The sequence below is a fragment of the Pleurodeles waltl genome, chromosome 11 (assembly GCF_031143425.1).
Source record: "Pleurodeles waltl isolate 20211129_DDA chromosome 11, aPleWal1.hap1.20221129, whole genome shotgun sequence".
NCBI classification, from domain to species: Eukaryota; Metazoa; Chordata; class Amphibia; order Caudata; family Salamandridae; genus Pleurodeles; species Pleurodeles waltl.
Genome location: NC_090450.1, coordinates 80,700,913 through 80,773,001, shown reverse-complemented (window position 1 = coordinate 80,773,001; position 72,089 = coordinate 80,700,913). Strand labels below are relative to the sequence as shown.

The 72,089-nt window shown below is 42.6% G+C and overlaps 1 protein-coding gene across 1 annotated transcript; it reads left to right on the top strand.

Annotated features, from left to right (window-relative positions):
• Nucleotides 1-18,714: 18,714 nt before the first annotated feature.
• LOC138265421 (fetuin-B-like) lies at nt 18,715-52,806 on the top strand. The gene is made up of 7 exons (XM_069213118.1): nt 18,715-19,033; nt 39,732-39,839; nt 43,018-43,105; nt 43,416-43,579; nt 44,112-44,219; nt 49,389-49,478; nt 52,101-52,806. Exons 1-7 carry the CDS (start codon nt 18,836-18,838, stop codon nt 52,755-52,757), a joined length of 1,413 nt encoding a protein of 470 aa, XP_069069219.1. The 5' UTR covers nt 18,715-18,835; the 3' UTR covers nt 52,758-52,806.
• Nucleotides 52,807-72,089: the final 19,283 nt, after the last annotated feature.

The window sequence follows — 72,089 nt, the reverse complement described above, 5'->3', positions numbered from 1 at the left end:
TCCCAAACATTTTCGACCCACGGCTCCCTTGATCTATTGGCCACTGGCTGCGGCTCCCCATTATGTTACTTTTTGTTGGCGGGTGAGGGATGTAAGCCTGGCCTAGGGAGTACATCCATTTTTCTCCCTGAAAAGAATTGGGATGACGCCAATGAAGGTATTGTAATTCTATATATAACTGTAAAAAATAAAAATGTAACAGTTGTTTAATTACAGCATGCATAGGGTTTTTTAGTAAGTGGAAAATATTGGTTGACGGTAACCCTAGTAAAATGGGCAGGTCTCATTTTTATGTAGTTATAACATAACTGTTTAAATATTGTGAAATGTAGAATCCCTTTAGTTGTGTTTAACCACCAGAGGGCGCTCAAGGACAAAATTAAAAAAGAGCTGCTACAACTGAGTAGTTTTATTTTGTACGAACTGGCCCAAGGGCTATAAATAGCTCAGTGGTTCCCAAACTGTGTGCGGCGCCCCTGGCTAGTTTTGATGGCGCACCAGCGAGCCGCGGCGCACAGATTGGGAACCACTGATATATAGGGATAGCCAGTGTGGATTTGGAATAGTCCATGATTTTGGCCAGTTGTGGTCACAGAGAGGTTTCATGACCTCTTCTGGTTCACCAGTGAGAAATGGTGAGAGAATTAAGGAATTGTTGCTTGCCATGCAAATGCCTGAGAAGATTGCTGTGGTGAAATGCAGTGCGCGTCTGAAATCGCAAGATTTTGTGTCAATAATGGATATGCGGATCAAGTCGCAAGGTTTTGCGCATTGAACTGTATATCATTCAAAGATAAGTGGGAATTGTTACCTGAAGAAGATGAAACATGTCCAAGTTTTGCACTGAAAGTAATAGATGTATAGGAAGAATTGAAAACACTGCAAAATAATGTTGACAGGGAGGAAAATCTTTTATGAAGCAAAATGAAAGGTGTACAGCAACAAGATGGATTGTGGGTTTCAGAAGAGGGTCAGTTGGTTTTGCCAAACAGTCTGTTGTCTCAAATGGCTAGGTATTATCATGGTCAAGCACATGTTGGGAAGGATGCCATGATTCGTCTGTTTAAGCATAATTGGTTCAAACCAAAGTTTAGACATGTTGCTGAAGCAGTTTGCCATAGTTGAGTCATTTGCCAGCAAATGACCGCGGGAAAAGGGACAGTGGTTCATTTGAGCCACATTAGAAGAGCAGGAGGTCCATTCAGCAGAATGCAAATGGATTTTTTTGAGATGACTGTGTGTGGAGGGTTGAGATATGTGTTGGTGATTGCCTACATCTTTAGTCATTAGATTGAAGCATACCTTACACGAAGAAATGACAGCCTCACCGTAGCAAAATTACTGCTTGGGGAACTGATACCACGTTTTGGGTTTCCGATCTCTTTAGAATCAGATAGGGGAAGTAATTTCAACAATGAAGTAATTAAATTACTGTGTGCAGCATTGAGCATCGAGCAGAAGTTGCATTGTAGTTAAGACCCTGAAGCATCAGGACTAGTGGAACAGATTAAAGTTACCTTGAAGTCAAGAGTTGCAAAGATGTGTGCGTCGACTAATCTGAAACGGCCTGACGCACTGCCATTAGTTCTGATGACAATGAGAAACACACCCTACAGGAAGACAGGATTGTCGCTGCATGAGATCCTCATGGGCCGTGCAATGAGGTTGCCAGCGGTGACAGCAAATGCGCTTGTGAGTATTACAGATGATATGACCTACTGCAAAGGTCTGGCTGATGTGGTTCGCTCTTTCTCTCAGCAGGCAAAAGCCACCACACTGCCACCAATCCATGACCCAGGGCACAACCTGAGAGCCGGTGAGTGGGTTGTGGTCCAAAAACACGTGTGGAAGACGTGTTTGGAGCCTCATTGGAAAGGACCGTTCACTGTAGCTCTGTTTACTTCCACAGCTGTGAAGTGTGCTGGAGTTCCGAACTGGATCCTCGCCAGCCACACGAAGAACATGGCATGTCTTTTGGACAACAAAGAAGAGTTGTTGAGAGCACCAACAACAACAAGGCAAGCCTCAGAGCTGGAAAGAGAAGAAAGAGGAACTGGGGCCGCATTTGAACTCATTGCAAACGGTTCAGTCACTTTTGTGAGAGACGAAGGAGAAGACCTCCAGGAGAGTGACAGTGAGCCTATGTCAATGGAGGCGGCAGGAAAGCCTAGTCAGAGGAGGGGTTTCCCAGAAGCGAACAAATTTGAGAGACAAATAGAGCAGTTGCCAAACCCCAAGGGGCAAAGGAGTTAGAGGCGAATCAAAGCCATTGTGATCTAACTCCTCTTGAACCAGTTGCAGGCCTGTCAAGAGAAAACACTGCTGAGCAAGAAGAAGTTTCAAGTTCAACACTGAAAAGAGTATTGCCCAAGTGTCCAGTGAAAGGAGATAAGTGACCGGAGTCACAAACAAAAAGGAAGGAAGCAGTTGTTGTAACAACAATAGAGGAAGAAGTAGATACAACAAGGAGAGAGGATCTAAGTGAAGGAGAATTGAATGGAGATCGAAAGTTTAAAAGAAAGAGAATAGTAAGTCAAAAGTACACTGAATGGGCATATGCAACTACAAGTGAGTGGCAGAAATAATTGTGGTCTTTTTGTTTTAGACATTCCAGGTCAATATTTAGGCACCTGACGGAAGCCAATGAACTGAATTGTTGAGACAAATTGAGAAAAGTGCAGAGAGAGAAAGGACACTGTTGAAAGTAACTGGAAAGATTTTGATAACCTGATTTGACCTTTTGAAACCTGATTTGACAAGTTCCTAAACTGATTTTTGACAAGCTGCTAAACCGATTTTTGACAAAGGATCCTGAAAGAGAGACACAGAGCTGTTAATAACTGCTGAAAGATGATTTTTGTTTTTGATTTTGCTGCATTTTTCTACATTTTCCTCTTCTGCTTTCTGATTTGTTACAGATCATGAGTAACATTAGCCAGCAGAGTAGGAAGAATAGGTGCTGTAAATACATGAGTATTAGCTTGGCAATTGTGTGTGGGATATTGTTTGTGATATTGATTGTGGGTATGACTGTTCTTGACAAAAGGGAAGCCAACCATACTACAGCTTTAGAGACAACTACTGCATTAACTGCAATAGAGAAGTTTAGGTTATATGAGAAGTATCTGCACGTAGGTAATGCCCAAAGGGAACGTTCTTCTAATGTCTTCTATCGCTTTGCTGAGTGAGTATGTTGAGACGATGGATGCAAAGAATTGTTATGTGTCTGCGCAGATTCCTTCATTAGTCGAAGAAGGAGTTACGTATCATAGTTTGTCTCTTACTTATGGGATAAGTTGTAGTCTGTTACTAACAAGATTCTGTAACCAGGAGTACATTCAGTACTTCTATTCCAACCACGATGTGGTGTTTTCGTTTGTCCCCATAATTAGGTACCTGAGTAGAGTAGCTAGGGATAATGACATAGTATTGGTTAGATGTTTCTTTGAACCTACATTAACTTTCGGCACAGCTTATGTGCCCAAAAATAACCTGACATGCTTGCTTACACCTTTAGAAAAAAGCATCTTAGATCACACATATGACAGAAGAAAGGCATTGAAGGAGAAATTAGACAAGAGTTTAGAGAAAAGGACTTACACAAATGATTATGCTTATAGTGCAATAAAAACACAAGGGAAATTTGCTTAAGATGCGCCCACGTAGGTAAGCTTTGTATATATAGGCCTAAATCTCGCACTGACACTTTATTTGTGGGAACGAGTGAACGTAGAGATGTGTTCTTATTTCAGAGTAAATGGACATTTATGTTGAATGGACAGCTTCCAGAGATTCCTGGCATATATTACATCTGTGGGCCTAATGTTTATTACCGTCTTCCAAGAGGATGGTATGGGACATGGTACTAGGGGAGAGTTTTCCCAAAGATATTTCAACTTGGCGACTTAAAGAAATTTCCGAAAAGTGACTGAATTACATCACATTAGAGTGAAGAGAGATTCTCCTTCAAGTATAATGGGAGATATATTTGGAGCAATAATACCTTCAGTAGATGTTGTTCTGAATTCGATAAAGATTCAAAAGTTGTCTACTATTGTGGATAACATGCTGACAAATTTTTCAGGAGCCATGTTCCTGATAGATACTGAATTAGCTGCTGAAAGAGCTATGATTCTTCAGAACCGCCTTGCATTAGACATTCTTTTAGCAAAGGATGGCGGAGTTTGCAAAATGCTTAATTCTAAGCATAGCTGTCCGTTCATTTCTGATAATAGTAAAGAAATTAGAAGCTTCCTTACTATTCTGACTAATGAAAGTGCTGATTTGAAAGAGTTGACAGAACCAGGTGTTTGGGAGAAAGTTGGCAAAGGATTTGCAGTAGTGAACTGAAGACTGGGTCTGAGAACCCTATTTTTATACCTTGGTGCCCTGCCCTGAAAGGATGGGAGTTCTTTGAAGTTCTTGGAACTTCCTGACTCCCCTGCCCTGGGACCAAGCTGCCTGCAGTGACAATACAGGGTGTATAGGCCTATTGCTAATGCAACATTGTTAATGTAATGTGTGTGAGACTGACTTTCTCAGGAGAAGACAATGAAGACTCTGACTGGAGTGTAAGCTCCACCAATCTTGTTACCTGATGAGCCAGAAGATGAGAACAGTACGAAAGGAGCCAATCATCGACATGTGAACCATGTACTAGTAGAAATGTAGTTTGAAGTTTTAGTTTTATTGGACAAAGTGTGAACATGCGATCCCTTGGCCAATAGGGACTTGGGAAGTAGTTTTAGGAAATCTAACTTAGCCAGACTACACAGAGAGGAGATACTGCCAATATTTTCTTGACCTTCTTGAGAAGAGACATGCTTCATCTTATTGTTTGAAAGACTGTTGTTTCTGAACTTTGATGCTGAATCCTGATGCCTTCCAGACCAGGCTGATTTCCTGATGGCGAAGACTGTTACAGCTTGCTGATCCAAACCTGAGGATAGATATATTGACTATAATATTGTTTGCTATGTCTATTTGCTTTTCTTTCTAGGTACCAACCGCTATTTTGATAGAGCCATAGTTAGATGTTTTCCAAATTTGTGTTGACTAAATTGTTTTGCATGAAGTCCAAACATGATAATGCTAATCTGGTGTTAGTTAGGATCTTCATTCATGAAGTACAATACTTGGAGTAATATTTGATGTCTTTTCTTTGCTGAATCTAAATGTATGTAATATTGTTTGAGCATTTATTCCTGCTAATAATTTGTACTGTTATTTTAGAATGTGTAGTAGCTCAAGCTTTGATTCGATTGCAGTTCTTTCGCCGCTTCGGTCAGCCACTGTTGTTTCTGTATGTTTATCAATTGATTTTGAGATTAACCTACATTATATTAGCATTGTTAATGTAGGGAAATAAATATTCTAATTTTTACATAAAGGTGGGGTTATTCATGACTGCAAGGTCATGGTGTGTGACAATTACTGACTCAGATTGATTACTAATGTTATTGATTGGTATTGATTATTGATCTGCATGTACGGGATATATGGTGGGAACATCTTAAGAGTAGTTAAAAGGTTCATTGACCTATTCATGTCCCCTTGTAAGTTTACTTATTAGGGTCAGACACGCTATCAAATGTTTAAAAAAAGTCAAACTCAAAGAAGAGCTTTGGGGCACACCCATTGTGACTTTTTTGTCTGGTGAAAAAATTATCCAAGAGATACTGTTTGCCTTCTGTTGGTCAGAAAGGACTTTAACCAGGTTAGGTCATTGTGGGAAATGTTGATATTCCAGATCTTCTGCAATAGAATGGCATGTGAGATGGCATCAAATGCAGTAGATAGATCTAATAATATACGTACAGCATGATTTCCTGAGTCCAAAGTCATTTTTATTGTTTTAGAGACTGCAGGGAGTGTTGACTTGGTTGAATGCTTGGGCCTAAAGCCAGATAGTCAAGTGTGTAGTAAATCAGAATTCTTAAGAAAAGTCATAAGTTGTAAAAAAAAAAAAAAAGTGGGGGAGGGAGATGTGTGCCCCCTTCTCTGAGACTACTTGAGGCCCCTAAGACCGCATCCCCGGGGCCAAGTTAACAATACTGGGGAAGATGGAGCATGTTCCTCCTCTCTTAACCATGATGAGGCCTAGGTAACCTCATCCCCAGGGCTCAGGTCTGTCATGTTATCCCGGGGACTCCATCCGCAGTACACTGTCTTTTCCCTGCCGGCAAGAGTGTGGGTCAGGAAGCCTCTTGTGCTTCCATCCAGCAGGAGCACAATGGCTCCCGTCATTTGTGAGCACAAAAGTTTCCCCCTGCCCACACTCATGCGGGCAGGAAAGTTAGAATTGCAGTATGAGAAGCTGCTCCCACCTGATGGGAGTAATGCAGGCTATGACTGCACCCGGGTTAGGTGCAGGCAAGAGAGCCAGTGGAACTACAGGTACTGTAAAAAATGCTTTGGGGTGCCCGGGATGGGCACAGGGGCACCCTCGTTTTTAAAATAAATACATAAAAAATATGTTGCCTCTGTGCAGTCTATTGTGCCGCTTGCAGGAAACGAATGGGCCCGTGAGTTCTAGGGCTCCCCCAGGGTCCCCAATAAAAAAAAAAGGGGTATCCCAGGTGGGATTCAGAGATCCAAAAAAAAGTGTAAAAACAAACAAGGAGTGCCCTAAGCTGCTTAATTATTATTCACTGCTCCAATCAAGGAGCGCCCCATAATTCCATTCATTGCAAATTTACATTTATTTTTACTGTAGGTCATGCTCCTCAGCTGGGGCACGGACACCACCAGCATGTTTTTAAGTACTGTGGGAGTGCATAGAATATAACCCCCAGGAGAATTCACTGATATTTTTAAGCCGTCCTAAAGCTGGAGCTTTTGCTCTTAAGCCTGGGGAGGCAGGACACCTTCTGTTGGTTTTATGGCTGCATTATGTTGCCTGAGGAGTGGGGAAAAAAAAACTGACATATGTTTTTTTTTTTTTTAACTATAAATGCTTTATAATGATATATTGAAATGTTTTTTGACAAATCCAGCAGGCTTGTCTTTTAAATACTGACAGTAACTTACATTTAAAAAAAACTAGAAAGGTTAAAGTGACAGTTTTAGTTAGGTATTCTCAAAATCTTAGAAATTCTCTGAAAAAACAAAGGTTAAAGGAATGTCAAACAAAACCACTAAAATTAACCAGCTATCCCAAGTAACTGTAACTCATGCCGTAAAGTAACTATAACTCACACCCAAGCACTGCTAATGATCTCACAAATTACATCACTCATGAAGCTCTATGACATCCTTGATAGCATCACTGACATCACTGGTAACAATTCAGTACATTGTGGGAGCACAGGTTATAGTTACTTTAAGGCATGAGTTACTTGAGGTAACTATAACTGGTAAATTTTGCAGTTTTGTTAATTTAAATGTAAACTAACTATGACATTGCTGTAAGAAATTGGGTTATTGGTGTAGGGCAGGGGGTGAAACCCTACTAAAGCAGTAACCACAATCCTTGTCAGGGTGTAGTCAAATCCCAAATAAACCTGTGCTCACCCCTCTGGTAGCTTGGCAAGAGCAGTCAGGCTTAACGTATAGGCATTGTGTAAAGTATTTGAGCATTATTTCAAACAGTTATCAACTACGTCCTAAGGCATCATTCATAAATCCAATCATAAATATCATACAATACTATAAAATGTATTGTATATTGGCACAGATGGTTCAAAAAGGACGATATAACCAAGAATTGTCAAAAGGGTAATCGTATATATATATTCAATAGCAAGTGATATTCAGCAGTATCAAAGATACATAGAAAGATAGAAAGTGAAGGGTGCCCAAAGTCAATAATGTGCATAAAATGCTCAGAACTGTGCAGGTGACGCAGATTGCTAAACCAAAGAGGACAAAAACAGTGAAAAGAAATAAAATTTCACTGATGTGCTTGGAAAAGTAGATAATTCATAAAGATTCCATTGCTCATATATATGTAATCCATATCTTTTTCAAGCGTTATAATATTGACGCCATTTTGGCCCTTCAGAATTCAGCAGGTTATCATCAGGACAAATATATTTGTGGAAAACCAAAAAATGGATTGCTGCAGGGTTGTTACTGGCCTATGAATTGGGGACATAAACAAAATACTCAAGGGATAGTAACAAGGAATAGTGCTTGAAACAACCCCCAAGTGGTCAGTCATAAGATATTAGCCCTTGTGGAGAAGAAATCTTGTGTTCAAAAGCAGCGTCACACCACAAGGCATGAAGGAATCAAACACTAACACAGTGAAAACACACCACAAAAAGGATCCAACACCAGATTAGAAAATAGAGTATTTGTTCATAAATGAAACAAGGCCAAAACAGCAAATATCTAATCAGTAGAACCGGAGATATGGAAGTTTAAACATTTAAATGAATATAGGGCCAACAAGCAGAAAGCTCCCACTCAGGACATCTGGTCACGCAGGACCGGTACAAAGTCACAAGTTCAGGCTGACTGCGATGGAGGGTGGGCCGGGTCGAGAACCCAGGTAGGCCGCTGGACAAGAATACAATAAATCCTGGTTGTGGATTGTTGTGAGGTCCCATGCAAGGATATATACTGCGCAGCCGCAGCGATGCGTCAGTTGCAGTCAGGTGCAAGGTTGTGATGCAAGGTTCTGCATCATCAAGAAGGCTGTGGACGAGGGAATTTGGTGCTGCAAAGTACAGCATCAAGGATACGTCATGCAGCTGAAGTGATGCTTTGGTTCTGAGGAACTGTGTGGCTGTGACAAGATATCCTGTGTCATCGTTGAGGCTGCCACGGACAAGAGGCTTGCGATGGGAGGGCCTGCATCAGGGATGCGCGGCACATTGGCAGTTCCGATGTGGGCTGTGAGGTTGATGCGGAGTCCATGTGCAGGGAGAATCCCTGCAGCAGAGGCTGGTTCTGCCCGGGGGTTGTGCTGAGCAGCAAAGGTGATGTGTCAGTTCTGCCCGATCCACAGTGGGCTGGCTGAGCACCTTCCACTTCCAAGGGTCCAAGACTGGGGTGGCACCACTTGGCAGGATAGAATTCACAGTTACAACGTCCAGCTACTGATTACAAGAGACTAGCCCTTGGAATTACTCTGGTAGTCCTGGGTATAGGTTGCGGTTCTAGTCCTTCTCACCCAGGCAAGAGGGCAGCAGGTCAGCACAGCAGGCAGCCAAGCTATGCCTGACTGAAGAGCCCTAGCTAGGGTGAAACTTGTCCTAGATTGCTTGTTTTCCAGTTTAGGGAGAACCTGGCCTGGGAGTTCGAGCTGACTGTTCCCATGAGGAGCAGGGTCAAGGCTGATTTGCATGTGGCTGGGTCCAAAATGAGGTGGCATGGTGGGGGAAAAATGATTGATTGAGATGCAGCTCAAGCAATCGCCAGTGGCTGTGATTAATGCAAGCATTTCATCCATCGCCTTGTTGTTTTTGCATTTGCTGCCAGGTATGCCCCACCATGGATCCCGGGTTCACTGTGCCAATGCAACCAAGCCATTATTATTACTGGATTTATAAAGCACATGGCTACCCGAAACCGGGCTTCTCAGAGCTAAAAGAGACCAGTAAACTACCAGCAACTTACCTGGGAAAGAGTTGAGTTGTTAATTGCTTGCAAAAACCCCACAAATAATTTTCACTTTCCAGATTAACCGGAAGTTAATTCTATAACTTTGGGGCTAAATAAGCAAAGGACCGACTGCCACTCCTGGATCTTTTTATCCTGGGTATAGCAAGAAGGTCCAAAAAGCTTGATCTAAAAGACCTAATAGGTTGGTAAGAAGCAATCAATTGGTGGAGAAATTTGAGGCCCTGATTATGTTTGGCCCGGTGAACCAGGTAAAGAGCCTTGAACTGAATTCTGCTGCTTATAGGTAGCCAATGCAGCATTATAACAGCTTCACTTGCTGAGTAAAACTTCGGAGCTCCCAAAAGAATCCAAGCAGCAGCAGTTTGAGTCATTTGCAGTTTCCTGATCACTGCTTCAGGGTTCCCTAAATAAATGGTTTTACCATAGTCCAAACATGATAATATCACACCCTGGACCTCAATCCTTTTACCTTCCGGTGGGAGCCCTTTCAAGGTTTTCTGAAGGGCTCTCAAAAGGCCTAAACCGATGCCTGTGGTCGTATTCGCCTGAGAGGCCATGGAGAGTTAATGATCTAAAGTAAAGCCCAGACTTTTTACTTCAGTTTTAGGCACCGGACAATCACCTAATGCAGAGGGCCAACTGATTTGTTGCCAAAGAGATGAGTTATTACCAACCACAAGCACCTCAGTTTTCTTGCCATTCCCCGTCAAACAGCTGTTAAGAGTCATGGAGGTAGCCGCTACATCATAAGGCAATGTAACAAACAGCTCCTAACAAATGCAGGAAACCATAGAGAAGCCAAACACCCCAATGATGTCAGACAGTGGGTGCTAGTATATATTGAAAATGGTTGGGCTATACCTGGCTGAAGAGCCATAACTAGGGCAAAACTGCTCCAGGGTTGTTTGTGTTCCAGTTCAGGAAGGTCCTGTCATGTCAGTTTGGGCTGGACTGCTCCCATGAATAGCAGGGTCAAGACTGATTTGCATATGGCTGGTTCCAAACTCAGGTAACATGGTGGGCAAAAGACGATGGGTTGGGATGTGGCCTGAGCGATCGCCAGTGGCTGAGATTAATTCAAGCATTCCATCCATCACCATGTTGTTTTTGCATTTGCCTCCCTAAGTGCACCAGGCATGCCCAGACATGGTACCAGGCTCACTGTGCCACCTGAACCAAACTATACCTGGCTCAAGAGCCCTAACTAGGGCAAAACGTGTTGTGGGTTGCTTGTGTTCTGGTTCAGGGAGGACCTGACCTGGCTGTTCAGGCTGGACTGTTCCCATGAGGTGCAGGGTCAAGACTGATTTGTATTTGGCTGGGTCCAAATTGAGATGGCATGGTGGGCAAAATAAATTATAGATTGGGATGTGGCTCCTAATGATTGCCTGTGGCTGAGATTAATTGAAGCATTCCAAAAATCACCTTGTTGGTTTTGCATTTAATGCCCTTAGTGCACCGAGTATGCCCAGATGTGGGCTCCTGGCTCACGGTGCTGCTGGAATCAAGCTATACCATGACTAGGGTAAAAGTGGTCCTAGGTTGCTTGTGTTCTGGGAAGACCTGGCCTAGAAGTTCAGGCTGGACTGTTCCCATGAGGAGCAGGGTGATGATTGTTTTGTATATGACTGGGTCCAAACTGAGGTGTCACGGTGGGGAGAAAAACAATGGACTGGGATATAGCCTGAGCTATCGCCAGTGGCTGATTAATTCAAGCATTCCATCCATCACCGTGAGATATTTTTGCTTCTTCTTCAGCAGGTCCAGTAGTGTACTGAAGAAGGTGTCCAGGTGTGCCACAGTTATACCTGGCACAAGCCTGTGATTGTAGGTGATTCATGGTCCCTCCTTAACCAAGGGGGAGAAAGTCCCCAGGGGTAGTCCTACCCACTTTTGTAGCAGCTTCTGTGTGCCCTACTGCAAAATATCCCACAGTGCCACTCTGTATCAAGATGACAGAACCTTTCCTTCCTAGGTCAGAGCTCCTATGCCCACCCCAGAGATTTGGCCAAGGAAATGAGCAACCCTTTCTCTGTGGTACCCCAAAACTGGTTCTGGGGCATCTCCTCTTTGACAGAGATTGATGAGTGACTGACTAGAGATTCAAAAGAGGACGCAGGCCGAGGTGTTAAGTACATCTGGCTGTGACAGGGTAGTCCTCTTTGAAGTTAATTGAGTTTCTGTGGTAATGGTCACCCTGCCGGAGGAACAGAGCACCTCCCTACACCAAAGCCTTTGTTGCAGTCTGGGATCAAGTTTATACCTCATCCAGTAGCATTTTCAGCTTCTGGGGGACAGCTGGAAGCTCATGAAAATGTGCTACTAGAGGCTTCAAGCAGGGCAAATGTGACTTTCTAAAAGTCCCTCTTCTAACATAGTTACTGCAAATCTGAATTTACCAGTGAATTAGACTTGTAATAAATATTTTAAAAAGCCCAATAATTAACTCTGTTGCTGTTTTCTAGAGGGAGATAACATTATTCAGTTTAATTTGCAACTCAATGCTTTCTTACGGATCACATAACCTTGCTACAGTGAAAATAGTGTTTGAGGCCCTGTCACTGAAAGGACAATTAACATTAAACTTTACATGTCCTATGTTTAGTTACCATGCACCCTGGGCATTAAGGCCTACGTAGGGATAATTCGTTAATATTTAAAAAGAGGGTTTGTGCATGTCAAAGGGGGTTTATTTTGCAAATTTGCAGTTCTATAATTGCACTAACAGGCTACATTGGTAGGCCTGTAATCTTGTTTTGCTCATTCACTACAGAGGTGGCACATGGCACCCCAGTAGTGATATTTAACTTACAGGCATTGTGTACTCTTTGTTCCATATACTAGAGAATTATAAGGAAGTTATATATACAAACTAGGAGTATAGTGAATTTCAACATTTTGTAGGGGTTATGGCTCATTCACTGGGGCCTGGTTAGCACAGTCTCAGTGCATACAGTCAAAGAACAGCAGCACCAGTCCAAAAACATGGAGTGGGGGTGATCATGCGAAAATAGGCATTTTCCTACAAAGGCCACAGTTAAACTATGTTTTTAGACATCCAGTTGGACCCATCACCAGGATCTAGATGTTCATAGCTCAATCTCCAAGTCAGCACTGCATCATCAGTGGTACATTCATAGTTTACACATTTAACACCATGTCAAAATTCAGTCAAGGTTCCAGCTTTACGCACCCTGTGAAAAAGACAGAAAAGACAGAAAAGACAACACAGCTCCCTCCTTTCATATGACAAACACCAGATTCATAGACAGGTTATAAGAAATGGTGCTATGTGGCTCTAAATGCACACTCCCACTCCTTACAACACAACAGAGGCACAAAAGCACAAGGTGATGGACATCCATTAAATAATGGATTCACAAAGCTCCAGCTGATGTGCAAATGTGGACCATGCAGAGTTATCTGATCATGAACAACTTTGAGCTTGTATATTAGAAATGACTAACACCCTACCCCAAAGTTTGTTCATAAAAAATACCATTGTTGTAGACAACACTACCTATTTGTAATACTCATCATGGGTAATGGAAAGTGTTCTAACTATACAGGTAATATTATGCCTTTGTGGATAATGGGTAGGGTGAAATCTCACATTTTACTTGATTTGATTGCCTTAGTTTTTTTTTTTTCACTATTGGTAGAAGGCAGCTAGCGTACTAAGGCCCAGATTTACAAGGTTTTGTGCCGCTGTAGCACTCCAATTTGTGGCACAACGGTGGCAATAAATGGGCTCCCTATTTACAAAGTGGCGCTAGATCTGTCTAGCGCCACTTTCCTGAAGCTTGCACCATTTTTTAGGAGCACCGCCTAACCCTGCACATTTAACAAGAATCATATGGAGGGTAGACGTTCCCTACTAAAAAATGGCACTAGCCCCCTAATGCCATCTTTACAAGCCTGCCAAAAAATCATGCATGGATCATAAAAACAGTGCAAATACTCATTAGCGCCGAAATTATAACTCCTGGTCAGACGAGGTGTTAAAATGGTGCAAAGGCACAGGTATAAAAGGAAACCACACATTAGGCACTCTGACAACCACCAGAGAAACATGAACCTGTTACTGCTCCAGCTAGGCACGAGGAGAAGAAGACAGCGACGACGCCAAGCATTGCCAGCCTCACCGCAGGCCCTCCATCACCACTACACCAACCACAAAGGGAGCGCAGGAGGAGAAAATGAATCTATCACCAACAGATAACCGGCCGAAGGGAGGAACCTGCCATCAGATACTACCGGCGGGAGTCCATTGTGCAGCTGCTTCATGACATCGCACTAGCAATTACAGCCAGGATGCATAGGTCAACCAACATACCATCCATAACCAAGCTCCTGGTTGTGCTGCACATGCTGGCATCTGGCACTTCCAGTCAACCGTAGCAGAAATAAGTGGATTATCTCAGCCCTCCATCTCAGCCCACTGCCACGAGTGTAGGATGCAATCATCCACCTCACTCCTCACCATACCCTGTTCCTCAACACCCAGCAACTGCAGCAGGAGACCAAACAGGGATTTATACAGTTTCTGGTTGCCCACTTGTGCTGGGTGCCATGGTCTGCCCGCATGTGCTACTTGTCCCTCTTGCCGAAACCGAATACTTGTACAGGAACAAGAAGCACACGCATTCAATCCATGTGCAGACCATTTTGGACAACAAGGGATTATTCACAAATGTGCTGGCCATGTATTCTGGAAGTGTTCAGGATGCCTACATCTTCCAGCATTCCGCCACAAACCAACACTTCCACGATAGGTAATATGGAAATGGCCTACTTATCAATCTCTGACTGGCACTGTCACAAGTGAAAAATACCAACACACTGCTCAGTGGCAACCACATGTTTGACAAATAGTGACTGAAATCCAGAGGTGACAACACCTCAATGTTTACAAATGTACATGTATAGCTCCCCTGCAGCTTGGTGATGCGGTAGAGGGGTATTCAATGGGTGGTGATATGGCCATACCCAAGCAAAAATCATGACATTTAACACAGCATCAGCCATACCATGATAGGTGTACCAGAGGCAGTGGATAATTTACTGACACCAGCCCAGGGTTGTGGTTTGCATGGCACATTTGTGAGTTATACGATTATTGCTTCACATATTGGCTTTCACTATGTATGCCCAATTGTCCAACACACTTGAAGAGTGCAAAAATACATTAGGGACTGTTGTCATTCTGAAAGGGACACCTTCCTGCACATACTGCAACTATTACCTAGAAGCCTGCCACTCACTGCAGCATGGTGCTAGAATGACTGCATTGGGGTTGGGCTGTAGATCATACACATGAGCTACTGTAAGCACACACTTGGACTTTGCTCTTTTTCATATGTCCCCACCTTGCACTTTGTGAATGACACATCTCAATGCATTTACTTCATTTGTTGAAATGCACAGCTCCATTTCTACGTACCTAGGCCCGCATTGTTTTAGTGTCATATGATGCATTCTGTTAAATAGTTTCAATCTCTGACAAAGATGGACAAAGATCATTTGTAACGTGCATTTATTTACGCATTTATTTACATGTGCTATTGTGAATTATTGATTCAGTTCATTGCACGGGAGATAGACCCCATGAGAGATCCCAATTCATTGGATGCCCAATGAGATACAAGAGGTAGGGGAGCATGTAACCAGACATGTGTGGAAGAGGAGTGATTCAGTCAGGAGGTGGTCACATTGCCATTATGTAGGACGGGGCACGTTGACAATCCATAGGTCTGATTGGTCAACAGTGCGTAAGGGAAGTGGGGATGTAGATTGTTCTAGTGACATTGGCACAATCTTAACCACAGAACTAAAGAAAAACTTCCCATGTGCCACAGACTGTAGCTACTGAGATGTTTTACGGGTGAGATTTGTTTCTCCCTCATATTCAGCTTCTGATGTGTGGGGTGTACCCCGGTGCGAGCCAGGGATTGTACTGGAGTTGGAGTTGAGGGAGGCACACACACATCAGGGGCAGAAGAAGTTGAATCATAGGTCCCAGTAGCGGCCATCTGTGGGAAGATGTGAGGCATCACTGCAGCAAGGAGAAACTGCTGGTTTCTCAACACAGCAGAAATGTCATGGTAGTAGCCAGCCAAGTACTCCTTGAAGGATACCAGCTCCTGCTGCATGGACTGCATGACAGTAAGCATTTACCCCAGCCTATTAGCAACCTCGCTGGTGCCACTTTGGTAGGAAATTTGTTTTGTGCCTCTGCCTAAGAACGCCAGCAATTTCGGCCAGGGACTGCTTCAGTCAATGAAGCAGGGTCTGGGGGTCTCTGATGGCAGGAGAGTTGTCCCTGTTGGGACTGAGGCACCTCTGTACTTTAGCTAAGCTGCGTGCCATGGTATCCATCCTCACCCTCACATTTTATGCCAGCTCCCCCGGACTCCTACCGCTTGACTTTGGAAAATTATTTCTGGGGCCTGGGAGTCCCGGACTCTGTGTGAGCTGGCAGGTGGTCTGTGTGTTCTGTTGGTTGAGTCATCTGGAGACCCTGCAAAGCTGTGCGTCCTCCCTGCAACCAGTGATGGTGACCGGATGGACCCAGGATCTGCTGGATGGTGTCTAGATTGATGATTGCTAGCTGGTCATCAGGGCTGTCTTGGGCGTCCAGGACAGGCAGCTGGTCAGGAGGGATTTCTTCAGTCTCTGCAATGGGATGGAGATATGTCACTATTGTCCTGTACTAGCTATTCTATTCAGTCGTAGGTTTTTAGTTTCTTTGCCTAATTTTAATGGCACTGAGCCACACATCAAGTCCCTCATTCATGGGACCCTGGCTGAACACAGTGCCACCAGGACATGCATTTGGATAACCCTCTGTTGAAACATTGTGCAGTTACACATATCCAAATCATGTCACCTTATAAGTTACGCAGCTTTTCATTTGCATCTGCATGTGCAACATTTCTTGGTGTACATTGCATGGAATTTGGATGCCATGGGTGTTGTTTGTGCTGTACCCACTCAAGACCCATGGAATCAGGCAGAATCTGTTGTATTGCCAGATCTGCATTTTGGGGACTGTTTCAGGTCCCTATGCCACCCCACATGTGCTGAAGAAGTGATGCAAGGGGGGTAACTGTCAAGGTGCATCCACCATGTGATCTCTTGTTTTGTGTTTTATCCTGCACTATCCATAGTAAGATGCACCCACCTTGTGTAAATGTGTCCATACAAGGAGGTGTCCCTTCATGCCCAAAAGCAATCATGCCCTCAACACAGGCCCCCTTGCAGTATGGCAGCAAAATGTGCAGCAGCCTGAGTGGTGAGGACAGTGGAGCCCCATCTGTTGTGTGCAAGTTACATTAGTGCCCTTTCCCAGTGGTACAGGCAGGCCTTTCCCAGACCTTGGTGCCCCCCATGCACAACATACCTGGTCCGTTCTGCCCACTGTGAGTCAGAAATGGCTAGATTGTACAGTTGACACAGTGAAGGTAGTGGTGTGAAGTCAGTGCATATGGGGGAATTGGGTGTCAGTGGATATTACATGCATTTGATGTTTAGCCATTAGTGTGCCCCATACAAACCATTAGCATGAACACAGTGCCTCCACAGGTCCTCCCCCTTTTGTAATTTGTGGGTTACAACATTTCCCCCACACTGCAATGTACCCTGTGTTTGTTGTAGCTTCTCAATTGCTGCAGTGTCCTGTCTCTGGACTCCTTCCACCACCTCCTCTGGAATGACGGCTGCCACCATCTCCTCCAGCTCATCCAGCTGCTCCTGGGGTGTGGGACTTCCACCTCCGGTCTGCAGTGCTGCCTTTCTGTTGCTGGCCAGTTTCTCTTTAGTTCTGCACTTGCAATCGTGCCACTCTTCTTAAAGTCCGCCACAGTTCTTCTGACCTCAGCCACACTGTTGACTTTATCTACTATGGACTGCCAAATGGCCTCCTTCCTATCTATTGGCAATTTAGAGATGACAAAGAGCTGGTGTTGGTGCCCTTCACCTCTGTGATCAGTATTTTATTTTCCTCCTGACTGGACCTGCACTTCCTCTTCCTTTTCCCCTTATCCTGTGACTCTGCATGGGCATCCTGGCTGGTACCTGGCTCATTGAGGATTCTCTGGGGTCTCACATGTCCAGAATTCTCCATTTTTCTATTTTCAGCCTTCTTTTTGGCATTTTCGTGGGCTTTTTCTGGACACTTTTTGCAGAAAAGTGACACTATTACGATTAGTGTCACGAAACATGCCGCAAATTTGGTTAGCGTCACTTTTCCAGCAGCAGCGCCATTTACTTTTGCGACACGTCGCTTACATTAGCACCATTCTTTGTGGCACTAAGCTTTCCTTACCACTATGTTACACCATATTGTAAATATGGCGCTTACGTGGCGCAAGGAAATGTAGTGCAGCGTTACATTTTTTGCCCCATTGCTTGTAAATCTGGGACTAAGAGCCTCATTATATCTTCCTTGGAACTCTTGATTCAGTAACAGTGTATCCGGAATTCGAGATGCCATATGATGTGTTCATTTCAGTGGTCGGTATAGCTGCACCATTTGGAACATGGCTTTGGGAATAACTTCAAAAATTAGTGTTCACGCACTGATTTTGGCAGATTTGTCCCACATTACAGGCTCTTTTTCCCAGTCTTACTCCACTAGCTTTTGCACTAGGAAAAAATACCCAGAGAAAACCCCACAAGTGAAAGTTACAATCCAGATTCAACTAATAACTAGTAACATATAGGTAAGATTTTGTGGCTGAGTCCCACAAGGCTGTATGAGTACTGGAAGCAGTATTATAGGTGTACTCTTTTATAATGTTACAGTCGATTGTAAATCGACAGGACAAGGTCAATTCGCTACTAATAAAGTGCAAAGTGGGCACAGTCCTTTCTATTTGTATAAATTGTTTATGCATGCGATCCAATTATTCCTATTTTATTCCCGTTTTAGATGTTTTAGGTCCAATACACGAAGCAGTGAACTATTGGGGTACCTTTGCAAACTGCTACGTGCCTTTGTGAATCTGCCCTCTGTGTTGATGGTCACATTGATAGCAGCAACTGGCGGGTCTCTTGACGCTGAATATTGCGCAAGTCAGTGACCACCGGTAAACATTATCCTTTTAATCATTTACCCTAAAGGTTGCAGAGGATCAAGCGTTATAAAGACCCAAGGGGTGAGCTAGGCTTTAGCTTTTTTCGTTGGCTTGCTTTGAAGCCTGCCTCCTGCTCCAGCACTGAACAGCTTACGGGGGGGACCAGGCCTTCCCAGGGCCTTGAGAACATGAAGCCGATTACTGCAGCCCTGTGCTGCGCGCTGCTGTCCCTCGGCGGCGCCCTCAGCCCTCAGCCTCTGGTGCCTGAAGACTGCAACGCCACCGACGTCCAGGCAGGCCTGGTCCTTGACGAGATAAACAAAGACCGGGATGAAGGTTACATCCTCAGCCTGTTCCGCGTGGCCGACGCTCACAGCCAACCCGTGGTAAGAGCTTGGGGGTGTCTCCATGCCCTGTCCGCAGTGCTTAATTTGTAAATAAAAAGGTGCCGGTGCCCAAAGTCCTCCTCTTAAACGCGCGGCTGCTGCAATTAAATGTGTGAACCCGAAATACTGAGGCGGCGTAATCCTTAAACCATCTCGGGCCTTTTCAATCCAAATAAAGCCACTCCCTGCCCCTTCAGCTCACTCTTGCAGCTTTCTGCTTTCTCCCTTTATGAAACTTTTTCGTTTTCCTCTTCCTCCGTCTCTACCATATATGTCTTTTGCTCGCACCAAATGCTTGAGGCATAACAATAAGCCCCGGCCCTAAAAAATAAGTGCCGGTGCTCCGCACCGGAAACAACAAGCACTAATTAAGCACTGCCTGTCCGAAAGCCTAGAGTTAGGGGGAATGTGCATTTGTCTTAAACATGGTCAATAGCTCTCTGTCCCTTCACATAGAAAATACTTTTCCAAATTAAAAATTATCTGCCCTGCGACCTCACCAAAGAAAATGGGCGTGGTAAGGGCACTGCACCAATGTCTTGCAATGTATTTAGCAGCAACTCTAGAAGGGCAGGGAGGACGTGAAATAAGCGTAGAGGCTCACAATGTTGCGACATTGTGGGTGTTCATTAAATTTCTATTGCGTAACCAATTTTGTCCCTGCTGGGTCCAATTTACCTTTGCGAAAAAATCTGCACCTAAGGCGGATTTTCCGCAGTGTTCAGTGCAACCGGCAGATGTAGATATCCGCATCGAGATATTGTGAATCCAGATCTGGGATCTGTGAGCAGAAGTATCACTTTTTGTGCACCTTGGTTACACTTAGGTGTGCGAAAGTCTTATGGCTAAAGTGCATAATTACTTTGCATCAGGTCATGAGCCGCTCCATTGGTTTCAATCTGCATCTTCATAGACTCACTCCTCTGAGAAATGATGCTAATTTTATAACAAAACGGGGTCTGTATGGATGGAGAAGCCGTGCAGCAATAACTTCTTCACAGTTTCCAGTCCCTCTGGGCCAGCCTTCACCCTTATCAGGTTGGTAAAATGTGGATTATACAGCTCAAACTAAATAGCTATGCAATGAGAAGAGTTGGTTCAGATACAGAGTTCTCAAGAATGTGAAACGTAAATAGTAATTTTACAGATTTTTCTAAAAAATTGCATAAGTGCGATGCTTGATGGTAGGTCTGGTGCCTTAAAGGGAATTAATAGCTAGATGAACAGTCCGTGAAATAATATTCTAACAATTCAGATTCAGAACTGAGTCAGGGAAAATAAAAATGCCGTACCCCCCTCCCCGAAAAATAACAAAGCTCCTGATATACAAACTGCACTTTGCAGTACGTTTTGTAGTATTATAGTAGCACTATGAAACTTATCACAAAGTGCTAGTCACAAACTGCACTTTTATAGTAATGTATACATTTGTAGTAACACACTTTTGAGTAAGTGTACTACATCTCGATATTTAGAAACTGTACTTTTACAGTAACGTACACATTTGCAGTAACTTACATTTTTTGTAGTAAGTCCCTACCTCCATTATTTTCTAAGGGAGTGTGGTGCTTACCAGTGGTTGGCCACGTGTAGTGCTGAACTTACTCAAAAGTGTAAGTTACCTTTGTAAAGCAGGCCCCACATGATTGAGTAGTTCTTTGCACATCGGTGGGTCAACTAGGTTAAGTCAGGTTGCCAAGATCCAGAGGGGGCAAAATGATTTTGGCTCTTTCGCTTGCCTCAGTGTAGAGCAACTTGTTGCTTGTATAGTTTTTCTTAATTCATTTTTTTTTTGGTAAGAAGCTGGGTGGAAATAATGGATCCAAACATGCAGAGTTTTACGCAACAATGATTCTTCCAATGTTTGGGGGGAATGAATTGGGGAACCAGTATAAGGCAATAAAACAATTTTCCCAAGTGAACCAGGCCCAACACTACCTCCCCTTACCTTCCCCTCCTGACCCACCCAGCACAAACATGTATAATGTAGTTTTCAACTTGGGATCGGTCACCTTCATAAGTCTCCCATACATTCATCTGGATGTCACTCGGGCAGGGCTATCATTTCCGTCCGCATAGTCAAGTAGCTTTCCCACCGCTCCATTAAGTTACAGCTCCCATCCTTAGCTCGTGCGTCTCTCCATATTAAAAGCTCTGCTGAGGTCCACCGTACCACGTCCATTTGGCATGCTGTGAGTGAGGGGGCAGCCGCTGCTTTCCAGGACATGGCCATACGAGGCTTCCCAAGGAACAAGGGCCAGAGCCTGGAAAACCATCACTTGTTTTATTGTTTTCGTTGCCACCCTGTGTGCAACAAGCAGGGTGAGGGGGTAGAATAGAATTTGTTATAGCAGAGATACAAGAGGTCACAGTGTGCCAGTAATCCGTCATCACAGGGCATACCCAAACCATATGAAGCAAGTCTGCCCTTTCTTGCCGGCATCTGGGACATTGGGTTCTCACACCTAGGTACATTTTGCCTATTCTATACGGGTAAAGATATGTGTGATGTAGATAGTTGAATTGTGTAAAGCGAAACTGAACATTCCACATTATCAGTATGATGGACCCCAGGCTTCTCTGCCAGGCATCGTCCATAAGCTCCATAGACAATTTAACCTGCCACCATTCCTAAGGGGCTGGAAGTAGGGATTGGAGTGATCCCAATTCAGAGTTCCGTAAATAACTGATATTGCTCGTCTCAAGCTTGCTATAGTCAGCATCAATTCCAGCGGACCAGACTCTGGGAGTCCCACGTTCTACCAGCCACCTCACGGAGGGCCGAATATAACAGAAACTGTTCCTGGGCCAAACTTCCTCCCTCTATCAGGTCTTCAAATTTGCATAGTGTACCGTCTCCCACTATGTCACCCCATGTCGTATACCCTTCTTCCATCCAGGCACCTACTGAGTGAAGTGCTTTGAAGTGCTTTGAGAGCCCTACAGGACAGTGGTTCCCACAAGGGTAAACTGGGGGTGTATGGAGCTCCCCTGCATCTGCAAAACACATACTTTCTCCAACACCATACTGCCACTTTCACCAAAACATTCGGCACTGCACAATAGGATGGACATGTCAAGAGCCACCCCATTAGGAAGCACTCTCCAAGATCAAGATCCAGTGTGTCTTTTTCAGGGCAAGGCACTTAGGGCCAGATGTAGCAAAAAAGCAATTTGCGACTTGCAAATTGCGAGTCCCTGCGACTCGCAATTTGCAAGTCGCAAATTGCTATGCAGTACGGTGTCTCAGACACCGACTGCAACTCGCAATGGGGTCGCAATGACCCACCTCATGAATATTCATGAGGTGGGTCGAAAATTGCGGCCCCATTGCGAGCATAGGCACTCGCTAACATGGAGGCCTGCTGACATCAGCAGACCTCCATGTTAGCGACCTGCTTTTAAATAAAGCAGTTTTTTTTTTTTGAAATGTAGCCCGTTTTCCCTAAGGGAAAACGAGCTGCATTTCAAATAAATCCGAAACCTTTTGTTTCGGTTTTTTCAGGGCAGGGAGTGGTCCCTTGGACCACTCCCTGCCCTGAAAAAATGTTTTGGGGTCCAGTCTCAAACTGGAAGGGGTCCCATGGGGACCCCTTCCAATTTGCGAGTGGGTTACCATCCACTTGAAGTGGATGGTAACTGCGACTCCATTTGCGACCGCGTGAGTTGCATACCACTGCGACTCGCAAATAGGAAGGGAACACCCCTTCCTATTTGCGATTCGGAAATGCATTTTGCGAGTCGGTAACGACTCGCAAAATGCATTTCTGCATAGGAAACACGCATTTGCGAGTCGCAAACGGCTGATTTTGCCGTTTGCGACTCGCAAAGTGTTTCCTACATCTGGCCCTTAGTGCAGCCAACACAGTGGCCATTGAAGTCGGGCTGCAGCATAGTAAGGCTCATAAATGGGAGCGCTTAAGCCACCCGCTTCTAACTTTGGAGTCGCAATTGCTACACTGTGGGGGTTATTCTAACTTTGGAGGAGTGTTAATCCGTAATATACCACCAGCCGTATTACGAGTTCCATAGGATATAATGGACTCGTAATACGGCTGGTGGTAAATCCGTCACTTTTCCGTCACTTTAGGGACGGATTAACACCTCCTCCAAAGTTAGAATAACCCCCTGTGTCTCTTAGTTTATTAGATCAGGGAGGTGAGCAGCAGATGGAGCTCCGAAAAAAAAAGTTTTCTTCAGAATCACCAGAAGTACTGCAAAAAAAAAAAAAGGAGGAAGAATTTAAATCTTTGTTATGGGAACTCTACCCATGGGGGACAGCAGCAGCTTTGTCCAAAAGAGCAATGTTTGCCTGATTAAGATGAGTGCCATACCGAGGTTGCCATCTATAAGATCCTGCTCCAGCTGGACCCCTAAATATTTGAAAGTATCAAATGCCACCCATGGCAAAGGCAAGTTTGTATCTGGAGTATGCCATGTCTTGGGCATGAGCAGTAGTGGAAAAAGGCACAACTTTCAACAATTGATCTGGAGTCCAGATACCTGACCAAAATCGATCAAGGCCAACATGACCACTGGTAAAATTGATGGATCTGTTTCAGATAAATCAGGTTAGCATCATTGAGACCATCTGTGTGTGATCTGTGACCCTGTATCCCCATAAGAGCCCATGTTTCCGTAGTAGACAAGCTAGGGGTTCTATGGTCAGGGCTAACAACAAGGACAGTGGCAGCCCTGCTTGGTCCCGCGTTCAATGGGAAAGATATCTGAAATAATGTAACTTGTGTGTACCCTGGCCATTGGGGAGCTGTAGAGGACCTGAATACATCTGCAAAACCCTGCGCCAAATCCCAGGCTCTGAAAGACACCCTGTAGGTAGTTCCATCGGAAGGTGTCAAATGCCTTCTCTATGTCCAAGGAGACCACCCAGCCTCAAGTATCTGTTCTACGAGCCCAGTCCATGGTTCTAAACAAACAATAGATATTCAGGAATGTGTTTCTCCCTGGAATAAACCCATTCTGGTCTGTATGGATCACTGTGTGTACCATCGGGGTCAATCTACTCACCAGATCTTTCCCTAACACCTTGTAGTCTAGGTTGATTAGTGAAAGTGGACCATATGAAGCAACCTCTAGTGAACCTCTTTCGGGTTTTGGAAGTACCGTGATCAGAGCTACTTGCATGCTTTCCGAGAGGTGACCACACTCATTGGCTCATTTATATACAGCCAAAAATCGTGGAGCTATGCTGGTGTGGTTCAAGGTATAGAACTCGACAGGCAGGCCATCAGTACCAGGTGTCTTACCTCTGGCTATATACGTAATGGCTAAGGAAACTTCCTCAAGCATTAGTGCAACATCTAAGTCTTGCACCAATAAGGGACTGAAAAGAGGTGTGCGAGGATCGCCTCCTGGGTGACACCCGGCAAAGCTTGGTGCAATCTTTTGTAATAGCTTCCAAATTTCTTATTGATGTCTAATTGGAAGTTCACTATGGGACCTGCATGTGATCGGTTAACTCTGATAGTAGTGCATGGGTGTTCTGATTTCACCAGCCATGTCAGTAAACTATTGGCCTTGTCCCCCAAGTCATGCTGTCAATTGGTGTATTCCTTGAAGTCAAAGGTGGCCAGTCCCCCGGATAGATCCCTATCATAGGTCCTAAGACCCTCCAATACTGGATATGTGGCCAGGTTGGTCACCCAATCCCCCTTCGCTGACCTCAATCTATCCTCCAGGTTCAACATCTCTGCCTGAAGAGCTTGCTGCATACCATGACACATGGCTATCCACACACCATGCAACACCGCCCTGAATGCATCCCATGTAGTCATTCCGTCCAAAGCGTAGCCTTCATTCTCTGTAAAATATTTACCTATGTGTTCCCCCACAGTTGTCCAGAATGTCATGTCTGCCAGCACCTGTGGTTGTTAGCGCCAGGTAGGGATGGCTGGGCGTGGTAGTCCCAGGTGAAAACTCACCATCAAGGGGCAGTGGTAAGATAGTGTTCACCTTTAGTACTCCGCTGGTCGGTATTCATTCACTAGTGACCCTGGGCTGCATACTAGGTCAATCCTTGTGTAAAGGGCTCGTAGCGCAGAGTAATGGGAGTAAAAAGAGCGGCTGGCCCGCATTGGGAGCATAAAGCACTACTAAGGTGATCGGATCCCCATCCAGTGTCCCCTCTCTAATGACGTATTGGTCCTCCAGGTCAATTAAGTTGTAAACTGGGACAAACGGAGCTCCTAGGGCTACCCAGAGTAGGACCGCTCTAGCATAAGCAGAGTAAGTGGTGCACAGTATAAGGTCTCACCAGCATTTATGCAATTTCATGAGCTCACCTGCTGTTCAATGTGTCTCCTGAAGGCAGGCAAATTGAATTTTGCGTCGTTTTCTATAGATGCCCATGCCCCTCACATTCCATGTGAGAATGTTACATTCACATGTGGTCATGAGTTTCATGTGTGTTAATGAGTCCTATCTGTGATCTGTATGGTGAGGAAGAGGAATAGCAGTAAGGAGGTCGGGCAAAGAAAAGGAACATACAAATCAGTAAAGAAGAAACAAAACCTCAATAAAAATCCCCTGATCCTAGGCTACACCCTCAATCGGTAATGGCCAAGCACTGCCAACAATGATTGAGCAATTAACATCGAGGCTATGCCTCAATCTGATGTCCCTGAATTAATACAGGAGAAAGAGTAACACTACTATTATTTATTGCATGATTACTTAAAACCTTCGCAAACAAGACAAGTTATACATAAGACAATACAAAGAAAAACGAATGTACATAAACATGCTCTCCATAAGAATGCTCTCTGGGAGGCAATCACCCAGGTATGGGTTCAAAAAATAGATTGATACAAGGAATGAAAGCCTGGGCTGATTGCCTTTTTTGGGGCACTAAGTCAGAAAAAAAGATTTTGAAGTAAATTCTAATGGCCCTTTGTGTGGGCCGTCAGTTCAGATTGAAGCAGCTTGATGAACTTCCCGAATTTGGCTAGGTCGGCCGGTTCCTTTAGAGTGAACACCAGGGACGTAGCCTCCATGCAGGATCTTAGTCTTAGTGACGAAGAAAGAGAGGTCTTAGGAGAAGCGACGTGCATTCATAAGGGCCGGACAACAGCACAATAGGTGGGTGAAGGTTTCAGATTTATATTCACAAAGCCTGCAACCCCTGATAATGGTAACGGAGTTCCATTTCGGGTTTAGCTCTTTTGTTCTCAGGCTGAGCAATCTCACGAAAGCAATTTGTGTCACACAGGTTTTCCTAATAGGGTGGGTCAGATATGGCCATGGTGCCAAAAGCTGTGTGGTGCTGCTGTAAGAAGCAGCTAGTGCTTCTTGCAAGGGAGTCTTGTTCATTCTTTCCAGACCACGTGGCCGGGAAAGCGTTTTTGTCTGTCTTCTCAGCACGGATTTACGATGTGTGATTGGGGCAACCTGATTAGCTCTGCTTGATCAATTTGGAGGTTGTTTAAGGCTGAAGTATTGTGACCAGGGTTTGTGCTTGCGTCAAAGATGTAGCGGAGGACTGACTTCAAGTTGTTAAGTGGGGCCATGACTATCCTGTGGTAGTAGTTCAGGAAGGCCCCCATCAAGGCGCAATGCTAGCCCTCATGACCAAATTCCAGCTTTATCAGGTGGCTCCTTATGTACTGTGGCAACCTGAAGACTCTTTTGTAGATTTTGACAATGAGCTTTTCAATCAGTGTGATGGATTGACCAGGGAATGCTTCATGACCATAATTCCTTGCCGGGAGAAAAGTGGCTTTAAGAGTTTGAAGGATTAATTCTGCTGAGGGTGTTTCTATTGACTTATTGAGCTGGCATATTCTAGTTGTTAATTAATCACCCTTTGCCTTCAAGTGTTGAAGGTGGGCTTTAGGTGTTCCCTTGGCTGAGAGATGGACTCCCAGGAAGTTGTACACATCCGTGTTGCAGACGGTGAGTGGCCCCAGGTTCCAGCAAAAATGCTGATGTTTCAGTGACCCACCAAAGATTACCACTTTAGTTTTAGTAGCGTTTGCATTCATTTTTTTTGCCAAGTTGTTGCTGTGCAATGCTGTTAGTGCTTTTTGTAGGTCGACTTCAGAGTGATCCAACAGGACAATGCCGTCCGCATATTGCAGCAGGGTGACCTTTTGGTTACCATTTTTTGGTGGAATCAGATAGCCTTGTTTTAGTGCCTGTGACATATCTGCACTGTAGAGGTTAAATAGAAGCGGTGCCAAAACGCAGCCTTGTTTTAACCTGTTGGTGGTGGGAATCTCCTTGCTGACTGTAGTGGGTAACAGTTTGAACCATACCCAAGTGGAAGTATATAACAATGTTATTGCTCTTAGAAGCTTGTCTGAGATGCCCCAGTTTTTTAGCTTGTTCCATAGCAGGTTCCTGTCAACGGCGTCAAATGCTGTGGAGTAATCTACGAAGCATGCAAAGAGTGGAGGGGATTATTTAGCCACAGCCTCGTAAGCTAGAAAAGAAAGGTCTATGATGTTGTCCATTGTCGCAGAATTCGTCCTGAAGCCAGTTTGGTTTAGTGGCACTATCACTTTAGCCGCTGCACAGCTTTGCAGTTCTTCCAGAAGGACTGAAGCAAATCCTTTTGCGTCAATGTCCAGGAGGGCAATAAGGCAATAATTGTCTGGGTCTTGTTGTCCCCCTTTTTGTAAATAGGGTTTAATAAGGAGCCTCTCCAGTTTGGTGGTACTTCCAGGCAGTCAAGGCAGGAGTAATACAGTACAGAGAGGATTGGTGACCAGAGCTTCAAATCTTCCTTATAGATGTATGAAGGAATTCCTTTTGGACCGGGGGCTCCCGACTACCTCATTCTACGCAGAATGATGGCAATCTCTCCTGGAGAGGGAGCGAGTCCCATGGCTGATTGATGCTCGTTGGTATCCAGTTGCCCCTCTGGTTGTGTCTGGGAGGATTGGTCAGTTGCTTAGAGTTTTTTTACATGTTCTGCCCAAGAAGCTTAGTTTATCGCATTGTTTCACTTATCACTCTGGCTAATATTGTTTTTTATGTATCTCCATAGTTCACCTTGATTGTGTTTTCTTGTCAAGGTGTAGATGTGAACAGATTCCTTTTCCGCTTGCTGGCGTTTTATCGACCAAATCAGCTGCTTGTGCTGTTTGGTGTATCTCTGAAGATTTGATGCTAGTTCTTTTTTTTCTATGGGGTTGCTCGTTTTGTCAAGTAATCTTCTCAATCTGCCAAGATTTGACTTACTCGCCCCTATGGAATTGTGTTGATGAGTTTTCGTGAAAGGCTGTTGGCACTTGTTGGAGATCCTGCATGTTGCAGGAGATCATTGGTGATATCTGGCCATTTATTTCAGAGTGAGTCGCTCGTCAGTGACAACAGAGTCTGTCCATTGCCACTTTACCACAAGTTGTATGCTTGGGATCCAGTGGGTCTCCATTTTATTAATCTGATTATTTGTGATTCTTCTTCCCCCCGAGGCATTCTGATTGGTTTATACGTTTCCCGGCACCTTGGATGCATCTCAAAGCTTGCTATGGAGGAAGGTGATTGCTTGCCTTTAGTACTGAAATTTAAAAATATGTCAGGTTGTTAATGGCTTCCTCAGTGGAGAAGATATCATCTGGAGTTCTCTTGTTCTGGAAAGTTTTCTGAAACTGTTGTTTAGAGGCACTGACTTTTTGGGAGTGCTGAATGGAAACAAGGCCACGTTTTTTAAAGAATTGTTGGAGTTGGCAGCTGGCGGGACATTCCGGGCAGACCAGGTCCGCTCTTGTTCCTAATGATCTGAGATTGAAATCTCTGCAGATTATGACATTAAAGCCGATGTGAACGCAGACTGCTTCATCCAGTGTATCGACTAGTTGTGCCCTGCTTTCTACTTTTGCTTGGCCGACTATATTAAAATAGAAATTGATTATGAGAAATTTTGATTTGCGGGCCTTGTCGATATTTCCAATCTTATTATTTATAGCATTTGATTATTAGTGGGTAGTGTACTAACTAGGAAGTCTAGATTGATGTTTAAATGGATCAAGAGGCCTCCAGAGGGTCTCCTGAAGATGTTTCTTTTTGTAGATGACTGTAGTATTTCATGGAAGCCTGAGATAGCCAATGAACAGGTTAACCAAGTTCCTTGTAGGCATAATATATACCCATTTGTTAGGAGTTGTTGAGCTGTGTAGTGGTTTAAGAGTCTCTCCAGGCCTGTGATGTTCTAAGAGATGATTTTTAAGTGATGTTCACTATTGTTGTTAGGAATAATGTTGGGTTGTTCTGTTTGGAGTATTGGTGCTACAGTTTGGGCTACTCGCATTCCCGTGATCAAAAAACTCTTTTCTATTGCTGCTCGTTGGGGTGGGATAGGCACAGTGATCAAAAGACACCTTTCTGATGCTGCTCATTGGGGTGGGATAGGTACAGGATATAGAGAGTTTGGTGTAACGCTCATCTACCTTGTGGTGGGAGGTGCTTTTTAAAATGCTGTGGGTGATGACTTTCTGGTGCAAAGTTTGGCTTGATTTTTTGAGTGAGTGGGGGTATTTCTGGTGACCCATTGGTTCTATCTTTATGTCCCATTCCTCCAGGTATTGTTTGTTTATCAGTATCGTGTCTGCTAATGTCGGAGATCTTAAAGTCATAATAGTGGCTTCATGATGGTTACTGTGCTCAGGCAGCACCTTCAATGCTACTCTAACAATATCGTCGGATTTTATATTAGTCACCTCTGATAGGGCCTTAAACAGCCTTAGTAAGTTTGCACAGTTCAGGATGTCGTGGTTGCCTTCAGAGTGATATAGGGGTACGAGGACTGTTTTACTGGAGGTATCCTATTTCCCTGTTCGATTGCCACCTTTGTTTCTGTATCGATGTCATTTGGTGTTCTTGAATTATTCCTGTTTGAGATGGCGAGTTTAGGCTCATCTGGTGATTGGGCTGGTGTTCTGGGCTTTTCCAGGTTATGATGCGGGAAGTCTGAACTCGTCTCTACTGGGCTGACTGGCTTGAGGTACGGAATACTTTTCGTGGGCGTTGGATTGCCCGAAGGCTCACTTGTTATAGCACTTGTAGTGCCGTTTGAGCTGTCTCAGGCTAGTGTCTGTGTGAGTTGGTTGTAGGCTGACTGATAGGCTGAATGGACAGAAGGACTGCATAATTTTGTCCCTGTGTTATTGTTGTTGTGTATGCCAGCTGGGGCCAGTGGTAGTGAGTGTTGGTTAAACGTTGATTGGGAAGCTTCCTGGTTGCCTTGAATTTTTTTCCCCATACTTGTATATTTAAAGATAGGGTATGTAATTAGTTCATCTGAGGGTACTGTTAAAGGGCCCCTTTTTTGCGCTGCCTATTGTGTCTCCTTTTTCAGTTTGTTCTTAGCTTTTTTCAGCCTTTTTTGGCTCTTTTTGAGAGCATTCTTGGCCCACTAGAGGTGCCGCCGTTTGTTGGATCATTTGGCTCGATTTTACTCCTTCCCATTTCCGCACTCCATTGAGGTGGAGTGGTGGATGCTCTGGCGTGATCTTTGGATCGTTATGTGTGTACGGGCTGACATTTGTAGCAATAGGCAATTCCTCTAATTGGGGCGACGGTGAGGCAAGTGGAGCTGGCAGAGTGCACAGATCTGTTTGGACTGGTTCCATCAATGGAATGTGCAATGCCTCAGTCTGAAGTATTGGCAGTTTGGCCGTGCTTGAATTGTACAAAGCTGCTTTCCATTCCGTAATCATACTGGTCAACACTTCCGGTAAAGATGACAGTTAGTCCACCAGTTGCAAATAGGCACAAGCAGGTGCTATAGTATTTAAGAATAGCCCATTTTGTCCTATAGCTGTTAACTTCGCTTCTGTTTTGATGATGGAGTTTTCTAGTGCGTGTATTAAATCCAGTTGCATTTCTAGCTTTTCTGATTGCCATGTGAGGGAACTGATTGTGGCTGTTAGGGTGGTGTTAATTGAGGCCAGTAAATTATTGTGGTCTATGTTAGTTTAATTGCCAGAGGGATTGCCTTCACCTGGGCTTCAGTTAAGTTCAACTGACTTTCATTGACTGGCAGATGGCGTAGAATGGTGCTGGTGCTGGCGCAGGGGGTGCTACAGGAGAAAGAGTACTCTTGCTTCCTTTTGTCGTGGTAGTAAATTCCTATTACTCATTCCTTTCCCACCCTCCCAAGAGGCCCCAACAGGAATGAGACATCACCAAAACAATATATATGGTCCATTGTCAGGTATTCTGCAATACATCTGCAGTCATTGGAGTGGCAAGGGGGCCACCGCACAGTTCGTCTGGTAGGTCGATGTTGGGCATGACATCATGTGATGCTCTGGTCTCTTCATCCGAAGTGCTACTATCTGGACTGGATAAGGATGCCTGCTCTGCAGCATTCATCGCCTCTGCTCTGCCCAGTATTGCCGGCATTTTTGAGGGCTTGCCACAAATATTTCTAGTAGAACGTTTCCTGTTTTGTTGGGTCTTTCAGGCTCCATCTGGAGCCAACTGGGAGGAGTGTTGATAGTCGCCTGAGACTCCAGCCAGGTCCACATTTCCTGCGGTGTCAGAAAAAAACAATGTTTGGTGCCTGGTATGACCAGTAGCTTTACAGAAAGTTACATCCAGCGTTCATTGCATTGTTTCACCTCTCGGAACGAATCTCTCATTGATCGTACGTCAACCGTGTAATCTGAAAAAATCGTTACAGTGTGTTTCTACACGGTCCAGAGACCATTTGTCCTAGCAATCTGTAGAGATTTTTCTCTAACCCTGAAGATGAATAATCTTACCACCACAGGATGAGGGGGGCCCCAAAGGGAGGGCAATATCCTGGCTGCCTTTGTGTAAGTTGGACAGAAAAGACCTTCCCTCCAAGTACCTGCTCCGTCGGCCATGTCTCCAAGAATAGGTCCATACTCGTGCCTTCCATGCCCTTGTGAGGCCCACTACTCTAATATTGTTTTGGCGTGATCACCCTATGACATCCTCAGCCCTAGCTCATAATTGTGCCACCTCTTTCTCTAGCGTTTTGACCTTGTGGTCTTCACAAAGGAACACCACATCAATCATGAAAGCATTTAGTTTGGGCTCCAGGAAGGACTTAGGGTTACTGACAGATACTAGCAGTTCTGCAAACTTCTCTATGTGATCCTGCAGGTGTCTCTCTACAGTCAATTGGTGTGCCGTTGACCTGTGTCCATGGTGGTGTGCACATTGGGTCCGTCACCCTCTTTTCCCACCCTGACTTTAGACATGTTTGCACACTTCCACTAATCGTGCTCTTTCTGGATATGGTGTAAGGGAACAGTGTATCAGAGGTCCAGTGGGGATCTTGGCTCGGCCAATGCCCTGGGGGTGCACCACCCACGGGGAGAAGCCTGAGGGTCCCTGCTTCAGACAGAACCAGAACCAGAGGTGTCTTGCAGTTTTGTCACCCATTGAAAGGCCCCAACAGTCATCATGTAGGCCCGTAGTCTCAGAAGTGCTGCCTGGAAGGTACACTGTGGAAAAAGATTCCAAAGAACCTCATGCAGTGATCTTTGAGGGCTACAAATCTGAGTAGCTATGAGCAATCGTTGAATCGCTCACTCCAGGCAGTCGGGCCCTCACCATTCAAAATCATACACGTGGGAGCAATGCCTTGATGGATGGAGGATGCCCTAGGTGAGTAATGTACATGGAGGTGGGGTGTCCGTAATGAGGGGATCTCCTTTAGAATACACCATTGCACTTCACCATAAGTAGTGTCTCCCTACATGTGGTATCGTTAGGCAATGCGCTGTATTGGTAGGGGGTCAGAGCACTCTGAGATCGCACTTCCCGTAGTGCAGCAAAGCAATCTCTCAGATCTCCTGTCAATCTGGTCCCCTCTTCATTTAAAATGGCGACCCCAGTAGGGGTGGCTGTGGTCAAATGTACAATGTCCACAACAGCAGGGTGAGGGCCACAGTAATCAAGCATTTCTGCATGAGCCGCAATCTCTGTGTAAGGGCTGCCGGAGGTAATGTTGATTACAATCAAGCCTGAGGGGCTTCCATTACTTCGCTCTGATAAGGAGCAGGGCCGCAAGGATCATCCAGGTCTAGGTGCAACCTCCCATACATCGGGGCTGACAGTCTTACCCCAGTTAAAAGTGCAGTGGTCATTGCTACAATCCAGGGGCGGAGGCCGCTGATGTGTCGCAGGGTTGGGCAGGGCGTCGGGGTAGATCCTAGCCTTAGGTAATGTCGGTCAGCTCTCCGGGATCTTCATGACCATGCAGAGTGCGGCGTGCAGAAAGTCGGATCTCCACCCTTGTGAACGGTCAGACACTCTCCTCTGGCATGCCGTACAGGCCCCAGTAGCGCACCCGTAAGAGTCTCTCGTGCCTCTGGCTGGAAGTCAGAAGGGACACACTTGCTTTTTGTGGGCTAGGAGTGACAGTTTTTGACTGGGGCATTAGTATCAGGGGAGGATGTGGGCAGATGAATGTGATGACAGGCAGGAGCTCGCATTCATGCGACCATCCCATTCGCGACCTTGGACACGCCCCCTCCTTGTTGCTTGTAGAGTTAATGCATATCTCACTTCTCAACTTCCTTCAATGCCCCTGAGTCTAAAGTTCTGCTGAACCACCAAGCGCTGGCAAAGTAGATGTTACCATCTAATACATAAACGTGTTTCTCCAGGAAAGGCCTCAAGGAGTTTCCATGGAACGCTCCATATGGCCTCCTGGTTTGGGTTCCCAAAGGTTTTGTTCCATGAAAATGTAAAGGCTTGTTGTTTTGATGTTGGTGAAAGAAACTTATGAAACTGTCTTTGCTCACTGTAATCAGTAGGATTCTATCTAAAATACTGCTCTCCAAATAACTTATGGCATTGTTGAAGAGGTAGGTGGCTAGGTTAAGGGCCCTCCATACTTCAGATACGTATGATACCCAAAATAGTCTTTGTTCAGTTGATCAAACAGTCACTGTGTTATGCTAATTTAAGAAAATGAACAAAAAAAAACAATGGCCTGATTCACAATGGTAAACTTACACTTTTGTGTAAGTTTGTTATTTTTTGCTATTCACAAACTTCCAGTTTAACTTACTGATAGTCATTTTACGACTGCCTAGACTCAGCATTCAGGGTGGAAAACTCCATATATAAAAAAGGCAGGCCTATCTTTTTATATGCAGAGTCATAAAATTACTATTAGTAAAAATAGACTTATAGTTTGTGAACAATAAAAAAATTGTAAACCTACACAAAACTGTAAGTTTACCTTTGTGAATCACCCGCTAATTATGCAATAGTAAATGCCTTGCTCATAATTAATCCAGTCATCCAAACGCCTATGACTCAAATCCAAGAGGAGGCTTAGAGCAGTTTTCTCATCTAAGACCGGACCTCTTTGAATAGGTTGTCATGTGAAGAAAGTAAATTCTCATAAATGTTTGGGGTAAAAGACAGCTCAACCAATATTTTTCTGGCTTGAAATGGGTAATATTCAATTAGCAGGTGGAAGGTTCCCAGCATGAGAATTGTTTGTGTGCTGCACATTTGCCTACAGAGTTCACTTGGAGATTGCATTGATTACATTTATTAGATCCATAGTCAAAGCAAAGTCAGGACAGAGTGAACTAAGAATAGTAAACATTAGGGCCCATATTTATACTTTTTTAGCGCCGCATTTGCGCTGCTTTTTGACACAAAAAACGGTGCAGAGTTACAAACTACAATACTATTTTGCAAGTTTGCGCCGCTTTTGCGTCAAACAGAGGCGCAAACGCGGCGCTAAAAAAGTACAAATATGGGCCCAGATTTCCAAAGGAATGATCAGATACACCTGTTGCAAAAATACACATAATTCGGCCGGTAAAACACAAAATAAGTGCCCAGAAAGCAGAGGAGAATTGGAATGGCTTTTACTAGAAAAAACGAAGGCGTGGTGTAAGCTTGAGTGAGACCCTTATTGACCAAAAACGAACCAAAAACCAGTATACAGAACACAAATCAGCAAGATTTAGTGGGGAACAATACATGTCAATAGGAGTTGATTTTTTTACAATTAAGAAAAATGTGATTGGTTCAGTTCTCACAGCTTGCAAGAAATGAAATACTGTATTGTGGGTATTGCAAGGACTTAAAAATGTACCACCTATTCTTAATTGCGACTGATGTTATGTACACATTTACAACACATTTTTAGTCAAAAATATTCTCTTGAAGGCAAAGTAGTGACTATTGCTTAGTTCATACCAACAACTTTAAGGCAAAATGTTTAAACCCTTGAAAAATTAGTTGAAGGGTCCCAAAAATGTCACGCCAGTTGGCTACATCAAGGATGTACAAATAACAGATTTGTACAAGAGCACTGATATGGCACCTTATTATAAGCCTACCACTGATGAAAAACAGGGGAACAAGTTAACTTTGTCATAAATTCAAGTCTTATAAGTGTTCTAGAGCCTCTGGGCCTAATGGACTACCAATGGATGTCTTCGAACAAAAACCAGTAAGATGGGCAAAGTTACTAACTTCACTGTTCAACTATGTAATGGACTACTGTCTTTTCCATCATCATGGAAAGGGGCACCCTTGCAGTTCGTGTACAAAACGGGCTTAATTGGTGATCCAAAATATTAGATTTAATAGCCAAGCTACACTCAAAGTGGAAGAGTTGTCCTGCAAAAACACGTGTCTTCGCATGTCTTTTGCATTTTACCCAAAAGTTGGTTTGAAAGAGGAAGCTCAATGTTAGGTATTATAACCCCTTCAGCTTTAGTGTCAAGGAGACCAGATCCTCGGGGCTTGCGCATGTTCCCAACATGTCCACCTCTTGGCAGCTCCAAACTCCACTAGTTATTATAGCACAGAGTTAAAGAATGGCCAAGTGTGGGTATGGGTTTTGGGTTGGGAACAGCGGGGAAGGAGACCTGTGGAAGCAAGAGTTAAACAACACACTTGCAAGATTAATCACAATGACTTTCAATAAGCTTTGTTTCAAATAACACACTGAAAACATGAATAGCCTAAAGCTTCACTATAACTAGGCCTCAGGAATCTAGGTACCTGGAAATCAAGAAAGGTTATGCAAGGTTTCATATGAACATTCCAGAATGAACATATCATATTTTGAACAATGAACACTATCCAAATAGTTCTTAGAATAATTACTGCATTACAACAAATATCAAAGAGCACCTGTTTTTTTTTCTGCATGAATGAACTGTACTAGAATCATGAATAACACTACTACGTCACACTCTGATTAAGAGTTCCAAGACTCAAATGTTCAGGAATTATATTATGCACCTTAATCAAACTGCACATCAAGATTTTAATGTCTAGGAATAATTGCGCACTCTGCCAATCTGTTCAAAAGTTAAAACGCCAGGAATGAATCGCGCACACTGTTGCCGATTCGAAAATCTAGATTCAAATGCAATGAAAACGATCGCGTGCACTGCCGATCTGTAATTCAAGAGTTAAATGCCTGGAATGAATCGCGCACACTGTTGCCGATTCAAACATCAAGAACCAAATGCCATGAAATGATTGCGCACACTGCCGATCTATACTTCAAGAGTTAAATGCCAGACATGAATTGCGCACACTGTTGCCGATTCGAACATCACGATGCAAATGCCATGAAATGATCGCGCACACTGCCGATCTGAATGCCAAGAATTAAATGCCAGGAATTAATCGCGCACACTGTTGCCGATTCAAACTTCACGATGCAAATGCCATGAAATGAACGCGCACACTGCTGATCTGAATGCCAAGAATTAAATGCCAGGAATGAATCGCGCACACTGTTGCTGATTCGAACTCCACGATGCAAATGCCATGAAATGATCGTGCACACTGCCGATCTGAATGCCAAGAATTATATGCCAGTAATGAATCGCGCACACTGTTGCCAATTCGAACTTTACAATGCAAATGCCATGAATTGATCGTGCACACCGCCGATCTGAATGCCAAGAATTAAATGCCAGGAATGAATTGCGCACACTGTTGCCGATTCGAACTTTCCAATGCAAATGCCATGAATTGATCGCGCACACTGCCGACCTGAATGCCAAGAGCCAAATGTCAGGAATGAATCGTGCACCCTGTTGCCGATTCGAACATCACAATGCAATTGCCATGAAATGATTGCACACTCTGCCGATCTGAACGGCAAGAGCCAAATGCCAGGAAAAACAATCGCACACACAATTTTATGTTTAGGCCCAAAACTCGAATGTCACTGCAAACGGAGTCGGGGGCCTAACCCGACCTCCACCTTACCGCCCTGCTTGAAGATCACCAAATAAATGAGGGCAGGCTTGGAAATGATTGGATAGGCCTCCGGGACAGGAGCTCAGGAAAATGCTGCTGCTCTGCACCGGGACCTCTGAATAGTGAGCACGTGGAGCTGGGCTGGCTGCCTTATAAAGAGCCAAGCCCCGCCCACGAGCCACACCCAACCATGCTGCAGGAAAGGCTTCTAGAATGTCTTAGAATAAGGACCACACAGTGTAATCCTGCAAACAAGCCTTGCAAATGAACATTGTATTAGAAACAGCATTAATGTCTTTTCAAGGTAAAAGCTCTTCAATGCAAAAAGTTAACATACTGCAAAGAAACACAATGCATGAAATATGCCCTTGCATAAGGACTGGGTTTTTGCATTTACGTCGCCCGTAGAGCGTGCACTGTCCTGATGTTGACATTTAGCCAATAAGAGCCTTCGGGGCAACTTAACTGGTCTGCTTGCATACTATGTTAACTATAGTGTAACGTTTGATCAGTTGACCGCTCACGTCTATAGAACAGATCTGGTGCAATACTTTGCTGAACATTATAGTTAAATTCCAACCCCTCCAACTGAGTCTCCTACAAACTCCAACTCAAGTTGAGGAGACCCCCCCCCCCCCCCCCCCAAATAAAGACAGAAAATTGAGAAATGATGGGTTGTGTCTTGGCTGCACTTGTATTTCCATTGTATACGTCTGACCTTCTGGCCAAGAGTAGATTTACTTTAAGTTGTTTCGCAAAAGGTGGGTGGTGTGAAAATCAGTAGTCTATCACAGCAGTCTGACAATCTGCTGTTGATTGCCTCTGATCTAATCAGATTGCTAAGATTACTGAAACATCTGCAAGAAATTAAACATCACCCATCTCACAATAAATATAAAGAAAATTAAAAGTAGCTTTCTCGAGAAAGAAGTCTAGCCTTAGTTGGCCTGTAAAAAATACTATGATAAGTTGAGCTTCTATAGTTAGACATACCTATGTTTCACATTTTTCCTAATATAAAATGTGAAGCACACTTAAGTAACTTGAGAAACACTGCTACATTGTGATATTTGCCCTAAAGACATTTCAAATACATTATACAAGCCAATCTACTGAGGCGTCTAATATCAGTATTTAAGGCTAGAATTGAACTGGTTAAACGGTACGGTTCACCTGCCTTCATGGGAAAGTTATATGGAGCAATGAATACAATAACAATAAACTCTATTAGGAAACTCGTGAACCTTCATCAGTCAAGGAAAAAATGCAGGGTACACCTAGAGTTTGAGTTCTCACCTAGCTCTTTATTAGGAGCTTTTAAAAATTATATTGCACAATGAAACAGGCCAAAATTGGGGCTCTAAAACATGCTACAGGGTAGAATTTCAGTCAACCTCAATAGAAAAAATGAGTAATCACATTCCTAAGTCTTATTTTTTGGAACTCTTTATATAATTGACACTTAGGAAACAATTTGCATTGAGGGTATGCATTTTGTTAAAATTCTTATTGCTTAAAATAATATAAACTTGTTATTTAACTCGGATTGGGATCTACTTAAGTGGAAACATTATTCACATTAGGTAAGCTTAACTCCAGAGAAGCAAACCTCTAGACTCTATCTTTATCCGTAATGTTGAAATCAAATTTTGAATTTCTCCATCTTAGATGCTTAATTTCTCATTATGACACTTTGAGAATTCTTGGAAGTCATCTGGGCATGATTGTTTAAATGTGTTGTTCATTATTTCAGGAAGGGTGGTCTATTAACCACATTTTATTTATCTATTGAGTAGTCCATGGTTTGCAAATTTAGGGCCTGATTTAGAAGTTGCTGGGTAGATACTCTGTAAAAAATGTGACAAATATCTTGTCCCAACCCCCATTAAAAGTGCCATAGGAAATAATGCACTTATAGTAAAGTGGATGGGAACTCAATCACATTCTTGACAAGAGTAACCCAAGCGTCAAGCTCTAAATCAGGACCTAAGTATTCAAAAGGAACCATTACAAATAGTATTAATGGGTTTTCGAAACGTTTGACTTGTAGGATCACTGCTCAGTCAGAAAGAAGTTCCTAGGCATTGTAAACAGTGTATTCATCCTTGATCTGTTTCAATTGATGTGGAATAGACTACAATTAATTATTTGTACTTTTTGTATTGAAAAGGGCCAGCCATTTTTGATAGTGATGATGTATTTTAAATTATACAATAAAATGTTTATTAATATTACTAATTTGTCCTGGTATTATTGTTGTTATTATCATTATTATTAGGTATTATTAATTGCTGTTATCATTATGATGGTTATTATTATTAGTATTAGTATTATTATTATCACAAATGGCTTGGACCAGCCAAGAAGTCCAAGATTGATGTGCAACCTTCCTCCACCAAATCTTCCCCTCAACTCTGCCAGAGACACACGGATTGAAGTTAGGCTCCTGGTTCAAATGGTTTATTCTTGTTACGAAAATATGCTTTGTGTTTTATTATTTTAGGGACCTGGAAGAATATTTTACTTAACTATTGACGTGGTGGAAACAAAATGTTCTGTCCTCAGTAAGAAGAGCTGGAAAGACTGTGAAATCAACCCCTTCCATCAAACGGCAAGTAGTATGATAACAAGTATATTTACATTAAATAATTACTGTTTTGCCAAACATTGATTGAACTAAAAAAAGCGTGCACTTTCTTTTAGCTCTGCCAGTAGCCGAGACTTTTTGATTCTACTCAAAATATCTATATAATATCCTCACTAACAATGCCTTTCAGCCAGCCCTCTTCATCCACTGGTCTTTTGTTGTATCATCCACATTTTTATTTGCATTGTACAATATAAAGATATTGCTAGTCACCAAGGAGTTCCATGACCATGTAGAGGAGGGAGACTGAAATAGTGTAATGGGTCTAGTCTTCCTAGCAAAACAACATAGTTTGGATTGGGGCTTTATACTTGTCAGCAACCTGTATACTGCGTGCATTATAGGGGTGATATTTTCATTGATCAAAAATGCATATTAACATCCTCCAATTTAGGTACGGCCACTACCCCTAACGTCTAAATGGGATAAGCCAAGTTCCTCAACCTTTTGCTACTTTTGCCCTCGAATAAAAGAAACTGAAGACCATTTTCTTGATTTTTTGCCCCCAGTACTTAGAGCCATGTAGGAAATGGATAATTGCAGTAAAAACGTTTGTGTGTTAGACACTACTGGGAGGCTCTGAGAATTTTCAAATATGACTCGAAGGTGCTGATAGTGTTTGCAGTTGCAAAGTACCTTGAGCATGCATGGCGCATTAGGCAGAGGGGTCAGCCCTAAAGTAAAGCTCAATTCTGACGTTATGCTGGCTTCTTAGGCTGCGATCTGGGTGTCTATAGGGTTGCACCATAGCTACAAATAACACCTCTTTATGAATGTTTTCCCGATTTTGTGGTTCACAAGAGTAGGGCTAGGAATAGCCAGGCGACATTTTGTATATTAATGTTAAAAAAAGCACTTTAGCACTTTAATTGGAGTATGCCAGGTAGGTGATATCTTAATGCCTGTTAACCGCCTTCCTGCTCGACGCTCCCTGAGCAGGGAGAACATTTTATCTTCCATTCTTCTTTTTATAATATTTTACTCTATTGTCATGAGCATGCGTCCTTTTTATTATATGTTGTCCACCTGCATCTGCACTTTATTCTTGGGGCCTATTTGCTGTTTACCAGCATCGCAAGGACAGGATTTAATCCAACCACCCTCAGGCATTTGCCCTGGGTGGGTGGTTGCGGGCAGATTGTGAACATAATTTGAGCACATTTGTCTTTGAAATTTGTTCCTTCTTTTTATATGATCGTACATGCACCTTAAGGCTCATTACTTATTTTTAATCATGTTTTGGGTTTGTAATCGTGTCACGGAAAGTCTGTATATTTAAATTGAGAATCACTGTATTCCCATGTTTGTATTTGTTTCCCACATGTGTGCATATGCATCTTAAGATCATATTTGCTGGCCAAATTTTATACCTACATTTTATTGATTGGGTTGTTGATACTTCTGTGTAGATTTGTATGGATTTGTCTTTTTAATGCACTTTTAACTGTTTTTGTGTACTTTTTTGGTTTTGTCTGACTGAAATAAAGTAACTGTCTTAACATGTTTCAGGGTCGATGAGCTTCAGTGCCACATAAAGGCTCAGCTTTTTAATTTCATACTATACCATTCTCTTATTATAAGGAAGCCATATCTGAATATCTCTTACTTATGTGAAGTAAAGATAGGACATAGCAATGCATTCTGTTGTACCAAGAATGCCAAGGCATTGTACCCACTCAAAGTCTGATGAGTAATTGAGGCAAGAGTGGCGACAGAGGGTGGTGTAGAGCAGGTTGCACGAGTAAAGGAATTTGGAATTAACAAATGTGTGTTGCCATAGAAGCACAGATAAAAACTTTGCAAAATCTCTCATGGGTCTTCATTTATTTAAAATATGAATTAAATAAAAAATAATAGCATGTTAAATAATGGTTTTAAAAAGTTATGCTAAAATGTACATATAGGTAGATAGATAGATAGATAGATAGATAGATAGATAGATAGATAGATAGATAGATAGATGTATATTTATATATGGAGAAATTATTTAACAATATAAAATTAATAATTACAAAATTTTAAATACATTTAATTTCATATATTACAAGAAATGTAATATGAAAATGAACAAACATATATATAATAAACAAACATAAAATAGAAAATATCTAACCTAATTTAAATATTAAAATAAACATATTGGATAGTTTTATTTAATACATTAAATGGAATATACAAATCTACAGTATATGTATTTAAATGAAAGTATATGCAACCGTAGGGAAGGTTTTGGACTTTGGAGGTGTTAGATTTACTATTGCCACTCCGGTTTAAGCAACAGTAGGGAAGGTGTTGGACTTCAGAGGTTTCGATTTGCTATTCCTACTATAATGTAAGCAACAATAAGTATAGTGTTGGACTTTGGAGGGGTTAGGTTTAATCTTCCCACCTCAACCTCAACATTAGGCAATGAGTTGGATTTAGGATGTGTTAGATTTACTATTCCCACTACAGTCTAAGTAACAGTAGGGAGGGTGTTGGACTTCAAACTGGTTAGATTTAGTATTCCTACTGCAGTCTAAGCATCAGCAGGTAAAATGTTGGAATTTGGAGAGCTTAGAGTTACTATTCCGACTCCAGCCTAAGCAAGAAGAGGGAACGTTTTAGACTTCAGTGGGGTTAGGTTCACTATTCCTACTCTAATCTAAGCAATAGAGATTTTTTTCCGCTAAAACAGCTTGTTAATCCATTCATGAAACTCCCCTTGCTTATTATTCTTAGACAACATAATCTGAATATCCCATTCCTCTATGGAGTAAAGCAACACATGGCCTTTATTTTTGCTATTAAAAACCTAATCCACAAATGATGCTGGTTTTACAAGGTGTGTTGAAGGTTCCTAGAACTACCTTTTCAAACTGCTCACCACTTACCTTATACTGAAGGTACTTTGGCACTGAAGCATATGTTAGCAATGGGTTTATTTGCAATGTGGTCCAGACTAGAGTCCTAATGGCAAAATTAAGTAATGCCTTCAAATACAAGACATACATGCTGTATTGCTTAATATGTAGATTATAACATTCTAGAAATGCATGATCAACCAATGCCAGGTGAAAATAGGGAATTTTAACCACACACAATTATGTAATATTGCAAATGAATGCTATTCCATTTATAATGTGACCTGTTTCTGACCTAGGTTTTTGGACAGTGCAAAGCTGTGCTTTATCTCAATTTGCCCTGGAGGAAAGTGAAACTTTACAGTTATAATTGTACCCTCAGCACTGGTAAGGTATCACTTCAATAAATCATAATAATGCATGAGAAGACATTAACTCCCAAAGACTAGGTGGGGAGTAGAGTGAGTAAAAGTGGAAAATGAAATAGCATTATACAATAAATATGGGAATTACAAGGTTAATATTCCTTGTGTAAGTGTTATCCTTAGCTACGTGATTGCCAGGTCATCTTTGAGTACATTCTAATTTCTATAGAAAATATGCTTTCATGAGTTAGTACTAAATATGCATCTCACTAAAACAAAGCATAAGAATGTCAGTGTATAGAAGAAAGTAATGATTTTTTTTACATTCACAGTTCCTCCGCGATTGATTGTTGGTATGTGCCCAGACTGTCCACTTTTATATCAGATCACACCTGAATATGTACAGAAAGCAGAAGCACTTGTTGAAAAATACAACAAGGAAAGCAACAATACCAACTACTTCATTCTTGATAAGGTTGAAAGGGCATCGATGCAGGTGACTATCAACTGCCCACTAGCAAGACTTGAAAAGTAACTTCTGAAGTTGTCTTGTTATTTAGAGATATTACAATATATTTTATAGATCATATATGTACTTTAGAAAATTGGGCTGAGCAAATGTTTTTAGTTTATTACTATTAAGGACATAAAAAATGATTGTATTAGAATATGACAAGAGGGGTATCAATGTTGAGCAACACATCATGTTCCATGTAAATTGGATAGTATTGCAGTCAACGTTCATTAGCAAAAAACATCAGTTATGCATGAGAATAAAACCAATCCTTAGGTGTTGCATCAATTCCCACAGTTGAGATTTGCTTGTAATCATGAATCTAAAGTGATATATATGACAACGCCTAGTTCCAGTGCTCATGCGTAGTAATATGCAAAGCATTATACATAGATTATAATTATGGAGAATATCTGAGATTAAGACTATTATTATTAATATCTTTTATGTGCACATATTATAAATATTCAAATGTACCTGCATATTTTTCATAATGGCATCTTTAATCTTTCAGTGGGTGATTGGAGCATCATATTTTATGGAATTCAGTATTAGAGAGACCAACTGCTCCAGATTAGTAGAAAATACGTCAGACTGTGAGGTCTTAGAAGATGACAAAGCAGTAAGTACACAGTTGAAAACATATTTCTGCATAACCTGCAAAAATGATGTTCAGAAGCAGCAATGTCTCATGTTCTGATATTAAATGCTATATAATGAAAAACATTTAAAGAACTTTTAGATATTCACTTCCATGAACATTTTTACATTATTTGGAAGACAGACATATTTCATGACATTGTGTAAAATGGGTATTTATTTTAATTGCAGGAGGAAGAGTCAGAATAACTAGGGATTGCATGAGAGAAAAAAATCAATTTGACTTATCGCAATTTCTTTTAGAACACATTTATCTGAAAAACAAACTCTGCAAATTTACCAAAGGCATAATGGAAACTAATTCAAACTTTAACATTGCAATGAAATTGCAAAATACAATGTATCTAGCAGAATTACAATTTCACATTCACTTACTTTGAAAACCTTGCATCCATATTTTATTACTAAGGGGCTGATTTTGGGTTTGGCGTTCTGACCGCCGGACCGCCGTCCAGCAGTCAGGAGAAAGGTGCCAAGCCAGTGCCATCCTGACCGCGCATTACGACACTACTGCCAGGCTGGCGGTGTGTCTGCAGCGGTGGCACTGCGGTGGCATGCTTCACCTCATAAAGTAAGCATGAAGCACATGCGGCCGAGTGCAGCGCCAGATGCACCTCGGTGCACTGTTGGCATGCACAATGTTGTGCATGGCAAACAGTTTGCACCAACAGTGCAGGCATGGGGGGCACAATATGTGCCCTCAGCCACACTGCCCAATGTGCACAATCACCTCTTTCAGGCCCCTTCCCTGCCTTTCTGCCGAGCTTTTCATGGCGGCGTCCCCGCCATTAAAAGCTCAGCGGAAAGGCAGGTAATGATCAGCACAGCAGTACCGGCATCGGCACTGCCGCAATTGATCATGGCTTTCCCTACCTCTGCAGGATCCAAGATCCTGGAGGTTGCGGCAGTCTTGTGGCATTCCTACCGCCATGTTTATAATCTGGCAGGCGAACCACTTAGGAGGCGGAGGTGGGACCGTCATCGAGGGTACTCATAATCAGGCTCTAAGTAATTGAGCACTTCATATCCCTTCATAGTCATCACTGAAAATCTAAGACCAAATGTATTAACTACTGGTGGCACAAATTGTGTTGCAATTTCTGACCAGTAGTGTTGGACCAGTAAAGACCTTAATGAACCATCATGTGTACTAATAGATCAACTTGCTAAATTCTGATTCGGAGTGAGTCACAATATGACCTATGTTGTGATTATTAATAAGGTATATTACATATTGAGAATCTCTTCAGTTGGTGACCATCACAGAGACGGTTGCCTGCTAGGGTCAGCAGCCCACCTTATCTGTGATTATCTTTCAATATAGTAAACTTTTGTTTAAATGCTGCCTATTTTCCTTATAGGAAACCCAGCTATGCCTAAAAAAGAAATGTTTGCTTTTTATTTTACATTTGTCTGACAGTTGGGAGTGGTGGCCCACTTCCCCAACAAACATGTTTTTTCCATTCACAAAGGGGAGGTGTTTACAATGGAATGCATTCCCACGCTGAAGCCTGAGCTAGCAAGTTTTCAAAGTTTTGTGACTTGATTTAATTCGCAAAACATTGACACATTGCATGCCACTTCAGTATTTGGGAAGGATGCCTACAGCATCTCCGAATTGAATTGGATCATACTCCCACCAACCTGATATTTATGAGGTAGGTCACAAATTGCTAAACACTTTAGTTGGTGGATGTCACATGTCGCTTTCAACAAAGTAAACTTTTTTTTTAAATGTGTTTTTTTCTTACCGGAAATGTGGCTGTGTTTTAAACGGAAAGTTTACTTTTTTTTCAAAATTTCTTTGAAAGTTGGTATTGGTGTACTCGACCACTAAGTGCTCTCCAACAAACTTTTTTGTAGCATACATAAAGAGGGAAGTTATCTCTTCCTTTTTGCGACTCGTCTATCTCCTCAACTCAAGAGTCTGCGATTTTTCGATGTTTTGTAACCAAATTTCTTTTGCAAATCATTGACACATCACATACCAGTTTGGTATTTGGAAACGCCAACAACAAGCTCCTTCCAAACACTAAATCGCTATTCATTCTCAATCCCACTTTAGGAGTCAGTAAAATTTTACAGACTTCTAAAATGGGATTTCTACAATTGAAAATCTATTTTTGCAATCACAAACTCTTAGAGTTCTTGCAATTGCAGAAAAGGACCGTACAACTGTCTCACTGTCCTCTACAGTTTGAAAGAAAAATACTCTTCCTTTACATTATTGTCTTACACGTCTCGGCAGTATTAAGACTATATCCAAAACATTCAAGAATCCAAACTCACTGCATCTTATTCTGTGCTCATTTAATATGAACATAATGTTGTCCCCATAAACTAATAGTTTTATCCATTTAGCTCTTAAAAAATCAGCCCTATTAGTTTCATTAGTTTTGTAAAGCGGTAATGTGCTAATCCCCAGTCCAAAAGGGAAACAACTGAAGTAATAAACCTGATTGTCCCATTGAAACTGCAGGTACTTTCCAAAATCTTTGTGAATAGGAACCATCAGAAATAAATGTATCTTGTAGGCCTAGACAGTCCATCTAATGTCCCTGTAAAAGAGAATCTCTGAGCAGGAGAATGGTTTCCATCTAGAAATGATGGCACACTACAAAGCATTTGAATTGTTTCAGGTTTATCACAGGTTGCATGATTTTGTTCTTTTTCTGAATTAGAATGTAATTTCTGAGAAAAGCTGAGAGGTGTTAGCACGTCTGACCCTATTTGGTTAATTTTCATTAATTTATAAGGGGACGTGTTTGTAGGTCGATGGACCCTTTGACTGCACTTAGAGTAGTTCCCACCATGAGACTCCGTGCCAACACAATTCAATAGCAATGTCAATCAATAGCACCAACAATCATAAGAGTCAGTAATTTCCATGCACCATGACCTTTCGGTCATGAATAACCACACCTTTATGTAAAAGTTATAATGTTTATTTACCTATACTAACAATGCTAATATCACGTAACTTAGTCTCAAAATCAAATTATAAACATACAGAAACAATACTGGCTTACCAAATCTCCTAAAGGATCGCAATTTAATCAAGGCTTGGACCACTACACATTCTAAGGTTACAGTACAGATCAATAGCAAGCATAACTGGGCAAGAGAAATGGCATACATTTAGATTCAGCAAAGAAAAGACATCAACTGTTATTATGTGTAGCAAACATCACCAGTGAGTACCGTAACTAACTTTCAGATTAGAATGGCATGTTTGGACTTCAAGCAAAACAATTTAGTCAACACAAATTTGGAAAAACATCTAACTATGGCTCTGTCAAAATTAGCAGTTGGTAACTAGGGACAAAAGCAAATAGACATAACAATCATTAACAACGTCTTATACCTTGCCTCAGTATGGGTCAGCAAGCTGTGACAGTTTTCGTCAATAGGACATCAGTTCTGTTAGCAAGGCATTGAAATTCAGCATTAAAGTTCGGGAAAGTAAAGTCTCTTCATGCAGCACAGAAAGAATAATAGCTAATAGCCTCTCGGGATGGTTGAGAAAGAAAAAGCTATTGGCATGTCTCCTCCTGGTGCAGTCTGGCTAAGTTAGATTTCTTAAAACTACTTCCCACGTTGCTATTGGTCAAAGAATCGTACGTTTACGTTTAGTCCAATGAAAGCTGAACCCCAAATCTAAGATTTTACTAGTACACAGTTCACATGTCGAACATTGGCTCCTCTTCTCCTGTTCCTGTCGTTGGGCTTGTCAGGTAACACATTTGTATCAGCTTATACTCCAGTCAGTGCATCCATTGTCTTCTCCTGGGAAGGTCGTCTTTACACATACTGAGTTATACAATGTATCCCAAGCTATTAGAGCATATTCTAGCAAGCAGTTCTCATGGGAAAGAATTTCAGCTACCAGCACTTGGTCAATGCAGTGGAAAATCACAATTTAATTCTCTAAGCAGCCATTTTATAATTTGCCTAAGCAATGCAGCGATTAATAAAGCAAATACATAATACATAACCTTTAATATGACATACTACTACATTATTCAAAACATGAGCTCAACATTTTACGTTAATAAGCTGTTAATAAGTACACTTGAATATTAGTGGTCACTCAAGTAGGCACAATTTCAAATGCATGCATTATTTCTCTACGTTAACTCATTTTCTCTGCAAATTCAACACTAAGAATACATGAATATTCATTAGTAAAAATTCAGCATTAAAAGAGGTGGAGAAAAGTTGGCTGAATTTCATCTTTCAAGATTAGATAGTCTACTTCTCAGAAATCCTAATTGCTGAGATCCGCTGAAAAATTGTGAATTTCAGGAAGGACATTTTTAAAAGGTTCTGAATGAAGTTCTATAATAAAAAATTAAACTGTGGCTAAAACCCAGTGGTCTAAGTTTACTTTTTGCCACCCTGAAAAACAAATTGCCAAACAAACCCTATTATCAGAGGGCCAGAAATTCCTCTTTGCGCTATGGAACCTCTGTGTCTAAATTCCTGGTTTGAAAAAGCAGAATTTCAGGAGTCAGCATTAGAGTTGATGCAAAGTGATTAATGCCTCTGTCAGCCCTCTCAAAAACATGGTGGCTGAAAACTGTCTTAAGCAAAAACTGAACTTTATCCAAAGAGGCAAATGTTTTCACGTACTTGATTTAATATTTAATACAAGAGACGCTAGATGACCATCTTTTTGCCCGAGGATTTTCCTCAGTGGCCTCATATATATATATAGTACATTTTTAAGAGAAGACCTTTCCAACATTCACATGCAATTGCTACTTTGGTGTTGCCTAAACAACATATTGCCCTTTGAGTCCAACTTGACAATTCACTGTAGATTAGTTTCTTTAAAATTTTTGGCTGCTATTAAATGAAGCAAGACAGGTTTGGGAAACATATGAGCATTGATTCTTGCCATCAAATCCAGAGCCACAATTTTCACCAGTGGGACTTTGCAAGCTGTCAATGCACTGGCTTTGTTGACCTTAGTCTGCCACATTCTAGAGTGTTAAACTAAATTTGAGAGGCACAGCAAGCTTATCCAGTGGTATTCAAATTTCAGAAGCATCGGAACAAAATCGCAGTGTGTTAATCAATAGAATCATTAGTTTACAACTTGACTCAATATGTTTCCTTTCTTTTTCAGCATGTTGGGTTTTGCGAGGGTAGCTCACTTACCCCTAGATCACCTCTTGAGTCTGGTCTCTTTGTCTCCTGTGAGATCTATGAGCCCAAGGTAAGTTGTACTTGTTGAGACATTTGACATGAATAGCCAGATAAGAATGCATGGTACAGAAGTCTGTAAGTAAAATCAGTTCTTGTATGTCTTTACATGTTTTTCAAGCTGTACGACCACAAGTTTTGCACCTTGTAATTTGCAACTCATTTGTGAGCCGTAAATTGAGGGTTGAAAAACCAAATGTAAAACAGTGTATCTCACACTGTTTGCGATTCCCAATGGGGTCGCAAATGACCTATCTCAACAATATTCATGAGGTAGGTTGTAATTTGCGACCCCATTGGGAATACCTGCACTCACAGGGATGGTGACCTGCTGGGGATGCAATTCAAAAAGAAAAATTAAACGTTTCAGTTTCATTTTTTCAGAGTAGGCAGTGGTCCGTCGGACCACTGCGTGCTCTGAAACAATATTTTCTCTCCATTTACAAAGGGGAAGGGGACCCGTGGGGACCACAATTGCACGCCCCTTCCAAATAGCGACTCGCAAATTTATTTTGCGATTCAGTAAATAGATTACTGAATTGCAAAATAGGGGAATCGGGCCATTTGCGACAAGAAAAAAGCTACGCACATCTGGACCTATGTACTTAACACGTTATATGAAAAGGGAATTTGGGAGGCAGGCGAACAAAGTGCACCATGATGCCGTCAGGCCTGTCCCTTGCAAATACACTTTCTTAGGGCTCTAATAGTAAAGTGGTCACTGTGATCTGTTTCATAAACCACCAACTCAGCGAAGCAAACCACAATTTCATAGATCTTAGTAAGCTGTAGGAGTATGACATGAAATTAATAAATTGAGGATTTAAAGAGTGTAATAGTAATGTCGTAATTTAAACTAATGTAAGGTATCCTCGAATTCACACTTGTTTTGCAACACATTAACTACATACTCCTTGTAGTGTATCGTTTTTATATAGTGGTTCGCTGACTTAACCTTAACCCTCATTAAACTGAACCACCCTCCTCTTTGTCACATTCTTTACAGGATGTATCTGAGCCACATTCACAACCAGGAAAACACAATGGCCCTCATTACAACCCTGGCGGTCAAAGACCTCCAGGGTTGTTTTGGCGATTGTACCGCCAACAGGCCGCAGTCGCACCGCCGGGACCAGCAGTTTCCCGCCATCGTTGTCCCGGCGGTTATAATCCGCCAGGGCAGCACTGCTTGCAGCGCTGCCCTGGGTATTATGACTCCCCTTCCTGCCAGCCTGTCCATGGTGGTAGAGACCGCCATGGAAAGGCTGGCGGGAAGGGGAGTTGCGGGGCCCCTGGGGGCCCCAGCACTGCCCATGCTCTTGGCATGGGCAGTGCAGGGGCCGCCAGGCACAGCCCCACCCTGCTTTTCACTGTCTGCTGTGCGCGACGGGTGGAGCTGCACCCGTCGCACGGCCGCAACACCGCCGGCTACATTAGGAGCCGGCTGCAATGTTGCAGCTGACATCCCTGCTGGGAAATAGAGTTTCCGCCCGCCGGCCCAGCGGGGATGTTGTAATGCGACCGGCGGGTTTGCGGGCGCATAGGCGGCCGTTCAGCGGTCCAACCTTGGCGGGCGGCCTCCGCCACCCGCCAAGGTTGTAATGAGGGCCAATATCCCTTTCAATTTGACTGATTTCAAACCCCTTCACGTTTTATTGGGCATATAAGAACTGACTTTTTGCTTGAGAGTGTTTTTTGTACTAACCATGCACTATCACAATGGTCGAAAACAGAGACTGCCCACAAGGTGGTGAGGAACAAAAACAAGTACTGTGAGGAAGAAGAGTGGGGCTCATTGCAAATAGGTTTATGGAAATGTAATGAACACATTACTACTTCATCTCTTTTGATCATCACAGTTGGCAACTAATAAACTCTCTCATAGGTTTTTTACTTCATCTTATTGATAAACACCAAAGTTGAGACCATTTTCTGCAGAGAACACACAGAGGAACAGCCATCACAAGTGGAGAATCATACACCCTGCACAGCACATCCCAACATCTGTCTGCTGAGAATCATAGACATGTTGCCCCCTGGCCCACAAATGGTCTCAGCTCTTTTTCTACTAAAGCATAACACACAATCTTGCAGACTTGTATATTTTATAATGGATTTGGCATGCAAGTTCTTTACAAAGCACACCACAAAATAGTTTGATTTAACACAAAAGCACAAGCATTAGGGAAATACATGTTGTAGGTAATGGATGAACTAATGTACACCTTTGTCTTCAATGGTACTATATATATACTGCAACCTCCAATAATAGATAGTGGACCTTAAACAATACCATAAATCTAAGCGGGGAAAAGCACAGAGAGATCAGGTCAACATCCACCATCTTTTGAACCCTGACATAGGCAATGTCAAACAGCCCAATACTGAGACAAAACTGTCTCATGGTGATAACACCATCCTCTGATGTGCATGAAGCACACTAAACCAGATGCAGAAAATAACAAAATTATGAATGCGCCTGATATTTCAGAAGACAGTTGTATTATTTATTTGATTTTTAAGGTGATGTTTAAAATAAAAATGTAATTCCACTAAGAGCTACACAGATTCTCAGAAACACCATACAATAAAATCTTTATCATAAATGACATGCTTTTTACCTGTTTTTTCATAGCCTGATCCTCATCATCGGCATCGTGGATGTGGACGTGGTCCTCATAGACATGGTCACAAACATGGTCACAAGCATGGAAGAGGCCATAGGCATCATCACCATCATCATCCTCATGGGCACAACCATACCCATTCAGAAAATGGAAATCATCAAGAGGGACATCCAGGTCGTGAGCGACAGGGCAAACATGGGGAAAGGCATAGTGAACCTCACTGGCATGGGAAAAGGCATGCAGAAAGGCACAGCGGAAAGCATGGAAAAGGGCATGAAAAAGGACATGGACATGGAAAGGATCATGGGCGAGGTCGTGGTCCTCCCAATGGTGGACACAAACAACACGGCAGCTCATCAGAAGAACATACTGGATCCAAGCCAATGCCTCCCCCACCTTCAGGGCCAGTTGGGTCGGTGCAGCTCATTTATCTGGTGAACGAGTCAGATGTTTTTCCTGTTCCAACCATTCCTGACCCGCCTCTCAGTGCTCCCACTGGTTCTCCTGCAGTTCCAGGAGGAACTGTCGGCCCCAGCTCATTTGATCCATTTAAGGATCCAGTGCCTCAGCCTTTCCCATTGGTTCCTTCAAATTCACCAGGATGCCCAGCAAACCCCAAGCATCAGTTGCCACACATTGAGTCCTTATTGCCACTGCCTAAGTAAAAGTCAAATGAAATAATGCAACACGAATAAATACATTTCTAATTAACAAGAGTGGCCCAAAGTGTCTTATTTTTTTATACACTAGGTGTGGATATTCTAATAAACTGCATGAGTTTTTTTCGATTTGTCTCACTTTCTACTTCCTTTCTAATGCAAATTTCAGACCAACAATGCTGCTTTAAAATCATGTAAGAAACAATGGGCCTCATTTACAAGAATCTGACGCATCGGCCCAATGTGTCAGATTTCTTGCGCTGCCCAACGATTACCTAACGGGGCCATGAATGCGCTGTATTTACTATACAGAGCTCCATGCCGCACGTTTTCACAGATTCGTAAGAAATTCTGACACATATGTGGCTCTAAACTGATGCATTGCTGGACTAGCATAAAAAAATGACCCTACTCCAGCAATGCGAGGAAGGTTCCCATGGAGAGCAGGCATTAAAATTCTGATCCAGTGAAGTCGCAGAACGATTCAGTGAAATATTGTAAATTTCACTGCGTCAGTTCTGCGTGGCTTCTCCCGAGGGAATGCCAACCTTGCATATATTATACCTGGTGCAGGTGTAATGTGAAGCAAGGCTTTGCAAACTGACGCATTGGGCCAACATGTGAGTTTGCAAATGTGGAGCAGAGTAAAGCACTGCTTACATCACAGTTGCGTTAAAAACAAATTATGCAACAGTGGCACAAAGGCCTTGCAAATGAGGCCCAATATGTACTAGTAGAGTCAACCAACCATTGATATGAATAAAATGTTTGGAGAAGTAATTTGTAGAAAGTTTCCTGACCTACCTTATCTGGTATATCACTCATGCATGCACTTCTTCCCTGTATCACTGTAATGTTTAAAAATGATTAGCCACTGCATGTTTTATCTATGAACCAGTCATTTTCAAAACTATGGTTGACACCATATCAGCGTCCAAATTTTATATGCCTCTATTTTAAACATTCCTTCAAAGGTACAAAATAATTGCATCAACAGCATCCACCACTTGTCGAATCCCTTCTATCACGTTTTTCAATACATATATTGATAATTTACCCAAACTGTCTCCGCCAATTCATTAGGCATGCTTTCACACATGTTCACATTTATGCCTTTGCTTGAGACGGTGGGGAACATATACAACTCAAAATACTTATTTCAAGCTTCTATAGCTACTATTAGAACATTGGAATGTTGTTAGCTCCATTGAAAACAATGGAGTGCTGCGGGCTTTTACAGGCCGGTAAAAGCCCGCAGCGCCAACATTCCAATGTTCGCTTTGTTCACAGCAACAGCTGTGAACAAAGCCTCACGGAGCCCGAGGGGATTTTAATCCCCTCGGGCTCCGTGAACATTTTTTTTTTTTTAATAGAACATTCTGCCCTGAGTGGCAGAATGTCCTAATAGCCTTAGAACCCGCCGTAGCGGGCTCTACCGGCTATTAAAGTCCCTCTCCCTTGTTAAATGCCCTCGCCTTCGGCTCGGGCATTTAACGCGGGGAGCGGGCCTTTAATAGCCGGTAGAGCCCGCTACGGCGGGTTCTAAGGCTATATTAGTAACTTTATAGGCATATTTTAGGCGTAGGACACCCAAATGTAGTTATGTACGGTGTACATGTAACCCCTTTCCTACACTGTGTAGAAATGTGACGAGAAGAAAACGGAAACAGACACAACCCGAAGAACATACATTCCTAACACATATTACTCCTGGTAGCATGTAAAAATAGTCCGTACTCCAGGCTCTCAAACAATTCTCCCTGTGTAGTGAGATGATGTGAAGCCTTACATCAATTACATGTGTGTTGTGTGCCATTTGGTATGTGGGCTTAGGAAATGAAATGTGTTATAACGTATCTTTCAGTGTGGGTGAGTAGTTTAAGAAGTGGAAAGAGCTGCCTGTATTTTTTAATTCATTTACAATTTCATATTTTTAAATGTCTATGTATGTGCATCTGTTACGTTTACTTTTTTAAAACATGATTTGTAAAGGTGCCTCCACTGTCTATAATTGAATGATTAATTTTAAACTATTGTTTATGCTATTTTTCTGTAGTTGTATGTATAGTCGTTTATGTGTTTAATATTTGTGTGTGAGTTAGTGTGTATATAAATATATACTTAAATAATTATTTTATTATGTTTAAAGTTATTAGCAAAAAAAAAGTTATTTAAAGGTTTTGTTTTTTTTAAATTAAATTAATTTAGCAAATCACTTTTAAAGAAAATGAGTACATATTAAAAAAAAATGTTAGTGAACATAGGATATTTTTAAATTGATGTTTAAAAATATTATTTGTAAATACCATGAATTTATTACATAAATTAATTATTTAATGCACATTTAGGGGCATCTTTACGAGCTCATTGCATTGCCGGATCTTCACATTTTGTGATGGTCTGGCAGCTCAAACCGCAAAATCATATTTGTGAGTCCACGCAAAGCCACTTTGCGTGGCTTTGAATGGCCTCAAAGTTATGGAGTAAGGCCAGGCAGCGCAAATCGCTGTATTGCTTACTTTGCACTCGGGAGGCATTCCATGGGCGTTGTGGTGGGTGTTCTCATTCAGCACTCATGATTTTGTCTCTTCCCCAGATTTACAAAACCATATAAACCTGGGGATGCGCCAAAACCTTACGCCTCCCGAGGTGAGGCATAGCGAGGAGGAGGAATACCTTTATTTCTCCTCATTTTTCCTTCTTTCCATCTGTGCTGCATTATGCAGCACACATAGAAAGAGGAAAATGCCTAAGGTGTTTGTTTTTGTGCCGGAAGGTGCCCGTTCCCGCACAAAAACAATCCAGCCTACAACACAGGCACCCTTACGACATGGTGCAAGGGTGCCTGCGTTGGTGCTAGGCTGTCGAAACGGCGTCACCACAGGGGAAATGACAGGAATGCACCATATTGGATAAATATGGTGCATTCCTGCCCTTTAACTTTGGTGTGGAGTGGTACAGCAAGGTGACCTGCTGTGCTGCCCTACGCCAAATCCCCATAAATGAGGGCCTTGATGTATTTACAATTAAGTGTGAACATTTACTAACAGTAACTTTGCATTTGTAGGACGCTACACCCCCTGAGTTAAGGGGGTGAAGGCTTGTACGTCTATACTTCCATGAAAACCACAGTCAGATTTGGTGAAAACCAAAACAATGTACACTTACACATGGGTGAAGTAGTAGAAGAGTTACATATAAGTATATCTAAACATGTGAAAAACTTTGTGAATCAGACTCAATGTGTTTCAACTATCTTCTGTCATAGAAACATTTAATAAAGTCTGCTGCATGGCTTCAAAGAGCATGGTGTCCTATCCATAGCTGCTAGTCACTTCTCCTATGGCCTTAGCTCCCCTCTCTCTCTTCCTTCGTGTTCTGTAGATCCATCTCTAGCTCAAGCCTGCTAAGCACCAGCAAGCACTCTCTCAGGGACTATGGCTAACTGCAAGGTCAGGAATGTGGTTAGTAGAGAAAATGAAAGAGGAAGAAGTAATTAAAAGCAGGGAAGCTAATGGATGATCTTCTGATGGATTTATCTTCACAGAAGTCTTAGGTAGCGGCTCAGGGTGACAGAGTAAATACTTTGTTGCCCTGACGTAGAACCCATACGTCAGATTTAGAGACCCTGTGGGCATCTCTATTCACTGCCATTACTGCCGTCGTGGTTCCTGTCAGTGTGTTAAAAGTTTGATGGACAGTTCAATCAGAGAAGGTGACCTCCTGTCAAACTTTTAACAAGTTTTTGCTTTAAAAAAAAACAAAATCCCACAGCCATAATAAGCCTGTGTTGTGGGGGTCATCTTTTTTTCATCTTTTTGCTGTCCCTCACCTAGGCGTGACAAACCACAAATAAAACAATTAAGGCCCATGTTTATACATTTTTAGCACGGCACTTGCACTGCTTTTTTGACGCAAAAATGGCGCAAACTTACAAAAGACAATTGTATTTTGCAAGTTTTCGCCACTTTTGCGTCAAGAAATTACGCAAATGCGTTGCTAAAAAAGTATAAATATGGGCCTAAGTTCCTCTGTGAATCGTGCCGACGGTGTTATATGTAAGCTTTTGATGGTCCGTACTCCATTGGAAGAGTGTGCCAGAGGAGCAGCAGGAAAAGGGCTGAAGAAACGTACAGTTTAACACAGACTCATATGGATGTTCACCACTGATAACTGAGTGACAAATGTACAATGTAGCACACAGGCTGGCAAAATTGTTAGTCATAACATCAGGACTTTGCTGAATGTAGGGTGCTGGAATTCTAGAACCACCTTCACATCAAACAAGAAAGTGCCATGAATGCAGGCACCACAGTGTCACTTGAACATCCTGCTCAAAAGGCTGTGCTTGTAGCCTTAGCGGGATGAAGCCCACTGGTTTCTGCAACCAGTTAGATGATGAATGGAAGTTAGGCTGGGCGCTAATACAGAAATTGACAAACTTAGCATCTTTGACCATCCCACAGTAAGTTGCTGAATTTTTAACTCAGGCTTTGGCTGAAAACGGCAGATGTTCTGCATGCTTCCTGGAACCTTCATCAGTAGGAACTTTGACAGTTCCAGGGGTATATTCTTTCTTCTTGGAAGGGAGACAGACATTTATGTCTCTCGGATCCACCTTTCTTCTTTCAATTGTTTGTAGCTCCTTGATGTCAAAAAGTCACCAAAGTAGACCATGACGATGTGTGGTTGGGAATCCCTCTTCGCTATAACATGTCTGCAGATTAGCTTTGACTTTGTGTTGAAGCTGCCCAGACTAGGTGATAGCCTGGCCTGCTTGAACTGGTCTACATACATATTGCTTTCTCCTTCTTTCAGTCAGATGTCTGCATGTGGCTTTACATAGCATTTTAGAGGGGAGAGGAATAATATTAGAAGGGCAGCCATGCAAGGAGATGAAAGAGAGAGAACATTGACTGCCTGCAATCCTCTGAAGCGCCCCACGACGTTTGAGATTCCTAGGCACTCTCATGCATGCCAGACATATCAGTCTGGAAGAATGAGGGGTCAAATCATGATGTATTGATTTAACAAGGATTTAAAAAAGAAACTCAGCACACACACACTCCTCATTATGTTTCATGTGCGAAAGCCTGTCCCCCACTAATGTAATCAGCTGCTACCAACCGTAAGTGGTGTTAGTGCCTTCTAAAGTGTCCAGTAGCCACCCATGTTAAAATAAGAACCCCAACCACTCTACAGGTTCAGCACTCTGTTGGTGAGCGACATGCCATAATCATGAACGACACTTGTCAGGAGACTCGTGGCATGAGTCCCCCACTCAAGAAAACTTACAGAGTCTGAAAGAATATGAAAATGTTGAGCTTGTCATATTGACACTGAGCCAGGGTCTTTTGAATCTACACATTTCTTTAATACATCTCTCCTGTAAAGCCTTGAAGAGCCTCTGACCTTGATGCCTGCAGGCCCAACTAGGGTCAGTGGTGGGCAGGAGGTCTGGTGTGTGCCTGTGTATACTCCCACTGCTACATCTTATGTACAAAGCATACACATTTGGGGTGAATCCCACTTACCAAGAAAATGTTACTTATCTGTAACCACACTTCTTAAGAAATGGTGTATTGCAGTTTCATATTCAACCCACCAGTCATCACCAGTTGTTTGAGACGGGGAGCAAGGCGAGTTGGACAAATGCACATTCATATTTTACAATATAAACCAATATTGCAATATCCTGAGGCCCAAGCCCTCAATATCTTCAAAGCCCGATACACTTCAGTTGGAGCAGGGCACCGGTGGATTCTTAAACCCTTGTGTTTTGTCCTGCAATGTCCCCTGATCGTGTGTAGACGATCCAAGATTTTGTATCTTGGCAGCTGTAGATCTTTTATTTCAGGAATTAGTGCATTTCTTACAATTCTCCACATGTCAAGACATTTATCCAATAATTTCAAAAGAAAACCTTTAATTATTTTGGTAATTTTGCAGCAGAAACATTGGGGAGAACGTTAAGTGCAGGGCTCTTTCTTTTCAGGGATTTAAATCAAACATGAGCGTTGTGGGATTATCCAGAAAATGTTATATTACGACTAGAAATATGACGAACTTTACACTTGATTTAGCCTTTTACTCTAAGAGATTTGCTAAAGAATTCAGATAGAGCTGGGATAATAGCACAAGGTTACACACATAAGATGGACACTAGCGTAAGACGATTCAAGGATGTGCTCCCCATTGAATGAGAATTGGGCTTGATTTAGAGATTACCATATGCCATGTCCCCTCCATAGGTACTTTTAGTCAACCAGGCTTCACCCAGATCAAAGAAAACTCCAAACTCTTTTGAGCACCCATCCATGTACATAAGAAACTATGTAAGTCTTCATCTGGATCTAACTTGCATGTATGTTTAAATGTGTTTGTATTTTTACAGGGTGAACCCAGCTCAAGAGCACAGGAGAGCTAAATGGGGTGCTTGGCCCTTAGGAAGATACAACTTTTGGTGGAAAGTCAAGGGTAATCTGGCAGCTCAGGGGTTTGGTGCTTATCTAATGTCATAGGGATGGTGTTTCGAACAAAGACTTGACTTCTTTTTTTGTTCCTTCTTGCCATTTTTTTGTTTCCAATCTGGTGATATTCAGACTCTTCTTCTGGCATTGTCTCCCAGATGTGGCTAGTGTTGAGGGCTTTATAAGTGATGCAAGTCACCTTCAGAATTATGGGCAGGAAGGGAAAGTAAGTATAGGTCTTTTAATGTGAAGGGGATGTGGTTGAATTTCTTCAAGTCCCCGATGGGTGGCATGTAGAATTACTTTTAGGGGTGCTAGGGTGTTAACGGGGAAACATTTGAGCCGGGTGTTGCCTCCCTCCAAATAGAATAGGATGAATAATTATACAGTTGCTCTGAAGTCATCTTCCAGAAGAAACAAGTTCACTTTCTTCAAGAGGGAGAGTTGAAATCGAGCTACTTTGATCTTCCTGTCAGTGTGCTGCGTGAATGAGTGGTCTGTGCCAATGGTAAATCCGAAGGATTTTTCACAGTCTGTCAAATGGGGTGTGAGGCCTAGAAGCCTTAAGCTATAGAGCTGGCCTTGAATCTCTTGTTATTTGGTGCTGTTGGCAAACAAGACAAATTCAGTCTTTGTGTGGTTTTGCTTAAGGAACGTATCCAAGATTGGAAAATTATGAGACAGCATTTGAGTTTTCCTATGTGGCTTTTAGGAAGTGTTGAATATCATCTGTTTATTAATGGATCTTGAGGCTGCTGTCAGCAAGGACATATCAGAAGGGTTCCATGTAGGAGTTAAAAATAATGGGAGAAAGGATGGCATCTGGGGCACTGCACAGGAGATAGGGTGTATCCATGCTTCTGAGAAACCTATCTGCATGCTCTGTCACTGGATAGTGACTTAAAATGCCATGCATATTTTGTTTATGTTGACCACAGCTGGATGGTCGATTCTGTCTAAGACTGCAGAGGGATCAAGAAGGAGATAGAGGTAGGGGTGGTTCCTATTCTTGAGGAGGAGAACACTGTTGACTACTTGTAGTGTGTCTTTTTCTGTGACAGAGCATAGTCTGAAGCCTGATTGTTAGCCCTGAAGAAGGTTGTTCATGTTGATGTGCTCCTGCAGTTGGGTGGCTACTGTTTTCTCGATTATTAGCCCAAGGATTCAAAGATGCTTAATAGGGTGGACATTGGTGAGGTGGGCTGGGTCCATGATGCTTTCTTTAGCATGGAAGGGATATGATTTGTCTTAAGGGCATCTGTGAATTTTCCATGGATTAGGGAGACATAGACAATGTAGAGATGGTGTGTGATAGCCTCTTTTGGAGTGATTTGATAATGCAAGAAGGAAGGATGTTATGTTTATAGATGTTGCTTTTAGAGAGTTCAAATATATTGGAGATGTTGGACCTGACAGCCTTAGGGTGGTCACCCCTAACTTTTTGCCTGCCTCCCTCCAACTTTGAGATACTGTTTTTGCTGGTTTTTAGACTCTGCGCACTTTACCACTGCTAAACAGTGCTAAAGTGCATCTGCTCTCTCCCTTTAAACATAGTAACATTGGATCACACCCAATTGTGCTATTTAATTTATTTATAAGTCCCTAGTAGAATGCACTATATGTGCCCAGGGCCTGTAAATTAAAAGCTACTAGTGGGCCTGCAGCACTGATTGTGCCACCCACTTAAGTAGCCCCTTAACCTTGTCTCAGGCCTGCCTTTCCAAGGCCTGTGTGTGCTGTTTCACTGCCAATTCGACTTGGCATTTAAAAGTACTTGCCAAGCCTAAAACGCCCCTTTTTCTACATATATGTCGCCCCTAAGGCGTGCCCTAGGTAAGCCCTAGGGCAGTGCGCTGTGTAGGTAAAAGGCAGGACATGTAAATGTGTAGTTTATATGTCCTGGTAGTGTAAAACTCCTAAATATGTTTATACACTACTGTGAGGCCTGCTCCCTTCATAGGCTAACATTGGGGCTGCCCTCATACATTGTTTAAGTGGTAGCTGCTGATCTGAAAGGAGTAGGAAGGTCATATTTAGTATGACCAGAATGGTAATTCAAAATCTTGCTGACTGGTGAAGTTGGATTTAATATTACTATTTTAGAAATGCCACTTTTAGAAAGTGAGCATTTCTCTGCACTTAAATCTTTCTGTGCCTTACAATCCACGTCTGGCTGAGTGTAGTTGACAGCTCCTTGTGCATTCACTGAGACATACCCCAAACACAGGATACTCAGCCTAACTTGCATTCATCTGCATTTTGAATGGGTCTTCCTGGGCTGGGAGGGTAGAGGGCCTGCTCTCACACAAAAGACTGCCACACCTCCTACTGAGACCCTGGCAGACAGGATTGAACTGAAAGGGGACCTGGTGCACTTCTAAGCCGCTCTTTGAAGTCTCCCCCACTTCAAAGGCACTAGTGGGTATAAAAACAGGGCCTCTGCCCAACCAACTCAGACTCTTCCTGGAGAAGAAACCTGAGCCAGAACCTGTACACTGACAAGAAGAACTGCCTGGCTGCCCAAAGGCTCACCTGACTGCTTTCTGAAGAGGACTGCTGCCTTGCTGTTGCCCTGATGTCTTGCCGCTCTCTTGCTGTGCTGCAGAAGTGCTCTCCAAGGGCTTGGATAGAGCTTGCCTTCTGTTCCCTGAAGTCTCAGGACCAAAAAGACTTCTCATCTGCAGCTGAAACACCCGTGCGGTGAAAATTCGACGCACCGCCTGCCAAGAACGACGCACAGCCTGCTTGCGGTGAAAACTTCACTGCACACCAAGACCGGAACGACGCAGCCCCGACTTCGCGACAGAAGATCGATGCAGCGCCAGCGACGCGACCGGAACTTCGACGCATGCCCCTAATGGATCGACCCAAGCTGACTCAGAACGACGACGCCCGACTTCCTGAGAGGAATCGACGCAGCGCCTGACGTGCAGAAGAAAATTCCATGCATCGCCTACCTGAATCGACGCAGCTCCTGTGACTTCGCTCCGCAAGCCCAGGATTCCACGTATCGTCCCCGGGGCGTCTGAAAACCATGCAACCTGAAGAGGATCCAAGTCTGCACGCCGGAAATCGATGCAACGTCTTCCCTGCGTGGAAAATAACGACGCAAGTCCAAGTGCGAAGGGGCGAAACCGATGCACACTCACCGTTTTCCACGCACCTCCTCCTCTGCAGTCCCTAGCGAGGATTTTCAACGCAAACCAGGTTCTTTGCCCTGCAAGAGACACTTGTTGTTTCTAGGAGAACTTAAGACACTTTTTATTGCTTTTACAGTAATATTTGAACTCTAAGACATTTGATATCACTTTCAGTGATATCCCTACATTTGCTTATTTAATCTTTAATCGTTTTGACCTGCATTTATCCAGATAAATATTATATATTTTTCTAAACACTGTGTTGTGTATTTTTGTGGTGGTATATTGTGGTATTGTATGTTTTATTGCACAAATACTTTACACATTGCCTTCTAAGTTAAGCCTGACTGCTCAGTGCCAAGTTAACAGAGGGTGGGCACAGGATAATTTGGATTGTGTGTGACTTACCCTGACTAGAGTGAGGGGTAACCTGACTGAAGACCCTATTTCTAACAGGAGAGATCCATGTGAAGGAATTCAATGAAGGAAGTCCATTTTGTGGTGTGGCCATCGAGGACGGCTGGAAATGAGGGGGCTGTGGAAGTCAATGATGTTGTATCTGATTTTGTCAACTTTCTCAGTGAAGAAAGGGTTGATGCCATTGCATTTGTTGACTGTAGCAGGATTGTGCATTCTGGGAGAGGTCTGGTGCAGTGTTTGAGAGCCTTAAAGAGGGCTTTGCTTCTGTTGGTTCCCTCACTGCCAGTGGTCCCATAGTAAGTGGATTATCTGTGCTGATGAGAGATCAACAATTAAAGCCTAGTGTTTTGAGTGGGGTGAGGTCATCTGGAAGTTTTGACCTTTTCTGTTTCTTTTCCTGTTTTCCTATGGAGGTTCTATTTTCATTTGACTCTTGAATGTAGCAGGGAGTTGAGAGCTTTTGCTTGGTGGATCAAGTTTTCCATCAAGCATAAAATTAAAAATGAATTATCATTGTGGTTTTGTAAATGTCAGGAGAGTAGTAACATCTGTGGTGAGTTGGAAGAGTTCCGCGTGGTTGCTTAGTTCTTCTTGGATTTCTTCCAGGTGCATATCTTTCATGGAGTAGTTGTTTCTCCTCCTTTTAATTGTCCTTTTCTGAGGTGTAGTGTATGTTATGGTGAAGGGAATTGCAATGTGGTCAATTTACTCCATGGCAATATGTGTCTGGCAGTGGATACTAGGGGAAGCTGATAGGATGAGGTCTAGTGTTTTGCCTTTGACTGGATTTGGTTATTGATGGGTTATTTTCTTCCCTGTGTGTTTACAGAAGGTCTTCTTCATGCATTTTATGTTGGAGTTGCGAGGCAGTTACTGAGGAATGTGGAGTGGAAATCGTGGATGGAGGCAGAGGTGATGAGGGCTGCGATTTCTCTACAGATTTCTTGGCTAGGTTGGGTGGTCTGTAGAGCAGATGACAAGTTACTGATGTGGAGGCTGAAGGATGAAAATGGTAGAAGAGGAGCTCTAAAAACTTAGCTGTGGTAGAGTTGCAAAGATTGCAGAGCCAGGATGTCCTGTCCATGATTGTAACTCCCTTCCTGTTCCAGTGTGCAGTATATGTGTTGAATGTTACAACCATTAGGGATGAGGATGTCCAAGATGTGTGTGCCAGTGAGTGTCAATAAGGAAGAATGCAATAAGGTTGCATTCATTGATGACGTTGATGTTTGGAGCTTGTACAACTGCAGACCTAGCATTGATGAGCATCAACTTAGTAACTTATATTGTGAGATTGTGGTGTGTTATAGAGAGTACTATGTGGAGGAGGTTAGAGTCATTAGATATGCAAATGAAGTGGATGTGTGAATGGCGTTGGCAAGACACAGGATGATGCTAGTTGACCTGGAGCAAGGATTCTGACCCTACTTTCTTCCAGGTCCAAATAGGTGGTGTCAATGTCTGTTCTGCCCTTACTTGTGGTGGCCTTGAAGACTCGACTAAAATAGCAGAGGGCGGAAGGACATGGAAATCAGTGATGTCACATTCAGCAGAAATGGATGCAATGTGTACTGATCTCTAACAGTGAACAAACATAGAGGATTGCTATAAGAAGCCAAGTCATTTTCTATTATATTGAACTATGTATATGAAAGGTTATCATTTGAAGGTGATAAACCATCACCGTTGGTGTCTGTATCAATATTTTTGATTGTATATAATTCATTTACTGACTTTAGGAATGTCAAGTATGGAAGAAATCATTTTGTGTATAAAGTGTAAAATATCTTCTAATAAATTGTTGGACTTGGCCATTTCTGCAGGGTCATCTGTAAACTTTTTGCCGCCACTCTCCTGTTTTCTGAACACTGTTTTGTTGCCTTTTCGGACTCTTGCACTTTACCCCTACTGACCAGTGCTAAAATATGTGTACTCTCTCATTTAAATTGGCTTACACCCAATTGGTGCATTTAATTTACTTGTAAGACCATAGTAAAGTGGTACTACATGTATGCAGGGCTGGTAAATTAAATGTTACTAGTGGGCCTGTACCACTTATTGTGCAATCCACTAGAGTAGCCTTTTAAAACATGTCCCAGGCCTGCCATTGCAGCATGTGTATGCAGGTTTAAACTGCCATTTTGTCCTGGCAAAATTAACCTTTTGCCAGGCTTAAACCTTCCTCTTAAATTACCCTGAGAGTAGGTCCTAAAGAGCCCATAGGGCATGGGGCAGAGTATTTAAAATGTTGGACATGTACCTTTAACTTTTACATGTCCTGGTAGTGAAAACTGTTATATTTATTTTTCACTACTACAAGGCCTCCCTCTCCCATAGGATAACATTGGGTTAACTTAGTATATTTTTAAGTGATAACTTTCAATTGGGAGCAGGTAGGAATATTGAGTTTGATGTTTACATAATTGTAATCTAAAGCCCTTTTTAATAGTAAAGTTGCATTTTAAGTCACAATTCTGCAAATGCCACATTTGGAAACCTGCCATTTTCTTGTCCCAACGATTTGGTGTCTTCTTCCTGTTTTCTGGGTCATATGACTAGGTGTAGCTGGGAAGTGGTATTTGTGTATTGCTTCCAGAGAGACAGAATAGGTGTTGGTAGGAGGGGCCATCTCTGATTTGATGAGGGGGAGGAGCTGCCACATACCACACTTGAACATCACAAAGGCTGTGCCCGAGCACACTCACAAAGGGGTTGACACTAGTTTTTGGGACCCCAGACAACCAGAGCCAGGACAGGGAGGCAAGAAGTTCTGGGGTTGGGGTGGGACCTCCAAAGCCTTCTCCTACTTCAAAGTGGGCCGCAGATATAATCAATGGATCTGGAGCCCCAACACTTCAGTACTCCTCTGAACTTGCGGAAAACTCAGAAGGACTGTTGTGCTGCTCTGCAGGAAGGGTTGCTGCTCTGCAACCCTACTGCCCTGCTGACTGAGTGAAAGGACTGGACCTGCATTGTGATTGAAGGGCCCCCAGACTGGCTCCAAGGGCTAGATGTCTGGCCTCCTGATCAGAGCCTCAAGGACAGAAAAGGCTCCATTGATCTTGAACACAGCACCTGGACTCTACTTGCTGTAAGTCTAGCCCTCCAAGTAGTGCCACTCCAGTCCTGGACCCTTGGACAAGTGCCTGAAGGTACTCTGCCAGCCCAGCTGTGGTCCTGTTAGCGGGACCATGGCACTGTGACACATCTCCTCACAATTGCATTGGAATCCCGATAGCGCAATGGATCCCCAATGCTGGAATTCGCATTGCAGCCCACAGACGACTCAGAACCACTGCTGTGTAACTCACCCTCAACACAGGCTTTCGAATTGCAAGCCCCTCACCAACAGCATCCTTGATAACAATGCAGGACTTCAAATCGCAGTCCTGGAGTTTCTTTGGACCACCGGTGCGCAAGGCATCTTCAATAAAGCACTTTGCATCGTAAGCCTCTCGCCAATGGCCTCCTTGACGACGATGCAGGACTTCGCTCCCACAGCTCCTCAGAACCACCACTGCGCGACGCATCCTTGACACATGATCTTGCATTGCTCTGCAAGCCAGGATTGAAGGTGCTTTTTTCAGTGGGCCTTACGTGGTCCCTGTATCCAGCCCACGCTCCATCGTGGTTGGCTTGAACTTGTGACTTTGTCTTTGGCTGGTGCAACCAGATAGGCACATTTGGCACTTTGTGCACTTAGCCACTATTTTTGCTTAAATCGTTACAATTAAATTGCATATCTCCTTTTCTACTGATTGGATTTTTGCTTTGATGTCAAATAATGTATTACATTTTACTCTATTTTTTTTAATTGGTGTGGTATTTTTCTTGGGTTTTTTCACTTTATTACTGTTTGAAGTGCTGCATAAATACTTTACATATTTCCTCTAATTTAAGCCTCACTGCTTTTGTGCCAAGCTACCAGAGGGTTGAGTACAGAGTTTCAACCCCACAACCAGCAACATAATTTTCTACATTAATGTAGAGTAAAACTTAAAAAAGATTGATTATTATTTTTTTATATTTGAGAATTGAGTAATATGCTCCCCACAATGGTGTATATTTATCTTCTTCTAAGGCTACAACCACCAACACTCAAACAGCACCCCGGATGAGGAAGATGTCTTGGGTATTAGGGTTGGAATGGATTTTACCATACAACATCAGTACTTCTTAGCATTAGCCCTGTGCTCTTGCAAATAATAAGACTTCTACCAACTGACCTTATGTAAATAAAAATTTAGGGAACAAAGGTAAGGGTATACTTTGTGTACATACCTTTTTCCTTTTAAGTTTAGCACTCTGCTGCAGAACACACTAAAATATGTGGAGCATTTGCCAGGCGACTCACGATAGGGGTTCCACTGATAAAGGAACGTACCAGGTTAAACCAGAATGATGACATCAGGAACAGGGCAGCACATACTCACTCTATTGTATTTAATTGGTATTTACAGTACTTCCCATTCTCCTTGAAAGGCCTAAAGTGATGTATTGTGAATGGGACTTCCAACCACACCCTGAGTGTGATTACACAACTAAACATTCATAATATTAAAAAAAAAAATTATTTCCAAAATATTAATACTCCCAGGACACGATCCACAACTTCTCAAGTTAAGAATATATGCAATTATGTAGTGCTTAATTTGTAACAGAATAAGTGCCAGGACCCAAAGTTTTGTTCAGAATCCTGTGGCCGGCACGATCGAAAGTCAGAGTGCCGAACACCAAGACTGTGTGATCTTGATTCCACCTCATCCCGCTTTCATCCACCACCACGCACTACCTGCTTCTTTACCGCACCTGTATGGGTTCTTTTTCACCCCGCTTTCTCTTTTTTTGTCAAAGTTTTTCCGTCTTTCTGTTCCTTTTTCTATTCTCTTTCGTGTTTTTTTCTCTCCCTTACACTGGATCAAAATCCATCCAGGAAATATAAGTGCTGGTCTCCAAAGATAAATGCCGCTTGCCCCCACCTACAGTAACAACTGCAATTAAGCATCCAACGAGACATCTTGAATATAGTTATCTCACCCAACCTGGTCTACTGAGCTATGAATGACCATTCGAGAGATGGTCAGCAAAAGCTGTTAAAAGCAAAAAACATTTAGCATAATGTACAGAATGCGCAAAAGATGTATTCACGGTTTTGATTGCTACTTTCCAAAAAGTATTCACATAACGCACAGACCTAAGGCCAAACGTAATAACACAGTTGTGTGTACAATACAACGCTGCAAAATATTAAAGCTAACACAACTTGTGTGTGTGTGTGGCAATGATTAGGACGTCAGAATGTGTATGAACACGCTAAGACTGGTCTATACTGCAATCAGGCAGTGCCCGAAGGGCTGCTCTGAAAGGTCGGCCTGGGGTCTGTTTTTTGGCTTTTTGAGGCCTTTATTATGGTCTGCTGGGCCATCTTCTACTGTTGATTTCCCTGATATTAAAAGAGAAATTAACTGCTGCAAGCTCAAATTCATGCCGCAATCCATACCTTGAAAAATACTTAAACAGCATGGGCCAAATTCACAAAGGCAAACTTTCATTTTTCTTCAAGTTTCGGATTGTTTGCTATTCACAAAAGTATTTTACTAGTATTATCTTTACACTGTGGAGACTCCGCACATAGAAAGATAGGGCTGCCCTTCCTTGATAAGTGTGGAGATTCTGCACCTTTAAAGAAACTAATTGTAAGATGCATGTGTGAACAGCAACCAATCACAAACTTGCACAAAATTGTAAGTTTAGTTTTGTGAATCAGGCATCCGCTCTTTCTAAGTAGAAAACACTCCCAATTTGCAAACATGTGCCACTTTTGCAACTAATTCCCTAATGGAGCCATTTTTATTTTGGTGCCCAGACCTACTTTCTGACCCAGTACGACCATGGGCTTGGAATAAGGATGTTAATTCATGGATCCTGAGGCAGAGTTGTGAGCCCCTTCTACAGAAGAGGTGCGTGGGCGTCCGTGTTGTGAGAGCAATGTTTACCTGAATTGATAGAGTCAAGGACTAACAAGGTGAACAAACAGTATCCTCTCTGTTCTGGGTTTTGATGCTGAAATACACTGCCCTTTGCTTTGTTGACCGTTCTGCGATTGTAGTCAAGAAATATCTGGTCCATGTTGAGCAACCTTCGGGTTAGACAGTGCTCTGGTACTCCAGAATACCCAAAATGCAAGAGCTACAACTGAGAAAAAAAATAAAGGATCCTAGTCTTCTCACATGTAAGTGCCCCACTGTTGCTGGCATTTGGTCATTTGTCAATGAGGACACATAATGCTTCATTTACTTACCACTAATTGCATTATTCTGATTCCTGTTCCCTCGCCTCAACTCCTTACAAAATGAGGCCATTATCTCATTGTCCTCACCCTCGCTTCCCCTCATTACAAACTGAGATATACAAAGTTATCCCAGGACAGCCAAAGGTTGCTGCAAAGACTCAAACTTTATTGAGCACATAAGAAGTGAGAGAGAATACCACTATTACACTATAGTGAATAGAACTTTAGAACCAAAATCATTATTGAGTTCTACCTCTTACACAATTCTATAGTGAGAAGCAAAAGTCAACAGAGAAGCCTAAATAGCTGCCCTACAGATTTCAAGTGTGAGACCCCTTGAAGTACTGCATGTGAAGTAGACATATTCCTTGTAGGCTGACCTGCCTTGTACCCCTAAAGGAGAAGCTTGTCCTACAGCCTCATAAGCCAAGGAGCGGAAAGACCTAACCCACCTACTCAAAGAAGAAGTAGAAGGTTTAAACCCCTTTAAATTGGCAAAATGTCACAAAAAATGACTCTGGCAGTCGGAAAGAAGCCACCAGGTCCAAATAAAATCTAAAGTGCTCCCCGAACATCAAGATCTCCTCCTCTATAGTAGGAGAATTAAAGAATTATGGTCATATTAGCTCCAGCTTCTTTTGAAAGCTGGTATTAATTTTGGGAACAAAGGAAGGAAGAAGTCGTACAATAAATCTGTCCCCCAACGCTCTGCAAAAAGGATGCTTGGAAGACAAAGCTTCCAACTCCCCCAAACACCTAGCTGAAGTTATTGCCACCAAAAAGAACGACTTGAGTGTCAGGGCCTGAATATCTATACTTTCTAAAGGTTCAAAGAAGGATCCGTGAGGCCCTCCAAAACCAAAGAAAGATCCCAGTAGGGAACTGCTTTCTAGGAGAAGGAAAAACATTGCTTAAACCCTTAAAGAGATGAGAAATTGAGCCTTCCTCATCAGACAGGATCTTCCAAGAACTTTGTAAAGTTTTAATTGCTGTTCACTGCAGTTTCAAGGTAGACACCTTTAACACTAGGGGAGCTCCATCGGGAAGGAATGACATCTTTGAAAATAAGCCTTATGTAGTAGGATCTAACTCCTTGAGTTGGCACCATTTCCTAAATGAACACCAGTGCCTTAAATATAACCTGATAGATGAAGATTGCCTAGACGCCTGAAGAGTACCAGTAAGGGCCACTGGTACCACTCTATTCAGTAAACCTAGTCTCTCAACTTCCAGACGCCTAGATTCTGCTTGGATACGAACGCTTTTTGCACAACTGGGAAAAGAAGCAAGGAAGAATACAGGGGTAGCCTCCATTCCTTTGACGGCCTCATGACCACTAGAAGAGGAATTCAAGAGGAGCAGAGTCATACTGGAGCTATCATTATCACAGATGCCCTCTCCTATGTTACTCTGAGCAAGAACCTGGGAATCAGAGAAAAGGGGGGAGCATCCAGAAGAGTGTTCACAACCCAGGCATGCTCCTCCTTGGTCCTGGAACAAAATCTGCTGACCTTTACGTTGAGAAAACAAAAGACCCCATCCGAGAGTGAGCTCCACAAAACCCCTCTGATGGAGACAACAAAATCACATAAGATGCAATTTCTCAGCTGAGATTGTCTGTAAAGGTGTTGGATTTTCCTTGGATGTGAATTGCCGATAAAGAAATCAGTCTGGGCTCAGCCCATGAAACAGCTTGTCCACAATCATCAAAGGAGAACGAAACTTCCTATGCTGTTATATGGTCTGTCATGTCCAGGACCACTGTTTCCTTCAAGAGACAAGAAAAGGCCTCCAGGGCTAGATGAGCGGCCTCCAGCTCTCTACAACTGTATGATCTTCTGCTCTGGCAGAAAGCAAAAACCCTTGGTTTGACGGACTCCCAGCCATAACCCCAACGCAACAGACTGCCATCCGTCATCACAACCCTTGGAGGAGGTATAGCCAGTGGGAGTCTTTGACAATATGGTCCCTCTGCAACCACCACATCAAGTCCTATCATATTTGAAGAGAAAGAGGAATCTGAACAGAGAGAGACTGAGACATTTGAGCCCAGCGAGACAGCATATGCACTATAACTCTGTGCAAATAAAACCTGGCACAATGAACAAGAAACAATGTTAGAGCCAAATTTTCCCCGCACTGTTAGCTAGGCAGAGGCCATTGGAGCAGACATAACCAGAAGATTCATGATGTTTGCTTGTACTTTTGCCACTCTTTCTTCGGACAAGGTGACAATACCATGTTAGTAAAAAATCTTGGCCTAATGAACTGTTGGCTCTGAGTCGGGGTCAGAATTAATTTCTTCCAATTGATCAGAAAACATTGTTTTAGTAGATTTGAGAGGGCTAAATCTGAGTGCTGTCTTGTCAACTCTCTGGATGGAGCATAAATCATCCACCCATCTAGATATGGATGGAGGAAGATCCCCTGCTGATGACTCAATGCCACTAAGGAAGCCAGAATCTCGGTGAATAACCATGGGGTTGGACTTTAGTTGGAACAGCAATGCTCTGAATTAAAAAAAGATGCTTGCTTAAGGTGACCCAAAGTTACTTCTGACGATCTTCTGCGATTGGGGCAATAGGCATCTTGAAGATCTATTGATGTCATCCAATAGGAATGCCCACCAATGGGATTATGGACTGCAAAATTACCATCTTTAAGTGTACTGTTCTGACCCAAGAGTTCAACCTCTTGAGGTCTAGAACTGGTCTGTAGGATTCTAAAGCTTTTCAAAACAGGAATAAGACAGAATAGTTACCTTTTACGTGTTCCAACAAGGAAACTGTCACAATTGCTTTCTTTTCCAAGAGTGCTTAAACTCCTACTCAAAAAGCAGTGAGCTTTTAAAGGATTATTTGCGAATAGAGTATGGATGGTACCCCACTGAGGGGGGAACTTGCAAAGTCTAGGAGGTAGCCCTTCCTGAAGTTATTCAGTGCCCATTGATCCACCACATCATACTCCCATACCTTTAAGAAAGGCAAATGCCTGCCCCCTACTGGATAGGTGTTGT

Coding starts and splice junctions, on each gene's coding strand:
- LOC138265421 (XM_069213118.1), top strand. CDS start 18,836: ATGAAGCCGATTACTGCAGCCCTGTGCTGCGCGCTGCTGTCCCTCGGC. Junction 43,106..43,415: donor TAATTGTACCCTCAGCACTG/GTAAGGTATCAC, acceptor TTACATTCACAG/TTCCTCCGCGATTGATTGTT. Junction 49,479..52,100: donor GTGAGATCTATGAGCCCAAG/GTAAGTTGTACT, acceptor GTTTTTTCATAG/CCTGATCCTCATCATCGGCA.